This window comes from Myodes glareolus, chromosome X (genome assembly GCF_982192425.1).
Source record: "Myodes glareolus chromosome X, mMyoGla1.1, whole genome shotgun sequence".
Lineage (NCBI taxonomy): Eukaryota > Metazoa > Chordata > Mammalia > Rodentia > Cricetidae > Myodes > Myodes glareolus.
Window position 1 is genome coordinate 84,366,285 of NC_142053.1, and position 72,089 is coordinate 84,438,373.

Sequence of the window (72,089 nt, forward strand, 5' to 3'; positions counted from 1 at the left end):
CGATTAGCTTTTAGGAATTACGGGACATTACATCAAAATCTTGAGTCACAGATTCCCTTGCATTCAAAATAAGGCTTGCCACACGCCTCACATCCCCACAGTAAAGCCCTGGATTTGAACTCTGGCCTTCCCACATGCCCTGAAGTTCTTACCACTCCAGGCTGAACCTGTGCTTTTCCTCAGCTTTGCCCATGTTACAGTTACCAGCTTGACCACTGCCCGGGAGAGCTTTGTGATCTTTTTGCCTAGAATGGCACACTACAGAATCTGCCCCCAAGCCCTGAGATTTAAACCACCTAGAGTGTCGGCATCCTCCAGCCCATTGTCTGCCTCAGACTTTAGACTGCTTTCTAGGGCAGGGAGCTTGATTCCACGGTGTAAATTCATGAAGAGAGGCTTACCAAGTTTTACACCATTTATTTCTTTAAGGGGGATAAACAAGAGCAGAGAGCTCCCTGCCCCACAGTGCAACAAAACAGAAAGCAGTACACACACAGACACTCTCACCGAAACACAGAGGCAGGGAAGAGGGCAGAGACAACCGAACCATAGCCAGGGGAAGGAGGAAGGGCTAGCGGAGACTACTAGGGAAGCAGCTTGGAGACTCACTTAGAGGAACTAGTGCAAGAAGATCCTACTCATGAAGCACAGTGTAGAAAATGGCATAAGAAAAGCCGCCCAGCTCTGCTTCCTGTGACGGAGGGCAGGGGCAGCCGGGGAGGGGGAGGAGAGTCAGGGAGTGGGGGAGATGGGGACAGTCAAATGACTTTGAGGTGGAGTGTGGTGCCCCTTTCCCCTGCCACTGGGCAAGGCCTTGGGCTGGTCTGAGCCAGGGGTCTCCAGGGCACTTGGTGAGGGGGAAGAGAGGATGGGAGTCTCCAAGGGTCCATTCCCTGGGACCATGTTGTCCCCCTTTGCTGCCCAGTCCTGTCTCCCCTCCTGAGGATGCAGGAGTTAGAAGACAATCCTGGGGTCTCTCTGGAGCTCAAGCCCCTGCCTTTCTCTAATACATAAGCACATCTGGGAAGGGTCCAGCACCTCTTACCCTCCCCAGCTGAAAAGAGCACTCTAGGGATGGGGCATGTGGCCAGACCCCAAGTGCTGAGGGCCCAAAGATGGAGGACACAGGGTCCAGGCAGAGGACAGGCTGTGAGATATGAGTAAACCGGCAGAGAAGGGCTCCATAGGCTCATGAAGCTGATTTGGGATCCCACCACCGCCCTCAGATGAAGTAACCTTTTTGACTAGGGAGGCATCTGTCCATCCTAAAGCTGGCAAGGTACAGCTCCTCCTTCCCTTGCCCTCGCCCGTTTCTCTGTAATACTGCCCCATGACTGTCCTCCCTTACTCATCATTTTGATCTCTGAAAGCCCCTGGCCTGCCCCATAAAGAATCTGGATCTTGTTCTTGTCAGCTTTCATTGGCTTTTCGGTGCCCAGACAACGTGGCCTACCTTTTCCTTAGATCAGTGCAGGCCGAGGGCTTCCGAGCCTCATCTCACTCACCCCTCGAGACTGACTGAAGGTTCTCAGCCAAGGGTCAGCAGCAGCACATTAATTATATCTTCAGGCAGAGGCCTCTTGCCAGTCTCTGAACTTTGTCCAGCAAGGGCAACGGGTGACTAGAGAAAGGGACCCGCTAAAGGGTGAGGAGGAATCTAGCTGTCCCTCAGTGGGACAATAGGCCACAAGGTTAGGGATGGGAAGGGATGAATACTCTTTGGTAGGCTGGGGATGGACACGAGTTGGGTTAGGAGAGGCTCATCTCTGGAGAGCTCTGGGGCAACACCACCAGGTTCTCCTTCATGGAGGCCTGGGCTAGGACAAGATGGGGGAGTCTGGGGACCCAGGCCAGGCCTGACACACTTGGGCTCAAGTCCCTCCTCCCTGTGGAGATTGGAAATGAAAGGTCTGTGGCCACAAGGCCAAGATTTCCAGGGCAAGGGCAGCCCTAGGGAGTGTGTGCACCTTCTGTAAGATATGGCCCTCCAGACAGCGGCAGTCAACCACGTGCCCTCAGCCTTCTGGGGTTTGACTCCTGGGCTTTTTTCCCCAGGGGCCTCCTTATGCACCTCTTTCTGATTTGGGGGACCTTTCTTGAGCCTGCCTCAATGCTAATTACCCACCTCCCCAAAGACAGGTAGCAATATTCAACCATCTCCTCACGCTCTCTGTCCACCTCTCTCTCCCGTCTTCTTCCCTTCCCTATCTTCCTTCTCTTTACCACCCATTCCATATCCAGTTCCAATCCCTCATTGCCTAGGATGGTGGGGGCAGCTTAACTGGGACATCTTCCTAGCTGTGGCCCTGTGGGCCTCAGGCCCCACACTCAGGGTGCGCTGAAGTGGCAGGAGGGCGACCACACTGTCTGCCGTCACCTGTAGGGATACGGGCAGGAGGGAATTAAGGATCTTGGCAACGAAAGGAATGTGGAGGGGGGAGAGCTACTCCCCTCTGTGCCCCCAACATTCCCTGCAGAGATGAGGCTGGGGTAGGCAGCCTCCTTCCCTGGGGTCAGGGCTCTTGGCAGGAGTGGGCAATTCCAGCCCTCACTCCCCCCCCTTTTCACTAAGCCCTATGGGCGGGGCTTGGGAGGGGACACCTGCTGCTCCTACCTTTTTCTCCAGGGTGAGTTTTGCAGCTCCTTGTGGGCCCTCTGGCCATTCTGTTGGAACTGCTTTTAGGGAAGGGGTAGACTGGGGGCAATATATGGTCCCCCATTTCTCCTCCACCCCCACCTGGTCCTACGTTTCCCGTGGGAGGTGCTCCCTCCCTCCCCAACCTGGGGCAGGGCTGGAGCTGATGTCAGTATGTGGTGGAGGTTTGTCACTCTTCCTCTAGGGCAGGCAGTGTCTCCAGCCCCATTCCCCCCCCCACCCTGGCTGCTGGAGAAGGACACTACGGTATGCAGGAGCATAAGAACAAGGACACAGAGCCGGATCCTGCTGGGACTGAGGCAGGAGCCCCCAGAAACCGGCAGCAGGGAGGGTTTGTTGCTGGCACGGCTCGGGGGATCATGGCGGGGGTGGTAGTGTTGGTACTGTTGTTGGTAGTGGTGGAAATAGGAATGGTGGAATTGCTGGTGGTGGGTTTTGGGGGGCTCAGAGTCCTTGAACTTCTTCTTCTCCGACTCACAGGACACCCACTGCACGTCACAGCACTTGGTTTCCGGCCGCTTTGGTGAAGTATCCATCAACCCTGCCAAGGGAGAAGGAAGCTGTGTGTGTTGGGGGGTGCTTTGGGGGACCATGGCTCTGCCTTATCTGAAAGGGGATGTTCAAAGCTGAGGCTCAGGTAGCCCTACTCAAGAAACCCTCCCTTCCAACCCTCACATCTTCCCTTTTAAGTTCTCTTCTTCCAGGGCTGCACCAGTTTCTCCAGAGTGACTTGTGGCTCAGTATATTCTGAATAGATATGGTCACTCTGCTCTTTCTGTCCTGTTCCATTTGGCCCTATCTCAAACTGGGGACCTGATTGCCCACTCCTCTTGACACTGACCTCCATCTAGCCTGACTCCCTTTGATGCCCTTCTGTCCCCATGCCCCCAACCTCATTCACTTCCTCCTTCTTCCCCAGGGCCCTGAGTTTACCTGTACAGATAAAGCCAGGGAGGCCTCCATAAACCATTTCTTCATTGTCAGGGAGGATAAAGGGGCACCGGGTCTGCACCTCCAAGCAGTACTGCTTGCAAGGCACCCAGCTCTGGCATTCCTGCTGGGTCACACTGAAGTATTCTGAGCACAGCCAGGCCTTGTAGACAGCCTGTGGAGGAAAGAAAACAGCATCAGCCCGTGTGCCATGTTGGGGAGGGGTTCTTGGTCTCCCTATAGGGCTAAACCAACTTAATCCCAGAGTTTGGAGGAAGCCTTGTTAGAAGTGTCTACATCCCATCATAAGATGTCCCATTTCAAAGCCAGGGCTCCTGAGTTCTCTAATTCACCACCATCGAAGATTTAGAATTGTTGGCCAAAATCACACAATTAATCCTGTGTCAGAATAGAAGGAATGTTCCTAAACAATTCATCCAACTCTATCATTTTACACTTGGTTCAAAGAGGCGCTTTGACCCCTCTGAGGTTCCCTATATATAATGAAGCAAATCTCAGCTCCATTCAACTTGATAAACATTCCTTTGCTGATGGTGGTAAGCTTCTAAGTTCAAGAAAGAGATGAGAACAATTCATGCTCTACCTCATTGGACTACTTTGGACTACACAGTATGGCACATATGAAAATGTTTTATAAATGTTAAAGGGCAATACAAATGTGAGGGGTTATTTTTAATAAAAACTGGAATCTGCCTTTCCAGGCACCACATGTGTCTTTGAGCTCTACTTAATCCAGGCTCTGTCTTGTTGGCTTCAGCCCTGGTCTGGAGCAGACACCATGGCCACTGCTCCATTGCTCCTGGAATCTTTTGTTGTGGCTTCCCTCCATCTGTACTCTTTCCTTTACCTAGGCCACTGTCACCCCAAGCTGGTTCTAGTGAGAAAGCTCCCCTGCTCCATACCTTGTCTCCCCTCAAGTCTATGCTTCCTCAGAAAAACTCGAGGCACTTAGGGACAGATAATCATTTGTCTTAGGGATTGTGCTGTGCATTGGACAGTACTGAGTAGCATTCCTGGCCTCCACACATTAGATACCAGTAGCAGTGTCTCCTCTTAAAGAATGTCCCCAGCTTTAGTCCAATGTCTCCTAGAGGAAGCCAAAGCCACCTTTTTGAAGATCACCATAATCTCTCACCTGGATAACAGATGCCTCCCACCCCCACTTTTGCTTGTTCCAATCTACTGTGCGAGAATGAGAGTGGAATCAAGCTGCTATCAAATTATGTTACCCCGGTGCTTCAGGCCCTTAGATGCATTTAGACTAAAAGCCTAATATCTAAGCACAGACTTCAAAGCCCCGCACACCTCTGCCATCTCTCTCCAACCTCATTTTCTATCTCTCTTCAAGCCCATCATGCTGCACAAAGCAGGTTTTCTTTTTCTTGAATGTGCCCTACTTCTTTCTACCTCTGGGTTTGGCACACACGATCTCCTGGCTTGGACTGTTCCTCACCCGACCGTTGATATACATGAACCCTTTACATCTTTCGGGGCTCAGGTTAAATATCCCTTCTGCCGAGTGTCTCTTTCAGTACTCTCATCAAAGGACACAACCCTAATGATCTTAACTGTTTCTTCACCATAGATGTGACTCTGTCTGCATCCTTGTTTAACTTTCCGTCAGCTCCACTAAACTGTGAGCTGCATAGAAGAGCATGAGCTTCTTTATTAACCATTGTGCATTCAGTGCAATATACATTTTAAAAATCTCATGACTGAATGAACAGGATAAGTAAATGAGGACAGGTCCCTTCCCCCATGAAAATTCCAGTTTCATAAGTAGACACACCTAACAATCTGTGACATATGACTTATCCCACAACAAGGGTTGAACGATGATGGTTCCTGGTAGCTAAGATAATAGTAAACTGGGAAAATTTTCAGTGAGCAGACAGCAGTTGAGATTGGCTGCTATGAATATGGTTTAATTAGTAGAATTATACCATAATCGCACATAATGCACAAAGTTCTTGGCTCGATCCTTTAGCAAGCCATAAATAGGTGTGGTGGTACACTCTTGTAATTCCATCCTGTATTCAGTCCCTAGAACTGTATAAAGTAACTATGGTGGTGTTCTTGTAATTCCCACATTTGGGAGGTGGAGGCAAAAGGATCAAGAGTTCAAGGTCATCTCTCTCTACATAGTGAGTTTTCAGCTACTGTATCAGAAAAAAAGGGTCAAGATTGGGCTCAAAGGATTTTTATAGATAAGATGTGCCAACAAGGCGACAGTTTGAGCGAAGATATAGAGATGAATGAGTACACATGGGCCAGGAGAAGAGAATGGCTTCAGATGAACGGCATGGAAAGGGGACTAAACTCTTGTTCATGGACACCTGAGCTCCTTCTAAGTGGTGACCATGATAAACAGTGCTTCACCGGATATCTTTGCAGACATGTCTAAGTCGAATGGACACATCTTCGGTTTTATTTATACAAACTCCTAAAGGCGGAACAACTGAGATGACATATATCCAAAAGGAGGATAATGGAATCAAAAAGAGAGGGAAAACAAACAGGCAAAGGTAAGAGACAGGGAAGGAGCTGGAAGGGCAAAAGAAGGCAGTAAGGAAGGTGCTTAAGGGGTAAGAGGAAGTGGCAGTGGTACATGCAGTAAAAGAGAAGATCGTAAGGAAGAGGATAATAAAAAGTAGGGTACACAGGATGAGAGATGATAGTGATCACCCAGGTAAGATAACAGCTGTGACTAAGAAGAGAAGGAGAGACAGAGGTGGAGGGTGTATGTGGGGTACACAGAGTAAGAGTGAGGTGAGTGTGAGAAAGGGGTAAAAGAGAGCAGGAAGATAAGCCCCCGCAGGGGCAGAAGAGGGAAGATGGGGGCAAGGGGGGATGCTGAGAGAAGGGATCACTAACAAGATGGGAGCAAGAGAGCATGGGGATGGAGAAACAAGGACAGGAATAAATGAGAAAGATCCATGTTAAAAGAAGGCTCGACAGCCGAGCAGAGGTGGTGCCTGCCTTCCATCCCGGCACTCAGGAGACAGAGGCAGACGGATCTCTGTGAGTCTGAGGCCAGCCTGGTCTACAGAGTGAGTTCCAGGACAGCTAGGACTGTTACACACAGAAACCCTGTCTCGAAAATCAAAACAAAACAAAACTAAAACAAACAAACAAAAAAGAGTCGACAATTGGACAGAGGAAAGGGGAAGCAGAAGTGAGACAGAAAAGAAACTAATATCTCAAGAGCCAAGGGCCTCAGCACCCAAGAACTCCCTCCATCCCTCCATCTTCTGGGCCGCTAAGTGCCAAGGTGCATTTCTGTCCACAGCCACAATCCCACTGCAGCAGCCTAGACCAAGAGCCCACCTCACTCTCTCCCTAAACTGTGTAATCAGCCCCCTGCTCTGAGCTCATCAGTGGAGCTGGGGCTCAGAGGACCCTGGGGGAGTCTCCTTGGCTCTTCCAGTCCGGTGTTTCTGTCTCTGGCCAAGGAGTTCCCAGTGACAAGCCTGCTCTCCTCAGGGGTGACTGCAATTAGCTCAGTAACAAACTACAGAGTCTGGGCGCTCCCTTCATCTGAGAGGGTGGGGGAGGGAGAAGGGGTGGCCTGACAGTGGGAGTATGGCCTTTCTCCTTAATTAGCCGACCCCCCTTCAGTCCTCACACCCCCAGTTGGAGTCACCATGGCAACAAGTGGGTGAGCAGATTGCCTGGGGAGGACACCAGGCCTGTGGGTGGTGAGGCAGGAACAGGCAAGAAGCTAATGAGGGGAATAGAAGTAGAAGAGCCACAGTGAGCTCAGAGGTAATCGAATTCCTAAGCCCCACAGCTGGCCAACTGAGACACTGCTGGCCCGTATGCTTTAAGGTGGCCTGGGAACTGTTTCAGGTGATAAGTCTGGTTTGCAATGCTACCACCTGGCAATAAGGCCACCTTAGACCCCGAAACTCTGTTCCCAAGATCGTCTTCTATTCCTTATCCTATCTCGCCAGTGCGGATGATGCCTGTGTCAGGTGGCTGGCTGGCTGGGGCTGGGACAGAAGAGCAGTGCTGGGGAAGAATAGGAAAGGGCTATAAGGGCTTGCTGAGGTGAGCATTGTAGGAAGAGGAGGAAGTGTCTTAGAACCAGATAAAGGAAGTTGGGAGAACACTGGAGACCTTTTGCTCTCAGATTCTTAACTCTGGCTGTATACCAGGACCACTAGAGAGTTTAAAAGTATATATACCTGCCTGGTTCACATGGCATTCAGACCAACAAAATCAAAATCCCCGCAGGCAGAACCCCACACATCTGTAATTGGAAAATGACCTCAAGCAATTTTCACCATGCAGCCAGGGTTGAAAATGTCAGTTTTACCATTATATTGCTGGAGAAACTGAGGTCTAGCAAGGGGAGAAGAACTTGAGTATAATCACATAAAATAGTGGGAGAGAAAGGAACTAGAAACCCGCGTTCATAATTCCAACTCCAGGAATCTTCTTCCTACTGAAAAATTCTGTCAGTAACTGGATCCTCAACTAGGGGCCAGACACCAGGGCCTAGATAGGAGAAGACAGCTGAAAAGAACAGGCCTATTCTAGAATTTCAGAATCTTCAAACTCAACCCATCAGAATGCCTTCTCCTTTATGCCCTGTTCTCTGAGTGGAACCATCCTACATCCTTGAGAGAGCAGGGATAGGGAACAAGAGGTAGTTAGGAAACCTTGAACTACCAGTACCCTCTTTCCCCACCTCAGTAGGGCCACCACAGGTCTCAATCAAGTTCTGGCTGCTATAACCCAGTTGCTATGGGAACTGGGAGGGGAAGGAAATAGGGAATAACTAGAGGGAAGACCAATTAACCCAAAAAGGAAGCTAGGAAGTCTGTCTCACTCCTCCTCCTAGCTGGGCAACAGAACCACACCTCAAACAGGAGGGATGAGACAACGGGGATCCTCACCCCTCCTGGGCCCTGCAATTGTCAGTTTAGGGAGGAGTGGAATGACCCAGCTAGCCTTATCCTCAACTTATTGGCTTGCAGCCCTGGCCAGGGCATTTTCATTCTACATTCCTCTACAAAGAAATGTCTGACTTCACAGAGGGCTGTGTAAATGCACAGTCACACCCCAAAGTCAGGCCTCAGGGCCAGAAGGTTTAGAGAGAAGAGGCCATTGGCAGCTCTTAGATTTGGGGCTAGAATGCTCTCCAAGGGGAAAGCTTCAGTTATTTTCCAACCAGGAAGCAAGCAGTTTCCTTCCTGATTTCCAACTCACTTCTCTCCCTAGGGTCTGTTTCCCCATCCAAATCTTCCCTACAGACCCTTTCTTCATGGCTGCTTATTTTCTTAATGTACCCATGGGACCCCTGGCCAGGAGCCGCAGCTGCAGTGTTTGTAAAAGCAACTCAGCAAGGAGGGCTGAGCTTAGGACAAAATCTACCGGTCTGCAAAAAGCCACAGAATACAAGCTACCAACCTAACCTCAGTTTTTACCCCTAGGGAAACTGAGGTTCATAAAAAGGGAATGACTGGGTTGGAGATTTGAGAGACACCCTGACTCCTAACTTGATGCCTTCTTGCACAGAACCTATGAGCGAACATGGGATTATGGGAGGGGCTCTACCAGGCAGGAGAAAATGCTTTCCTACTCTCGACTCCAACAGAGTTGGACCAGAACAGAGTTAGGCCAGTGTCAGAGTATGGATGTAATTCAGCAGTAGTCCGCTGGGACTGGTAAAGTCAGAATCGGATTAGAGGCATTACAAGGCAAATCCAGGTTGTGACAGGGCTTTGCTTTAGGGTCTATACGCCACAGCTGTCCTTCTTAGTATGAGCAGTTATGAGTCACAGTGGCCTGGTCTGGCCTGCAGGAAAGGTGGGGGAAATAGCTGGAGAGGTGGGCGAAAACCTAAAGCTAGTCCGGTCTAGAGGGTTCTCATACTTCCAAGCCTCTTCGACCATCTGCTTGAAGGCCGGATGTGACCAGTCTGGCCAAGGGCGGACTAATGGAGGAGTATTATCCCTAATCTGGGGACAGTTCGGAAAGGGCCTAGATGCGTGATGGCAATTAGATGAGCGTAGGAGGCGAGTTCCTAACTATTCTGTAATGGAAAGGACTGTGAGAGTCATCACTCCACCAAATTATCCACCCCATCATCACAGTAAAGTGCCATGCAGCTTCTAACCGTAAACACTGTCACAGAGAGCGCCTGCTTTCATAGGTAGCCCTTGGCTTCAGAGAACTCTGGTGATTCACGAGGTTCTTCCTTCTTTGGAGTCAAAAGAAATGCCTTTCTGTGACTTCACTCATGTATCTTACTAGCTCTTCTGGGGCCATATATCACACTTACAGCCCTGTTCCTCGCTTGAGCCAGCTCTTAGGAATTGATAAACTCTGAATCTAGTCTTCCTCATTCATTTGTTCGTACGATAAGCACGCCCTGGATACCCGAGTGCCTGGCTCTATGCTAGGAGTTGCAGATAAAGGGGATGAATAGGACAAGATTCCTGTCTCGAGCAAGGCAAACAGCCATGTGAATTAATCAGTATAAGCTTCTGTGTGAAATCGCATGTACTTGCCACCATGGTAGGATAACGGGAAGAATGATTACCTGTGTTTTCGAGGCTGAAGGACAGAAAACACATTTCCATGTGGGGAAGGCTTGAATTAGGACTTGAAAGCGGGGGGGGGGGGGGTAGATGCTCAATAGGTGAATTAGAGAGGGAATAAAGTACTCTTCAGGCACGGGAATCAGCAGGCGTAATAACCTGCAAGTAGGAAATAATTCTGGGCTCAGACAATGCAGGTAGCTCAGTGTAATTAGAGGGTGCAGACGGGAAGTTATGAAAAAACAGGGACGGCACAGGAAGAACATCACCATACCAACATGCCTTGGATACTGGGGAGGAACTAGGATCCTTCCTATAGGCAGTGGAGAGCTTTTAATGTGCTAGAATAACTGCTTATTTAAATATGTTTACTCCTAGCCTGGTGTAATCCCTGCTGCTTAGTAGGCTGAGGCAGGACTATCACAAATTTGAGCCAATCTGGGCAAATTAGTATGACCCTGTTTCAGGGGTTAGAGGAGGTTGCCTATCACTTTTGTAACTAACTTTTCCGACTTTTGTCTGCAAATGCGGAGGGCTGAGTGTTAACATTAAGACTGGAGGCAGGGAGATGAGCTAGACTATTATGAACGTCTGAATAAAATGCTATGAGGGCCTCAATTAAGGCAGCAGCAGCACAGTTTAACATTTGAGAGTACAAAAAATGTAAGTATTAAAATAAGGTGAAGGTAATAATGGATAAATATATTTTATGAGTATAGGAACCTCTCCTAACAGTGAGGTTAGCAATAATGCACACTAAATGAATGAATGTTAAGATACAATATTAAGGTTTTTGAGAGACTTTGGTTTCACAATGGTTATGAGAACGATCCAGCAAAATTTAAAATTTTCTTGCCTGAGGGAAAAAATTGCGAGGAAGGAGTGGACGTGAGAAAAAATGTTAATGAAGTGAAACCAACAGGATTACTTATAGATGCAGAAAACAGCCAAGGTAGATGGGTCTAGGGCAACTACTAGACTTCCAGATTGTGTGGTAAGATGAATACGATTTCATTTTAGTCTTTTAAAAATTGTTGTTTTGAGACAGAGTCTCATGTAGACCAAGCTGCTCTCAAACTCACTAAGTAGCCAAGGTTAGCCTTGAAGTCTTATGATCCTCTCCCCTCTACATCCTTAGTGCTAGGATCGAAGGCATGTGCCACCACACCTACTGGTTTTGTTTATTAAGGAAAGAGATGCAGGATGGGTGTATCTGAGAATGAAGATGAAGTCAACTTGGAGACATGTGGCTTTGAGGTATATGGGGGGGGGGGGTCTACTAAACGGAAATGTTAGGGATGCAGCTGGACTAATGGCCTGAGCTCTAAAAGAAGGATCTGAAAGTGATGTGGTAGCACATGCCAATCAATAATCCTAGCATGTAGCTAGGAGTCAGAACAAGGGGGCTTGCTGCAAGTTCAAGGCTAGCCTTGTCTACATGGTAGATTCCAGGAAAATCTGAGCTACATGAGACTCTATCTCAAAAACACTTAAGTAAAAAAATAAAAGATGCGGATCTTGACAAAGATCTCCAAGTCATGGGGAGCTGAGGGGTTAGTTATTAGGAACACAGTAGGACTATGCTTTCTTTTTGAAGTTGGGCATGATCATAAGCTGTACATAGTCAATCAAACCTGCCTTGAAGTTATACAGATTACTTCTGAGGAGACAGTTTAGGTGCTGACACATGTTTGTCATATTCTTTCTTCCGCTTCTAACTGTGGAAGCAAAGTTGAGATCGATGATCCCTCTTTCCTATACAGTGATCATTATAAAAAGATGCTTCATCCCTGATGGCCTGTCTTGGGCATGAATCAGGACAAGAAATAACCATATGTTGTATTAAAGCCTCTGATATTTGGTGATTACTTTTTATGACAGTGTAACCTAGTGCACCCCAGGTGCTAAGGCAATATAGAAGTCTAGGGAGGAGACAAAGAGCTCCTTTGTAGACAGCAGCCTTGGGGAAACACTAACTTAAGTTCAGGTGGAGGAAAGAAATAAGATGAAGATGGAGGAGTGGTTTAAGAGGTTGGAGGAGAACTGGGGCTATAGCTCAGTGGTAGAATATTTGCTTAGCATGCACAAGGCTCTGCTTTGAACCTCCAAAGCAATTAGAGGAGAAAAGGAAGAGAATGGCATTTTGTAAATTAAGAGAGGAGAGAATGTCAAAGACTGGGGGGGGGCAGCCAGCAGATAAGGATTTCTGTAGGTGAGAACACATTCGTTTGGGTAATTAAGATACAGTCTCCTCACAGTGAGAACAGTTGCAGTGGAGCAGCAGGGGAAGGAACAAGACTGGAGGAATTTGAAAAGGGAATGCAAGAAAGAAAGGTAGAGGTAAGTATGTGTACACAAAGCTTCCAAGAAGCCAAACATCCCTCCAGGTTTCCCAACCATTTCAAAAGATGGAGTTTTTAGTTCCCTCTTCTGTATGGTCATTCAGCCACAAATGCCACTGTTGTTGGTTTTTTTTCTGCAACTGAACACAGTCCCCAGATATGTTTATTGACACATAGTGAAAGAACTATCAGCCTGCTTGTTCTAGAAACTGTTTCTGTTACTGTAGCTTGAGATACACTTTGCTCTCTGGGGGAATATATCTTAATCTACTGATAATTCATTGCAGAAGGAGAGGGGGGAAACTTGCCTCAAGTATAGGACCAAAGAGATGACCTAATTCAAAGTCACAGGATAGAGTCCAAGCTTTCCAATGAGACATCGCTAAGACTTTAGGCTTGTTGAGAACAGAGATCATATCTGACTTTCAGGTACATTCCTTTAAGGGTCTCACAAGGTCTCTTGATATAGACTGTAAGATGTATGCATAAGAAGCTGTTGGCCAAATACCTGGAAACCAACTTTCCAGCAGCTAGCCCAATGTGAAGAACTCCAAGAAAGGGAAAATGAAAATAATTGGTTATGAATATGTCTTCATGGATTTTTACAGTGGATGAAGAAATTGGCAATATGTTAGCAAAATGTCAAAGAAAACCAAGCAAAGGGGAAACAAGTGGCTATTGTTAACTCCAAGAAATCAAGTTGACCAAGGAATGAAATATTAATCATACAGTCTTACATTGGTAGATGTAAACAATAGTCATAAAATTAACAATGCAAATAAGTTAAACTGCTAGAATCAGAAATTTGGATGCACCAATATTAGATGTATGAAAGGAGGAAAAGTGTGTGCACACATATGGTGCTGTCCATAGTAAGAGAGATAAATCTTCCTCTAACAAGATTTTTTTTTAAAAAAGTCAATAGATAATTTAAAACAGAAAAAAGAAATAGCATATTGACGTGCCATTTAGAAATGTGAAGAAATATTAGCAAAACAACAACAAAAACAGTCAGAAGAATCAGAAGTATTTAACACTCAAGAGTGAGCTCAAGGGTGAAGCATAGACTACTGTTTCAATGACAAGCATTCACATTTACACATTATTAAAAAGACATATATACACATGTTGTGGACTTTTGTAGGCTTATATGTGTATTACACAGAAAAAAATCAAGTAGCATTGCAATATTGGCATAGCATTTAATACTGTGGTGGCAAAAACAAAGACAACCAGGAAAGTTTCAAGTCTTTAACTCTGAAGAGCAAATTCAGGAACAACTGGAGACATACACACATACACGTGCATATGTGTATCATGTGTATCGTGATGGTAACTGAAAATTATGAACATGTATTACTTCGATAAAATGAAAAAATAAATAGAAAGATACCAATCTGCAGTCAAGAGCCTCAAAAGCAACAAAGCAAAATACTGAAGACTTGATATAACCAGCGTTGCCAGACTCAGTCCACATGGCCCTTCCCCAGAGGCCCTGGGTCATCTAGCCCATCACGAGTGTCTGGGCTCTGGACTCCATCCAGGTGCACTTAACAAACTAAGGAGCAAACGAGGAGTCTTATAGACAAAGAGGGAAGCTTAGATGGGGGGAGGGAAGTTTCTGAGGCTTTTTGCACAGTGGTTATGCTGGTCACCACAGGAATGACATCAGTGTGACACAGGCAAGTACAGCATCTTTTGAGTTGTACACACTCCTCTCTCGGCAGCACACTTTTTTTTTTTTTGCTTTTGTTTTATTTATTTATTTATTTATTTATTTACAGAAAGCCATCTTTACCATCACTTAGACCACTGAAAAACCAGCTCCCTTCTCCTGCCTCCCTTCCCTCCTCCAGGTAGATGACAGGCTGGGAAGAACAGAGACCTGGTCAAAGGTAACTATAGCCATTCTTTTGCTATAATGTGAATCACGGACTTTGGGAGACCTTTTTCTCTCTCTCCACCTGCTACCTCACCCACCGAAACAGGTCTTTATGCACTTACTAAAATGTCTCCAATTGCCTTCTAGCTTCCAATTCCCACCCCCACCCCAGACACTTTACCTCTTCAAACACCACTTCTTCCTCTTCTTCAGCAGCCCACCTCAGTGTTGAGAATTTCAATTGGGTATTAAGCAATCGTTTGGACTAAGCACATCTAATTAAGATGAGAAAATAGCTACCATTTATTAAGTGCTTACTGTATGCCAAACTCTATTCTGAGCATTTACTCCTGACATTTATTAACTCATTGATTCCCCATAATCACCCACTGAGGGACAAACAAATCTTTACAGATAAGGACAGAGGACCAGAGAGTTTAAATAACTTATCCAAGGCTCATAGCCAATGATAATCACAACAGTAGTTAGCATTTCTTGAGCACCTTCTACCACAAAGACACTGTAAGAAATTAGGATGATGTCCGTCCTTCAAGCCTCACAATGACTCCATTTCTTCGTTTTGAAGGTTAAAAGTGGGGTTCCAAGTGAGAGCAAAGGCTAGCTAAGAGGGTGCCTGAGGAGAGAGTTCAAACTCCAGGATCCACTTTGTGGAAGAAGATAACTGGCTCCCAGAAGTTGCCCTTGTGTGCTGTTGGATGTGAAACCCCCATTCACGCAAATCAGTATAATTTTAAAATGTCAAAATGTAATGCAACAACTGGCACAGCAACCGCTCTACAGAGAACCCCTGCACTTGAGTGCGCCAGCTCTTCTATGCCAGCCATACTGCCCTGGGGACAATCCATTCAAATTTGCCACCATCAAACTTTGTTACTCAATTTTTTTTTGGGGTGTAATTTCAGGTCCTGTTAAGGAGTGGTTTCTAGACTTGGATAGAGAATGACTTTCCAAAATCAATCTATCCATCCCTCTTCCTGTAGAAGTAGAGTTTGATTTGTACGTGGGTGCGAGGGGAAGGACATTCGGATTCTACAATTCTTCCGCTCCCTATCAAAGCACTCCAGTCAGACTGGAGATGTAGTTCAATGGTAGAGCACTTGTCCAGCCAATGCAAGGCCAGAATTCAGGCTCCAGTGCTGCAAACCAATAAACAAGAAGCAAAATAAAGTCCCAAAGTATTCCTTTCTCCTCTTCCCCTACACACACGCACAATTAGTTCAGACCTGGAAGCTGTCTCTAGTAGAAATGTTTTGTTGCCCCGAGGGCATGAGTTCTGTCCCCATCTGAGGGCTTCTGGGAATCTGGAATAGCCTTGTCCTGGAATACTCAAATGTCAGAGACCAGAGAAAAGGTGACATCTTATGCACCCCACATAATTGCTCCTTTCCCACAAATATTCTTCATCAAGAAGCCTTGACTCTAACAGATGGGCAGTCAAAACTTGGTTCTGGTTCTGGCTCTGCCTCTGCCAATAACTAGCTGTGTCAACTTAGACATATCACTGGAAATGAGCTGTGACCATTAATTCGCTTATGACTATGAGCCAACTACATCCCCTCACCCCTGAGCTGCAGCTTGAATCTGAGAAGATGGTTGTTAAGTAAGCTGCACGGGTGGTGGGGAGTTGGAGTCAAACATCTTTATCTCCAACAGGGCTGCACTCAAAATCCCAGGTGTGCTCTTGTCAGTAATAAAAGCACCTGGCAAGGTTGTTGACCTCCCCGACCCACCCTTTCCTGAGAAACAAGCTGTGTCCCGCTAAAACAACAGCTCTGCCCTCGCCTCTCTGTAAATGATGTCTGCAAAACAAAAGTAGAAAGCTTTATCCATATGCACACTAGCACAGACTGAGTAGTAGTGCTGTCTGCCAACATGCAGTTTCCAGCGCCAACTCCATGGGCTAGATGACTCCAAGCCATTTGACTACTCTGCCACTGTAGTGTCCACTGCAAAAAGGGGACAGTATGTGCACACTTCACAAGGCCTGCGTAAGAACTAAGGAAGATGAAGGACGTGACTGACATGCCTGGGACGGCGCCCTTCCTTTTCATTCTCCCATTTCAGCTCTAAGATCCAAGCAGCAAGTTCTGCAAATCTGCCACAAATGTGATCAGAAAAAGGGTAATATCATTAATCCATATGAAGGGGAGCAAACAAATTGTTAATAAAAGCAGAAAACATGAACTAACAATTCACAAACAAGCATTACAAATGACTTATAAACAAGAGAAACAAATGTCTAACCAAAAGAACGCCAACGAGAAGCTGAGGTTAGATCATTTTTCAAGCAAATTAGCCTCACATTTTTTTGTTGAGGGTATAAACTAGAATAATCTAGTAATTTGAAAGAGATTTAGTAATGTATGCCCGTAGCATTAAAGAGGTTAATAATGTGATTCTGTAAGTCTAGTTTTAAACTTCATTCTACAAAATGGATGTTTATACTTCCATTTGTATGCAAAACAAAGACAGAGTCATTTTGTGTAGTTGTTTATGTAAGCTTACAGAGAAGGAGAGGATATACACAAAATTGTTAACATTCGCGACCTTAGGGCAATGGAACTAGGAAAGACTGAATAGGAGGATTATTAACATTCTCTTTCTAAATCTCCATATTGTTAGATTTGATAAAATAAGCATGCATCATTTGTGATTCAAAAAACTCAGCAAAGAACAGGAATAAGGAAAAAGAATTGAAATAGTCTTTATTAGCAAAAATCATAGATTGGAAACAAGTCTATGGCCAAAGATATCCATCACAGGATTATTTATAATTGTAAAAAGTAGGCAGTAATGTAAATATCTAATGGTACATGGCCTGTTAAATCAATTATGTAACTTGTGACAGAATATCATCCACTCATCAGGGATGGAGCTTATGAATATTTAAGTACATGGAAAGGTACTCAGAGTGCCGGCAAGTTAAAAAGACCTACAATAAAATATTAGGTGACCATTAGGCCACATCAATATGGATGTTATTAAAAGAGCCCAGAAAATCACAAGTGTTAACAAAGATGTAGAGATTTGGGCCCTTGCTCACTTCACTCCTGGTATGTATGTAAAATGGTGCAGACTGCAAAATGTAAGAATGGAGTGGAAAGTGACCCAGCTACTCTAGAGACCTGGGAGACCGTTACTCAAAAAGTTACCTATAAGCTGGACACAGTGGTGCATGCCCATAACATCAGCACTTGAGGCTAAGGACAGAGGATCCCGATTCAGGGATAGTGTAGACTACATAGCAAGACCCTGTCTCAAAAACAAATCAATAAAATTTCAGCATAAAATTATCGTATGTCCAAGTAATTCTTCTCCTAAATATATTCAAAAGAAATGAAAACAAGGACTCCAATATTAGTAGAACAGTGTTCTTAACATTATTCACAATAGTCAAAAAGTAGAATAGTTCAAATATCTACTAAGAAATGAATGGATAAACTAAATGTGGCATATGTACACAATGGAATATTATTCAGTCATGAGAAGAAATGAAATACTGATAGATGCTAAAACTTCGAAGACCCTTAAAAGCATCACATAATATAATAAGCCATGCACAAGGACAAATAACGTACGACTCCACTTCTGTATGTTATCCAGATTGTCAAGTTAAAAGAGATAGAAAGCATATTGTTGGTTGCCAGGGAATAGAGTGAAGGAGAAAAGGGGAATTATTGTTTAACAGGTAGAAAATTTGTGTTTGGGAGAATGAAAATGCTTTAAAAGTAGTAATGAAATGGAAATGTACTCAATGCCATTGAATTATATCCTTGAAATGCTAAGTTCTGTTACGTATACTTTATAACAATGAAAACCCCCTACATGTCTCTAGGTCCCTTTTCTCTACTATAGTTCTTATTTCTAACAGTTCTCAAAGACCGCATTTTTAATAAGCAAGGAAAAATAAAGATTTTGAGTCTATTATTTGAAGAACCAACTAATTTTGAAGAATTAACTTGAGTTGAAAACTGAACAGACATACTTCACCTTTTACAAGTTAGCTGGGTAGATGTGCTAACTGCTTCAAACCAAGTAAGATGGAGACACTGGAAACACTCACACTAACATATGCCCTTGTCTCACGCAGAATGTTATGGGCCCCCCTTCCTTTCTTTTTCCAAGGCAAAGACGAGGCATCTCAGACTAGGGACTCAACAGAATCCTGACATGGGAACTGGACATCCAGAGTCCAGGCAAGACATCATCTGGTTTTTAGGTGACAAGATCTCACTGTATTTGTTTTCCCTTTCGGTTCTACCAGCTACCAGTGTGTGCTGGGGATGGGGTGGGGCTCCAGCGGGCAGTAGGCCTGTGTAGGGCACCTTCTCCTTTTCTGCTCTCTGGCTGATACTTGCAGTAGACTGAGACTAAGAAACTAACAGATATACCTTTTTTTTAAGATACGTGGAGCCATGCTCTTCCCTTCTTCTTTGCTAAGCCTGCAGACGAGGAAGGCACAAACCTCCCCTCATCTGATCTTCCTGTTACTATCCTAAGAGGACACCTCAGTGATTGCCACTGGGTCTTCTTTTGAAATCAAATTTTTAATGGATTTTTTTTGAGAACTTCCTACACGTGTACTGCATTCACATCACTTCTACCCCTCCTTTATCCCATAATGCCTCCCATGCTATCCCTACTCCCCAATTTATGACCTCTTTAATTATTATTGGCACATACATACAATTGCACATATAGAAATCTGCTAAGTCCATTTAATGTTGTTCCTATGTTTATGTGTTTAAGGCTGACCACTTGGGATTGGATAGCCTATCATGAGGTAAAATACGGCTGCCAAGAGAGGGAGAAATCTGTTGCTGGATCTTAAGGACAAGAAGCAGGTTCCTTGAACAAAGAGGTTGCTGGTGAATCTGAGCTACTCCAGAGGGTTCCCTAAATTTCCAATAGGTTCTGCTAAGCCTCCCATATAGCCAGCCTAACTTCTCACCACAGTCTATTCATAGCTAGCAGGGCATTGCCTCCAACAGCTGACAGAGAATATTAACGTCTTCTTTATACATTTGTGCACTGGGGAAAGAACGAGGTTTTTAAACCCAGCTCCCTGTCCTATGTAACTTAAGGAGGTCATTTCTTCTTGCTGAATCTCAACTATTACATTTGTAAAATGGGGATAATAATGGTGCTTTCCTGCTAGGAACATTGTCAAGATTGAGTTCACACACACACACACACACACACACACACACACACACACACACACACACACACACATCGTCTAGGTTTTCAAAAACTTGGGTTTTTTTGGTTTTGTTTTTAACTTCCTTTTCTTATCCCTTTCTTCTTTGGAGCCAGCTGGACTCATCTTTTGGCCCAAAAACTTGTGGCTCAGATTCCAGATCCCATTTCCAGAATCCATTTGAACAAGAACGTTGGCTGTGGCAACCCTTCTCCTTTTGTAGTAGCTCCTTCTCGCCACAAGCCTAGCCCACTGAATGCCCTCGCTCTTCCCCCTAAACCCTACCTGACTCAAAGTCTCATAAATTCAGGCTTCTCTGAACTCTCTCTTCTGAGCATGAACAGAACACTGATATGTCAGTCCTTGAATAGCCCCTGGTCTGTACCCTGTAACCACAGGGATGCAGACGTAACCATTTTCCAGGGTTCTACCTGACCATTGTTGGAGAAATGTGTTTGTGGGCCCCCAGATTGTGCAGAGTCCCCAGAAGGAGGGGTGTCTCCTAGCATTCAGCACACACTTGCAGCTGGCATGCCATGTGACTGAGAGGAGCTGACAGTCAGGTTAGTTGGCCACTCTACAGAAGCCGCAGGTAATTAGCCTTGGTACATGGGGCTCACAGAAGACCTGCCCCAACAGTAAAGTTTTTCTAAGACAACCCCAAACCCCTGAGTTTCAGGTGTTGGCCTACATCCCCAACCACATACAGTGGAGTGGGTGTACTTTATCTCTGAGATACTAATGTCTACAGAAGGCACCAGCACACATTCACATAGTTTGGGAGCACCCTTCCAGCCTTCTTGATGTAGTCAAAGATCCTTGACTCTCTTTTGATCTTGGTCCCATCCGCTTCTTATCTTTCCTCATCCCCGCCCCATGTTCAGCGAACACTTCCAGCCAGAACAATATTGGGTGGCGGGTTGCTGGGCACCTTTCCTCCCTCCTTACTTCCCACAACCCCATCTTCAGGAGATACCAGTACATCCTTCCTGAAGGTTCCCGTTGCTATGGTGACTATAGTAGTCAGGCCACCAGTTTGTAGGAAAGATGGGACGTAGCCACGAAGACTAGGATGTACCTGTGTGTCTATGTATATGAGTGTGCGTGCATGCCCTGCATATGTATATGTCTGCCTTGGGTAGGCTGGAGAAAGGGAAGAAAAAAGATAAGAAAGATCAGAGGAGAGGATGGAGGGGGAAAGGGGCAAAAGAAGAGAAGATTGGAAGATGAAAGAAAATCAGGACAGGAAGAGAAATGGAGTGAGGGAGATTAAGTGTGAGTAGAGTGTGAGGGTTGTAAGGGGCAAGGGGACATGGAGGTGCCAAGGGCAAGAAGTATGGTGCCAAGGAGGGGAGGCAGAGAAGGGTGTGAAACCCACAGTAAAAGGTGGCAGGGTTGGGAAGCTGGAGGTAGACGGAGAGTGGATGTGGCATTCAGCTGTTGGAGTGGGACAGGAGGCAGTCGGGCCAGGAAGACAAGGGGTAAGTTCTGGGATAAAGCAGAGGTGTGTAGATACATGGATGAGTGTTAGTGTGGTGTGGGATGTGGTTTGGGGAGGGTCGAGGGTCATAAAACACTGTCCGGCTAGTGCTCACTGAAATCTGGATAGGAATGTCGAGCCTGGCCTACAGTGTAGGCAGAACATGAGGGTTGGAGTGGAGGGCATGGGTCAGGATGTAGGTCAAGGATCTAGAGGTGTATTTCAACAAGTGACTACTTTGTCACTCCCAGCTGTAATTTACTAGCCCGTGTCCCAGCTGTAAGCATTGCCTCTTCTCTGTGCCTGCTCTTAGATGCTGTGCCCATGACCTCTCCTAGATCACCATGTGTGCAGTCCTTAGTGATGATGAGACGAACTGCTCTGGACCTGGAGGCCCCGCCCCTAGGGCCAGCTTTGCTGTGAATCCCAGGAGGCTGCTTATTAATGGCTTCCGTTTCCCTCTGCCTCCAAACAGGGGCCGGGGACCCCTTTCTGGCTTTAAGAGTTCTGGGCCAGAGAGAATGCCTGGGCAGTAACAAGAACCACCACTCGACTTAAGACTCCTGCCCTTCGCCCAGTACTTCAGTCCCCTTGCTTTTAGTTCTCATGATCTCCAGTGTTAGCCGACAGTCCTGCTTGGCAGGAACGCTGTGCAGGTGGGAGGAGAGAAGGCAGTGAGGCAGAAACAGCTGCCAGGCTGGACTGGAGGAAGAGCAGGGCCCCAGAGGGTATGGGCAGAAGGCAAGGTACTGGCTTTGGCAGTACCCGCCCTCTCCCTCTGTTGGGGTGTTGAGGCCAAGTCTCTTTCCCTAGCCTCTCCCATCCAACACTGTTGATCAGGGTGCAGGCTCTACTTTAAGGTCTAACCTCTGTTCTGAAGCAGACCTCTGAGGTCACCTGATCCAATTCCTTCCTCCATGTAAATAGAGTCCTCGAGTCATCTCCACAGCATTTCACCCAGCAGGCCACTTGTATTGGGCCAGATACTTCCTAGGGACAGGAGCTCTAAGGCGGTCTGTTCCTTCTCACAACGGAAAACAGAAGGGAGAGTGTCTGACGTGCTAAGCCTAGATGCTGTACAGACTTCTCATTAATACTGAACTTACAGAGCTTTCCTGATGAATAAGCCCCATTGGACAGATGAAAAAGTGAGGCACAGAGACTTGAGGTTCATAGGTTCAAGGTTACACTGGTAAGAAGGGAAATCTAGGTTGGAATGCAGGACTTTCTGTGAAGTCCCTCAGGGCCAATCAAGACGTCCTCCCTTTTGAGGTGTAAAATCTGAGACCATACCTTCCTGAGCCTCCTCTTTCCCAAGTCAAAGTCCTTTAACTCTCTCCGGGGAATTCAGGTTCTAGCCTCCTTCTCAACCCCATCACTTGATCCGTCCCAGTATCAAACATGCAGGCTGCCAGGTGGGTGTCAAACAGTCTGGAGTAGATCGGCACTAGCCCATCCTTCCGCAACTAGCTGATTAGTGCAGCTAATGGCTGCCAAAAGAACTGATGATGTCCCTCCTTTTGGGCCTCTCGGCCTTCTTGGAGGACGAGCTCTGAGAAAAGAAGCCAGAGTTTGCTCCCATGCCCTCACTCTCCTCACCCTGAGTGTTGTGAACAGAGAGGAGGAAAGAGACAGAAGTGGGAGAGGCAATCAGCAGCAGGCAGGGCATGGCAAGATTAGGAGGATGGAGATGTGGGAGGGATTTGTATGGTAACCCTGGGCAAGGCCCGAGGGAGTGAGTGAGTGAGTGAGTGTGTGTGTGTGTGTGTGTGTGTGTGTGTGTGTGTGTGTGAAGGAGGAGGGGATTCACCGGGAAATAAGGAAGTATCACATCATCCTCAGACCTAGGAGAGGCCAGTATGGGGATGGGCATTGACTCGGGTTAGCCTCATCTCTGTTATGCGAGAGGAAGTCAGTCGCACATTAAGGAAATGTTGCAGCTGGTACTAAATTGGGAGGTGTCATAGGCAGCAGCGAGGACAGGTATGATTCTTGGGGCCTTGTGAGGCCCAAAACAGGGGCAGACATCTCAGAGGCAGAGAACGGGGTTTCTAGGGTCACATAGGAAGGATCTGGCCAAGGCACTTAGAACAAGGGCCCTGGGAATAGGGGGTCACCTGGCTCAAGAGCCAGTCTCCAGACTTGGTTTACAGATGTAGAAGAAACCTTATCCTCCTAGGATTTCAGATTGTCACTTAAGAGGATTGTGGGTGTGGGGCATTATCCCCATGGGATCCCACTTGGGGTGTGGGCTGGAAAGGAGGGCTCTGAGCTCAGGGGAAGGCTAAGTATGGGTGAAGAAGGCCTGTGAGAAAGTGGGGTGAGTGGCTGAGGAAATGGGGACCAGAACTGTCTTTCCCTTTCATGCCATCAGAAAACGGGACTAAAGACTACAGGTTTGGCATGAAAAAAAAAAACTCAGGACCGTGAGGGGTGCGATCACCCACTGATACAAGGGGACTGATCTAATGAGAGTTCACCAAGGCCAGTTGGACTGGGACTGAACGAGCATGTGATCCAACCAGATTTTCTGAATGTGGCCGGATTCTCTGAATGTGGCTGGCCCGGAGCCTTTCTGAAAAGCCATTGACAGTGACACTGGGACTTGTTTCCTCTGCATATACTGGATTTTTGGGATCCAGTCTGTTTGGATACTCACATTCCTGGACCTGGAGGGAGGGGGGAGGAACTTGAACTTCCCACAGGGCTGGAAGCCCTGACTCCTCTTAGGGATGGAGAGGGAGGAGGAGGGGGAGGGGGGAGTGGGAGGGTGTTGGGAGGAGGGGCGGAAATGGAAACTTTCATAATTTAATAAACTTTGAAAAAAAAAGACTACAGGTTTGGGCCTCAGCTGGAGGAGAAAGCTTTGGAAGAGGTGGAAAACACAGAGGAATTGAGGAGTTGCCACAGCCTTGTGCGAGCATAAGACAGGAAGAGCCGGGAGAACTCTCACTCGGCTGGAGAGGAATGAGCCAGGAGAGAGGGCCTGGGGAACTTGATAGGAAGCCACTGCAAAAACAAGGGATTAGCATGAGGACAGGGAGCTGGAGTGCTGGAATGCCTGCTCCTTGCTGTGGGGCAAGCTGTATGACCCATATGTGCCTCGGTTTCCTCATCTGTAAATGGAGGTAACCTGGGCAGTTGCACTCTCATAACATACGTGAATGACTGAAACATTAAATCTATGCCAGGTGTTAAATTCTTAGTACAAAATGCTACTAGCCATGCGTTCCCATGTAAATATCACAAAACACTCAGGACTTTGGCAGGGCAAGGATATTTTTCCTGCATTACAAATGTGGAAACAAAAGATTAGAGGAAGTGAAGTAATGCGCCCCAAAGCAAACTGCTAACTAGCCCTCGACAGCGGTGATAAGACCTCCAGAATCAGAGAGAACCACCGCCTCCTCGGACACCAAGCTGCTTTGCATCAGCAACCAATGCGAGGGATTTTAATTCAGTGTGAGGTCAGATGGAGCTTGGAGCCAACTCTAACAGGGAGAAACCCCCATAGAAAAGTTGTGCCATGGTTTTCATTCATTTTGGAGATTGAAAAAGAACGATTGTGGCTATAGGCTTGGAAAGAGGACTGCAAGATATGGATATCATTTATTCTGTCTGCTAGGGGACAATATCTCTCTGCTCTCACCGAGGGTATGTCAGTGGCAGGCAATTAGAGTTCGTGTCTCTAGCCCTGTATGACAAAATGTGTCTTTCCTCATGTGATTGTATGCATGTCTCTGACACCATAGGGAGAGGTATGTGGCATGCTGCCTGCTTCAACAGCTCTGTTTATGGAAGTGGCAACCTCACTGTTTCTCTGGATGACTTAGTCTGGAGTATTGCTGGTGGTGCATGGCTGTGTATGTTTGTCTCTCTGTCTGTACACCTTTAAGAAGTGGAATATCTCATTTGGTAGTGTGAGTGAGGCAGTGAGTCAGCTGAGGCTGAGCGAGGCGGGAGGAGACTGCTAGGTTACGAGAATAGGAAAAGGGAGAAGGAGAAAGTGAAGTCGGGCTCTAGGAGCTACTCCTTCCCTCCCCAGTCCTCCACCCCAAATCCCTAGGGGGCCCACAGAGAACAGCAGAACCTTGCAGAAGTCCACAGGAGCAATGCTTGCTACCCCTTCTCAAAGCCTGGGGAGGAGACATCTAGACCAGGGGGCAACTGCCTTTCTCTCCAGCTGGTGGCCCCCAGTTCCAGAATGTGTGAGACCCACCTGGTCTCATTGTCACTTGACCTTTTTGACCTTGCTGTGCTCTTTCTTCCCAAAGCAGGCCACCTGGCCAGGCAGGAAAAAAAAAACAGGGAAGCAGCTTCAGGCCCCAAATGTGCACAGCCCCACCTACCTACTATACAGAAAAACCCAACTGAGGGTCAAGAAATTTCTAAATACCCAGTTCTTCCGGAGGAAAGTCCCTTCTACAGTTATCTGTCCCCTGGTTTCCTCTAGATGCCCATCCCTAACAGACAGAAATCCAGCTTTTCCTGTCGCCAGCCAGGAGCCCTGGGAGTTTTGTTTTGTGTTGCACCAACCTTCCACGGCCCCTCCACAAGCTGAAAAGCCATGTTCCCCGTGCGTTCTCTCATCAGAATTCAGAAGCCTACAGGTTCCCTCCTTAAGAGAAGACAGGCATCCATGGGCTCCCCTGCCTAGGATCTGGCCAGATATCTCAGGTCGTATAAGGTCAACAGTGTGGTGTACCCTGTCACCAGGCGTGGCCTGGCCTCTCATCCATTGGCAGGAACCAAAGGGTGAGGATTAGGTAGTCAAATATTCTTCCTCTTGCTGTACACCCCCCTCCTTTACGGCCAGTCCCAGAATTAATTCTAGTCGAGGAATGGGGTTCAGGGCCAACTAGGATGCTGGAGACTGGGGAGTACAGTCTCCCACTCTCCCCTGCAACCACTTTGCCAGTCCAGGGCCCTACTCCCCCCCTCATGCGGGAAGGGAAGCAGTGTGCCAGAAGCTCTCCAGCCTTAAAAGGTTCAAACCTTAAACCCGAAGGAGTTGACCCGAATCCCTACAGGTCCCTCTCTAGGGAGGGGTTCTGAGTGACACAGTGCTACACTGGGAACGGTGGGAGTGGTGCGATGGATAGAGAGGGGAACCTCCCCCCCACCGCTAGTCCCACTGCCACAGAAACTGCCTCTAGCCAGGTAGCTGTCGTGGCGTGGGTCGCTAATCCCTACCTTGCAGCCTTTCGTGCAGGACCGGATAGAGTACTCTTCTGCCTGCAAGTATTTATGCAGCACGAGGTCGAACTCGTCATATTTTTCCTGAGCATGTCGGTCCAGTCGCTGGTACGCCTCGATGCAGCTGCTACATACCTCCCAGGTCCCAGAGCCCGGGCTGGCCACTACGGCTAGCAGGTCCCCCAGCAGGGTGTCCAGACTGCAGTCCAGTCTTTCTGGGCGGTCCATGCCAAGCAGCAAGTCCCAGACCGTGTAGGTGTCGCAAAAGGAGAGAGTGAAGTTCCGAAAGTGGCCTTTGAGCAAGTTCTTTTTGGCGGAGGGGAACTCAGCCGGGGTACGGGAAGGGGCGTCAGGGGGCCGCAAAGGGGGAGCCGGGGTGGTGGGTTCAAAAAGTCTCTGCAAAGATTCCAATTTGGTGCAAACTGCGTCCAGCCCCGTGGGCTCTGGGACGCCGCCGCAGACCCGCCCGGGGCCAACGGCGGGGGCGGCTTTGGTCAGGTTGCTGTATCGCGGGCCGCAGGTGCCCGAGGACGCTCTGGGCTCGCCCGGCGACGGCGGTGACAGCGGCTGCACCGCGCGAGGAGGCACCGGCTGCCGCTCCCGGCCGGCCCCCCAGGGCGGCCGCACGGCGCTGCTCAGCTCCCTGGCCCGGGGCCGGGCCCCCGCGCACAGCCACAGATGGTCAGCGAGCAGCACGGTGAAGAAGAGCAGGGACGCCAGGGACAGTCGCCATCGCTGCGCCCGCTCAGAATCGGCGCAAGGTTTGTCGCTCGGCCTGGGAGCCCAGCAGCAGCAGCAGCAGCAGATACTCAGCGCGGCGGCGTCTTTCCCGGGCCACATCCAAGCGCCCCTGAACATATTTCAGGGGGGTCCGGGCTGGAGGGAGTAGGCAGGCGCGAGGCCGGACGGCCGTCTCGGGAGGGCGGGCTGCGCACCGCTCCGCGCTCCTCAGCGCCGTCCAGGCTCTACCTCGGGGGCTGCATGGCGAGGCAGGCCAGCCGGCCCGGGGGACCCCGCTTAGACCGGAGTCGCGGGGCGCTCTCGGGTCGTCCCCGCGCCCCTCCCGCGCTCCCTCGCTGGCAGCCGGGGCGCCGCCGCCCGACCCGCTAGGCGCAGCCAGCCGTCCCGGCGGGGGGCGGTGCGGGGCACTGGGGCGGTGGCGGCTGCGGCGGTGGCGCCGCACTCCTCATAGTGTCGGGCCCCTCGGCTGCCCCGGGCTCCGCGCCACTTCACTCCGTGCCACCGGTGCCCTCCCCGACTCGCACTCCGTCCCGGCCGTCTCGGCTCAGCAGCGCGGCTCTGCGCCCCTGAGCGCCGCCGTGCGGGCCCCGCCGCGCTCCGCTCCGCTCCACTCCGCTCCCGTCGCCCGCGCCGCTCCACTCCCGCCCGTCTGCCCGCTGCCCGCTGCCCGCTCCGTGCAGCTCCCTGCCTTGCTCGCTCGCTCGCGCTTCTCCTAGGCCGGTCCTTCGGGTTTCGCTCGCGCTCCGGCCGTCCGCTGGGGCCGGTCCCGGGTCGCCCCTGCTCCTGCCTCGGCACCCGCGGCTCCCGGAGTTCCGGCTCGGGCGGGCCACCTGGCTCCCCGCAGCGCCCCAGACGCCCGGACGCGGACGCCCCGGCTTTACTTAGTGCGCCTCTCGCTTCCGCCTCTGCTTCGCACCGCTGTGGCGGCCGCCCAAAGGCATGGCCCCGTGGCTCCCGTTGGCCATGCCCCCTCAGTCTGTCGCCATCTTCCGCTGTGCGGAGAACACCTTGAGAGCCCGTGTGCGAGTGTGTTTGGGGGGGAGCAGGGCGGAGAAAGAGGCACCGGGAGGAGGAGGGAACGGGACTGGGGCCCCGACTGCGCCTGCGCCTCAGGACTCCCCCCTCCCCAACCCCAGCCCCCGCCGGCCGCAGCCTGTGCTGTTTGGGGATGTTTCCAGTCCACCCCCAACTCCATTCACTTCAGCGCCTCCGTTCATCCGACCGCTCCCCGCGTGCACACGCCACACGCTGAGTCCCAGGCCTGGCACTCCCCTTCCCCCCACCAAGCCGGGCGCCAGCCTCCCTCCCCAGGACCGCCCCTCGCTCCCCGCGAGGGCTAGGGGACTTCTGAGGGTGATTTTAAGAAGCAGGAGGTATCTCCTTAGGTTATTGCTACCTCTCTGGATAGCTTTGCCCTCGTCCTCTTGACTAGGGGACACTGGAGCCGGTTGCTGACCGGACCGGTCCGGACTCCCTAACTCTGCTGACGCCCTCACTGTCCTGCCTGAGGCCACGGCTGCCCTGGTGCTGAAGGACAGCTCCCAGTTTAGCTGCAGAACAGTACTGAGCTAAGAGTGCGTCCTGCAGGAGGCAAGGCAGTGCACTAAGACCGGTAGTAGTGGTGGGGTGTCGGTTTTTTTTTTTTTCTTTCTTTCTTTCTTTTTTTTTTTTTTTTTGCCCTTAGGAAGATTTCCAGCAGCCTCCCCCAAAACCCCGTCCTAGCTTCCTGGCTCCCCCTACAGGCTGCTGAGAATAGCTGAGCGCCAGAGTTAGAGAAACTGCGCCGGGTGGAACCATGTGCTCGGGGCTCACAGAGTCACATGGCTCTAGGAACTCGGACATACAAATGTCCTGCCGCGCTACTAACCTTGTTTGGACTTCACAGAAATCTCAGATCTCCAGTGGTCTACATCCTTTCTTCATTCCCTTTCCTCTGTAACTCTCTCTTTGTAGTTTTTAAGGGATCACTGCAGCAGAGATTCGTCACTAATCATAACAATGGAGAAAAGAGTCTTTATTGAGCAGCGTTCAACTTGCTAGATACTGCACTTGGCACTTTAACTTGCTTTATTCTTCTAACCTATTTATGAGATGGATGTTAGCGTTCCTTCATTTGCATACGAGGACGCTGAAGGTTAGTGTCCTTAAACCGCCCAAGTCAACCAGTGCATCACAGACCGAAATCCAGGGAGTCTGGCCCTAGAACGTTCTACAGTTCCAGGAAGGCTATAGAAAGATGAAGGAATAGAAGACACAGACCAGCCCTAAAGGAAATGACAATCTTCGAAATAAGGAAATGAGACATATTGGCTAGTAGAATTCATGGATAGAGTTGGGTTCAAGTACTACTTCTAAAACTGGCCATGCTTTGTCCCCATTTTAGCAACGCGATGGGATGCTAAGGGCTAAATGAGATGGGTGGGAACTGTTGGCACTACTCAGAGGAAAACTGCAAAGCATGCATGGAAATTTTCTGAGTGGGGGTTGGGAATGGAGCTGGTCCCTAAAGAAGTGGCGAAGTTGGGCAGATGAGTGAGAAGGACATTCCAGATGAGAGAAATGAGAAGGAAAAATTTTCCAGCGACAGAAAGCAGTCATGTATGTGTGTGAATGTGGTAGTCTAGACTTTAGAGGCAAAGTAAAGCAAGATACGGCAAAAGGAAAAAAAAACTGTTGGACATTCACAAGACCTATTCATTCATTATATTTGAGCACTTCCTGGACCTACATAGGATACTGTAATTGTTCAGACATAGCCTTGCTATGGGAGTACTTGCAGTTGAATTGGGGAGGTAGACATTAAAGAAGGGATTATAGCCAAATACGAAAGAATGGTATCAATGAGAGGTCTCCTTCCCATAGAGAGACAAACTTGTCAGCCCTGAAAGCTTTCCTCAGAAGTGGTTTTGCCATAGCCAGGTGAGTTGGAAAACATCTACAGAGAATGTATTAAATTCCATGTGCCATACTGCATGACAGTGATATAGATATGAGTACAATGTGTGTCTTAGGATGGAAAGGTTAGTTGAAGTGCTAAGGAATAAATGGGTTTAGACTAAAGAGAGAGTAGAGAAAGTGGTTATGAAGGATATGGCAGGAGAAGGGAAGTCATGCATCAGGGTGAAGAAGCAAAGACAGGAAAAGCGTGTTAGAAACCTGCAAAGTAACTTGCTGTGACCATATATAAAGTGGCAACACAACAAAAATGGAGACTGAGCATTTTGTGGGAACCTAATCATGAGGTTCCTGGACTTTATCCTAACCAAGGGTACCTGAGGCCACAGAAAAGGCTGGAAGATTTTTGCGAGGAGATAGCGTGACCAGATTTGTACTTTCAAAGGATTGAGTTGGTTGAGGCACGGAGACTGCATTGGAGGGGGAAAGACTGGCCGCAAGGAGACAAGTTAGAGGACTGTCTAGGAGTCCAAGTGAGAGGTATTGAGGACTGGATAAAGACGGCATCAGCCGGAGTGGGAGACAAAATGAGCTTGGGAGGAGAATGAAAGGTATAATTAATTGAAAGAGCCTGGAACTGGCCTAGATGTGAGGAATGGAGACAAAATGTGTGGAGGAGGAGGGTGAAACTAAAGAGCTCCATTAGTGACACCAGCAGACCTGCTCCTTCCCACCTAGGAACTGCCTTTGTGAGCTCTTCTCTGTGCAGTCTCTGAAAGATTCAATGTTGTGATTCATAAAAAAGGCTAATGGTCACAGATGCCTAGTTTAGAGCTGATTGGCAGGCCGGTGGTGATTGACACCCTCTCTTGCCAATTGAAAGAGCAACCTGCCTGGCCCAGGCTACTAGCTCTGAGCACCTCTGGAGCTTTCTGTGAGAAGTCACTCAGGCAAGACTCCCTTTACCCTGTATACACAAGAAGAAAAGTGTCTCACAGAGGTCCATTTATCATACGCGCACAATATCACAATGGCTTCCGCACACAGCACCTGGCACACACAAAGAGAAGTGGTAGCACACTAGCAGCCAGAGGACGATCTCATTCTCTCTCTTTAGATTACTTTGGAAGGTGGAATGGGGGTGGGGAAACATTGGCCTCTGCTGAAGCACTCTGATCCCTGCAACCGGTAGGCTCCAGTCAGCCTTCTTTTCTGGCTCTTGCTGGCTAGATGCACTCCAAGCAGAGGCCAGAGGCTGAAAGATGGCCATGCCTGAGGGGAAACACACTATTCAGGAAGCGCATCCTTAAACTAGACAACTTGCAATAGAGGGAGGAGGGAAAGGTTTCCATGGTGAAATACTTGCAATAGGAAGAAGACAAAGTGGAAACTGTTTAAAGACCTCAGGTCTTTTAAAAGTCATGGGCACAAGCAGGAAAGACGAGCATGCAACAGAGGGTGAATTCAAAAGGAGTGGCAGGTTGGCTAAAGCACGGCGTGGGTTAAAGTTTGTCACACTCTGTATCACATTGCGGGACACCTTCTTCGACGATCTGAGGAATTTTTTTTCTGTCTACACCCCACACCTATACAAAGATGAGAAAGCTTAAAGTAAACACAGTGTGCCTCAGCTCCCAACCTGGAATACAGCATCAGTTTGTCTTTTTATTGCTCTTCCGAGTTTGGTCCCAATGTTCCCAATTCTCTGCCTTATTCTCCCCCATTTCTTCTGACTTCAGCCTTGAGTGTCACATCCTATACCCAAGCTCCAGCTTCATACTTATCACCTAGCAAGTCTCAGTCCTGGTCATGCTCTTCTACCCCGCCATCTAGGGAGGAAGTACTGACCCTGAACCTGAAGCTTAACTCCATTGCAGATGCCTCCTGGCAGGACCGGTTGCCTATGTATTGCCTAAGTAGCCCCCTTTTTGATTTCTAGAGCCCTGTTTACTTTCATTTAGATCCTTAGTTTGTTATTACTTTGTTCCAGTTAGGAATGCCTGTGGCCACAAATAATGAACAAGTCTACAGTTGTAGCTTAAACAGATAAATATTTATTTGTTTCATTTAACAAAGTTTCCTTGGTCCAGGGCTACTGGGGCAGTTCAATAGCATTCTTGGCACCAGGGCTTTTGTCAGGTGTGGTGGTGTATTCCTACCGTCCCATTACCTAAGAGGATGAGCCCGGAGGATAATGCAGTTGTTGCTAACCTAAACAGTATAGTGTATTATCAACACCCAACAGAAAGATCCCTGCTCTTCATTTCTACTATTCTTAATGCAGGCTTCCATTCATTTGCATTGTGCTTTAGGGTTGCAAGATAGCTGCTTCAGCACTGGGTTTCTTGCCTGTATTTTAGACAGGAGAAAAGGAGCACACTGGATGGGAAGAAGACTAAAGGCAGAGGTCAGTTGACAGAGCCTTTGCTTTTTAATTCACAATGATGTCCTGCATCCAGTGACATCCACCCCACCTCTTCGACTGCAACCAGATTATACAGACATTCTGAACCACAAAGGAAGCTCAGAAATACAGTATTTTTTTAAAAAAATATTTTTTGCTTAGCACATTGCTGCTCTGAACAATTGTGGTATTCTGTAACTAAGGAAGATGAGGAGACTCATTAATGGACAGGAAACTGGTAGCATCTTCCATGACCTCCAGCCATCAACAGCTTGCCTGTACCATCTTTTCTCTGTAACTAAACTCTGCCGTTACTTGGCTATGATTGCTGCACTGGACTTTCTCCTAGCAATTACAGCTGGTTTGTTCCTCTAGCATAGGATAGAAGCGACCTGCCTGGTTTAACAACAGCATATGTGAAAAAGACCTTGATTTGATTGTAAAGTCAATATGAGCCAACAGAGTGATGATGCTGCCAAAAAAGCTAATTAGATTTTTAGGCTGCACTAATAGAGGTATAGAACCAGAACAAGAGAAGTGAAGCTTCTGCCCTCTCTACACTTGTCACATCCTACCTGGAGCACTGTGAACCATTCTAGACAGCCCATTTCAGCTGGGGTACAATGACAAAGTGCAAGATGTCCAAAAGTGAGTTACTAGGCTGGTGTAACAGCAGCAACACCATATGGAAAACTGTTGAAAGCTCTGGGCACGTTCAGTCTAGAGGTAAACAGACTCAAAGAAGAACACAGCCTAACAGAAGGTTGAGAAGTGCTTACTTCGGTTAGGCTCCAAAGCCTTGGACATGCTAGCAATCAGAATGGTCTAAAGTGATTAAACGGGAAGTCAGGAGAGAGGATAAACATTAAAACAAACATTTCCATAGAACATAGCACACACCCAATAACCCTGTACTGTTTTATGTATTTGCATATATTCTCACTTAACTTTCCTTTTCTTTCCAAATGAAATGGTTTGCTAGTATATAATAATTATATAAAATAACAGATTTCATTATCATATTTTCATAAATATAAGACATACTTTTATCATGTTTGCCCCTCTTTGTCCTCTTATATTCCCCTCTACCCCATCCTCTTAGTTTCCCCCAAATAATCCACCTTTTCTTTCACATCTTCCTAAAATATAGATTCTGTATAAGATAAAATATATTATTTTTCTGAATTCTGACTTTTTTGCTTACCATGGTTATCTCCAGCTCCATCCATTTTTTTGAAAATGACATAATTCTATCCTTTTACCAAATAAAAACTCCAGTGGATGTGGTGTGTGTGTGTGTGTGTGTGTGTGTTTGTGTGTGTGTTGTATTTTTTTCTACTGATAATTATTCATTGATGGGTACCTAAACAGATTCCATAAGTTGTCTATTGTGAATAGTGCAAAATGTGGGTGATGCCCCTTAATTTTCTATGACAATAATTCTGCAAAGTTGGAATTATTATTGTTTCCATTTTTCCAGATGAATAAATTGAGGTACAGATAGATTATTTGTCAGAGGTCACACAACCAACAAGCGCCTGAAGTAGAATTTAAACACATGTAGTCCCACTCCAAAGTCCATGTTTACCCTAGCTCCATTCACAAGAGGTGGGTTGTGGCTAGTCTGACATCTCAGTTAACATTTTCCACTTCTTGATTATTTAGTATTAGTCTGACATATGCAGGGCTTAGGGGTATAGAGTGCTACTTTAAGGTCTACAGCCTAGATTCCAAGTAAGGATCTTGATATCTTCATAGTCAAAAGCCACAGAAGTAAATGTCTATGCTTTAACTCCCAGGGCGCTCTTCCTCCCAGTGTGCTCTTCTGTTTTTAATATGAGGAAGGTAGCAGATCCTTAGATAACTGACAGAGTGGCCTCATCCCCAAGGAGCACAAAGGAGCAGAGGCGCCTGTCCCTAAGATTGCTAGTACTCCACAGCCTACAGGGTCCACAGCCTACAGGGTACACCGTCTGAAGGTACCGCACTTCCGTCAACTCTGACAGACCGCAACACAGATACATTTCTAGCCACTAGGCTCAGGCCCAGAGCTGCCATCTTCAAAGCTCCTGTGAATAACTTCATTCTGCCCTACATGTCAGCTCCCAAAATGTAAGCCCTATATCTCCCCTCACACGTATTCACAAACTGGTCTGCTTTTATCTTCAGTTAATCTAGGCTCATTTTTTCCCTCTACCTTCTCAAGCTGCCACTGTCAGCTCTTCCCAACTGGTATTCTCAAGCCTAACTGAGACCTAGCTCTAGCTGGAGGACTCTTCTTCCCCCACAGCCTTTCTCTAGGAGACATACTAGTTGTCTTTCCCAGCTCTGTGTGGTCTTTCTAGAGAGATGTATTGAGATCCTAACCCTAAAGTACCTTATGAAATACCCAAGACCTTATTTAAACATACGGTCTTTGCAGGTGAGACCAAAGTAAGATGAGGTCATACAATAGTAGTCCCATGTCCCAGTCCCATGATTAACATTCTTAAAGAATGGAGAATTTTGAACACAAGTGTGCACAGAGACAACACAGTTATGTGATAACAGAGACAGAGATTAGAGAAATGCTGTTGTGCACATCAGTGATTACTGGTGGCCACCAGAAGCTAGAAGAAAGTCATGGGCATATTTTCCCCTTGAGACCTCTAGAAACAGGCAAGCATTCAAACAACCAAACTCAGAATTTATGGCCTCTCAAATGACAAAGGAATAAACTGTTGTCTTAAGGCATCCAGTTTGTGACAATTTGTTAGGTCAGCTATAAAAAACAACCAATACACATACTCTCTCAGTGAAGACTCTGATTTCTGTCTTCCTTCATTCCCCATCTACAGCCACAAGGACTGCCATCATTTGAGGTGATATCAAGGTGTAAGTTGATTTTCCAACCATCACCTGAATCTCCTGGTTCTTAAGTTTCATCATGTATTCCTCTGCAGCTCAGTTACCTCCCCTGACTGTCACCAGCTGTACCCCCAATAAAGTCCTCGTCACTGCTTTGCAGTCCTACTAAGAATTTTAAGTGCCTCTCATTCTCCAAGCTAACTTTTTAAAGGCTTCTTCACTGTTTTCTCAAACCTTCAGTCCCCCGGTCCACCTTCTTACTCTTAGCAGATAACTTTATCATCCATTTCATTCAAAAAATGCAAGTATCATGCAGCGCCTCCTTTCCTTGCCACCTTATTTACACATCACCCCATCTCTCTCCTCTGTAAGTCCTCTTGTCTGAATTGGTGGAGGATATCCTTCATTTTCAGGGACCATGCTTTCTATGTGTTTTCATATGTCTCTCTCGCATCGCCTCTTCTCTCCAATATGGTAAACCTCTTTCTTTCAAATAGGTGTTCTTTAGGGTGAAATAGCCCCTCCTATCTTATCCTATCTTAAAGTAATGCCACCCCAAGTCTGCATTCCTTGAGTTATCAGTCTTTGCTTTTAAGAAATTTCTCAGAAGAGTTATCTCAGCCTACTTCAACCTCCCATAAACAGCTAGAATCTTCTTTCTCCAAAGTCACTAGTGACCTTCAGGTTAGTAAACCCAAAGGATGGTTTTGTAGTGATATTTCATTTATATTTTAATAAATAAATCTTGCCTGAAGATCAGAGAGTAAAACAGCCACACCGGTCAGCCATACAGATCAGGCACTGGTGGCTCACACCCTCAATCCCAGTAGCCACACTAGTTAGCCAGAGAGGCAGAGCGGTGGCGGTGCACATCTTTAATCCCAACATTAGAAAGGAATATAAAACAAGAGGAGATAGATATCAGTTCAGTCTCACTCTGAGATTCCTGGAGGCAGGATCGCCTTTTTGGTCTGAGGTAGAGGTAAGAGCCAGTGGCTGGCTGCTTTGCTTTTCTGATCTTCAGGTTGAACCCCAATATCTGGCTCTGGAATTTTATTATTTGTGCTCCATGTTTTCAGTTCTTAGTTTATCTCTATCTTCAGTCCGTTTTTCCCGTGTTGAGCTTTCTTCCATTAATTTCATTTCTTTGTTTTCTACTATTTCTTTGAGAAGGTCTTAAGGTGTCCTTTAGGACCTGGTTCTCTCTCCCACTGATCTGTATCCCAGGACCCTTTTCTACTTTTTATGATGAGATAGGGGTCTCACTAAGTTGTCCAAGGTAGCCTTGAACTCAGTCTGTAGCCCAAGCTGACCTTGAACTTCAGTCTTTCTGCCTCTGCCTCCCGAGTCACTGGGTCTAAATGTTAGGGTTCTCAGAATCTGTCTTTCTTATCCTCTACTATTTCCTTGGGAATCTCATGCATCCATGGTTTGCATCCCACATCTTTGTGTTTACTGAGATGATTGAGGTACGGCTCAAATAAGACTGCAAGGCTAAGCCATAATCTCCCTTAGAATTGGGTTCTCTGCCATTTCCCTCTCTTTTAGCCAATGGCTCTCTCAAATATCCAGTTGTGAAATTCAGAAAAATAACAATCCTCTGAGTCCCCTATTCCGCATATCCAGTCTGTCTGTAAGTTTTCTGTATTTGGAAGTCTTTAGTCCAGCCATGCATATGTAGTTGCACTTCTAGACACCAAGTTTAGCATGATCTTCCCACCTCCCTACTCATCCATCTTCACGCTCTCTCATATTCTCTCTGTGTTTCTATTTCTCAAAAATAAGAAAAACAACACAACACAGAACAATGACAATCAAAACTGAAGAAGATCAATGATAAAATATACCCAAAGAAAGCAAAAATGTGCACAAGAAAAAAACATGGAGTTTGTTTTGTGTTTGCCTGCTCCTGCTGGGCCTGGGCCTGCCCTGAAGTGTGGTTGATATATTTGGTGACACTTCAAGAGCAAATCAATTTCCCTTTTCCAGCAGCTATCAATTGCAAATAGCTTCTTTGTTAGGGGTGAATGTCCGTGTGTCCATGTGTCCTCATGTCCATGTCCCCCTCTTAGTACTGGGGTACAGTCTGTGGCTTAAACCTGTACAGGCCTGTGTGTGCTGTCACAGTCTCCATGAGTGACTGTACATCAGTACTGTTGTATCTGTAAGGTGTTGTCTCCTTGGAGTCACCCGCCACTGCTGGCTCTTATAGTCTTTCTGCCTCCTCTTCCACATAAAGCTCTGAGTTTTAAGGGGAGGGGTTTGATGAAGACAGACCAGTCACGACTGAGGGCACTGAAGTCTCTTACCTCCCACCATTTTTTAAAAACATAACTTCCAGAGCAATGTTTTTAAAAGTTAAACCTCATAATATTATCGTGTTGTACCAAAAATCTCCAATAATATGCATTACTCTCAAAAGGAGGAATCATTAATGTGGTCTACAAAGTCATGTACAGTCTCAACCAAACACCTCTCCACATACTACACTACTTTCCCTCATGGTAAATGCTCTTCCTTTCTACTTTGAAAAGTAGTTACTTATATTTTCACCCATATTTGTATAATTCCTTGGATAAGTACCATCTCTCCCACTGTATTCCATACTCCATAAGAGTAAGAATCATGTCTTGTTTTGCTTCTCCTCATTTCTCTATTGCAAAGACCAGTGCCTAGCCCATATTGCTCCATGTTTATTGAAAGAATGAATGAGTTAGTGAAGAGATGCATCAAGTTAAATGATCCATCATGTGGTAGGGCTTCTCCCTAATGCACCTGCTAACGTGACTGTTGTAATAATAACCATGAGCTGCAACGTGTAGGAATACAATCATTTCCTCTGGCTGCCTCCAGAGTTACCGAGCACATGGAGACAGTAGCTCCTGCAAAGAGGATTCATACCCTCTTGCACATAGCTGGACATAGGTGTACCTCTAAACTAAATCCCCAGCCTTTAGTTAGGGCTGAGTGCAAGTTCCCACAATGCACAGCAGAGAGAAATGCGGTGTTATCTGTGGAAGAATCAGTTCCTTGTTGTACTATTGTGGTGGTTTGAATAAGAATGGCCCCCACAGACTCATAGATTTTAGGGCTTGGTCACCATGGAGTGGCACTACTAAGAAGTGTGGTCTTGCTGGAGCAGGTGTGGCTTTGTTGGAGGAAGTGTGTCACTAGGGGTGAGCTTTGAGATTTCAAAAGCCTAAGCCAGGCGCAGTGTTTCTATTTTCCTGCTGCCTGCTGATCCCGGTGTAGACCTCTCAGCTCCTTTTCCAGTACCGTGTCTGCCTGCGTGCTGCTTATCATGAAAATCATGGACTAAACCTCTGAACTGTAAGCCAGCCATCCCAATTAAATGTTTTCCTTTATAAGAAGCCATTGACAATGGCACTGGGTCTTGTTTCGTCTGCATGTACTGGCTGTTTGGGATCCTAATCTGTTTGGATGCTCACCTTCCTAGGCCTGGAGGGAGGGGGGAGGAACTTGGACTTCCCACAGGGCAGGAAACCCTGACTGCTCTTTGGACTGAAGAGGGAGGAGGAGAGGGAGTGGGGGGGGAGAGGGAGTGGGGGGAATGGGAGGGTATGGGGAGGAGGGGAGGAAGTGGAAATTTTTATAAACAAACAAATAAAAAAAAGTTCAAAAAAAGAGAAAAGAATTGTTGTGGCAGGCAGACCTGGGTTAACACCCCAGGCTAATACTTGGGTGTCTCTTCCCAACAATAGAAACCCTAACTAAGACAACTGTGTATAGGTAATTCTTGGCATTTGGATGTTAAGGAATTGTAAAGCTGAAGTGTTGTCAAACTAAATAGTACAATGTGGGGGTTAGCTCTCACATGGGTGTGGACTAATGAATTGTATCAGTTGTAACTGAGTTCTGAGGATGATCTCCAGAAGAGATGTATTCCTTATTGAGGAAATCCAGGCTTGAGTGGAGGTGAGGAGGAGACTACGAGTCTGTGGAAGCTGGGCTGCTTTTGGCTCTGCTGTGGTCCTTTCTTCTCAGAGTGCTTCAGGTAGTTCTTTGTGCTGATGCTTCCTGCTGCCCACACTGTGCCAGGAAAAGTCAGGGTTGGGCTCTGTGGCCCTCTCAGGCCAGAGTGTTAGAAAATAGTGACACACACCTGAAGCTCTGCAGGGGGGCAGCAGGGGCCATGAGACAAAGACAGAATCAGTTCTCTCTACTATGACTTCCTCCCAAAGATCTTTTTCATTCTGACCTGGAGGTCCTCGTGTCCCAGTTACCAAGGGAGTGAAAGTGTTAAGGTCATAAATAGATCCAGAACCCTATAGGGAGACTAGAGATTCAAAGGGTCCAAGCTGAAAGAGTGTCTATGGCCTCTTTCCCCGTGGAGCTTCTCTCTTCAGTCTCTCGTCTTACATAGTACTTTGTCATAGGTCAACAAGAGAACTACCCATGTAGACAGAGGTGGACCTCCTCACCAGCAGCAGGTGGATGGGGCCCCACCAGCACCACTGTGCAGAGCTTCTTCAGAGCCAGTCTCTAGGCAATGAAAGGCCCCATGACTCTGTCCAGGCCAGAAAACTCCCTAGGCATCCCATTTCATTGTAACCGAGGATGCGAACTCATGGAGGTGATGATAGGTGGGCCCAGGGAAACAGAAAAGAAATCCTATCTTCCATAAGCCAATACAATATCACTGTTTCCCCCACCTCCTGCCACTAGAAAAACTGTCTGTAAGTCTTCAGACAGCAGACATGGGTGTATGCACTAGAGTCCATGGACGTTGACCCATTTGTGAACTGGGAATTTGTTCCCAATGATGGTTAGTTTGGTTGAAGTGAACTCAGAGTGTCAACTCAGAACACCTCCAAGAACCTGCTTTTCCATTGTCCCTGGGTGGGTAGGAAGCGCAACCTGACACATGCTGCACTTTGGCCCTATGGCTTTCTTGTGCCCCCTCGGATCTGTGGTCTTTCTCCTGTGATTTGGGCCATTATCTGTTTTCTAAAGCTTGCCTTTTTAATCTAGCCTGGTAGGCTTTAGTTTATGATTCTGAGAGTTCCTGACCTCCCACCCTTTTCAGGAAGCAACCAATTATGGGTAGTGGATACAACATTCACTCTGGAGTCAGGCAGACCTGGGTTAACACCCCAGCCTATTACTTCTGTGCACCAATGATCACAGCCATTTTCCCCTTCAATAAAACGAGGAAATATCTGCTTTATAAGGTTGGCATGCACCTTAAACATTATGATAGCTCTATAGTATGTTATACAGAGCCCTTGGTACATATTAGGCCACCTAAAACTATTCTTTGTAGGACAGAATAAACACTCCATTTTCCTCCCCTCCCGGTGTCTTTCTGTGCTGTTCTGTTGCTTGAGACACATTCACAGGCAGGTTATTAAGTCTGAGTCTCTGCTGGGAGGAAACTCCCTAGAGGGGACGATTTCTATGTATAGCTTGTGGGTTGAGTGCTTCTTTTCAGCACCCAGTGCAAATAGCCTCAGAGATCTAGATTCCTTATGCAAAGAAGGGAGGCCAGCACAGCTTTGCTTTGGGTGTGTATTAGGAGGATTGTATCTGTGTAACTGGGTAAGGGGAGTGTGTTGTATATTAGGGAAGAAGTGACTTCCATCTTCAGGATAAGGAAAGTGCAGAAAATAAGTCATTTTGAGCTCCCAGTGGCCATCTAGGAGATAGATTCCGAATGCCAGCTCTCCTGTCCCTAGAAGATGGAGCCTTTTGTCATTTTATATTTATTCCAGTGTAGCAATTTACCCAACCCAGCAAATGCATTTTTTTTTAATTTTACAACCTCTGCTCTTCTTTGCTTTCATGGTGGCTAGTAGATTCCTTTACCTGAAGATTTTCTTTCGAGTTCGCTGTGGGGAGTATGTTAAAATGGTTTTATCTCACTCTAACCCGAAGGAGAAGTGTATTTCACACAAAAAGATGGGCTGTTACCAGCAACTTTAAGGAGAAAAGGAAGGGACTGGGTACTTGGGCCTGTTGTAAGGAATTGGCTTGAACCTGGCACATGGTCAGGAAATTTGAGAGAAAACACATATGAAAAACCATAGGACCTTTCCCTGAGAATCTCAGAGCCCTCCTTTGTTGATCTGATCGAAGCTCCTATCTGGATTAGTTTGTTGCATTGTCTACGTGACCTCCAGAGCAGATGATGTCTGGAGCTTGGGTATATCAGTTAGCAGCCTTTTCCTTCCTATTCTGAAATCTTAGCTTTCCTTTTGACTTTCCTAGTTCAGAAGTGGTTTTGGCTTTTAACTCATTCGTAGGGTTTAAAGAGTCAAGTCTTTTGAATTTATAAACAAGCTATCACACGTAACTACCCTCATCTCCCAGACATTGCTTATGACTTGCCACTCTGGTGTATCGGAACAGGATGAGATGCTTCCTAATAGCAGCAAATTACATCCCCACAATACCTGAATACCCTAAATTCATGAGCTGTAAAATTAAGAAGGTAGATCTTCCATGCCAGAAAGGCCCAGCATGGTGAACATGGAAAAAAGTTGTTGCCAATGTGATCTGGGGCTGAAGCTGAGGCAATTCTTCGGAGCAGTTTTAGGCTAGGAGAGTTTAGCTTAGAATATTAAAAGGAGGGAACTAAAATATGGAACCGAGTCAGTTGGGAAAGAATTCCTATGCACAGATCCAGTGAGGGTGGAGCTGAATTGTATGCAAATAACGGTTTTCTTTCTTACCAGACTTTTCTCTATTGCAACATTTTGAGTCCCAAAGACTGTCCTACTGTCCTGGAACCTTCCTATTCTTGGGCTTCTCTGACTGCTCTTTGGATCAGTCTTCTGCCTGCCGGGTCAGGTCTGTGTTAGCCAGCTGAAATGTGTGGAATGGGGCTGATCCCAGACATGAGTTGAAGCACCCAAACAGCATAACCCAGGAGCTCTTAGTCTAGGTTTAAGGTTCTGTAAATTGGCCTCTGCTGCCCCCCCATGGTAACCGAGGTTACTTTTTCTCATGTGGGGTGACTTCTGAGGAAAGGCCATCAGACTCCCACATGTCTACGTCTACTCACTTCACCAGCGTCTTTATTCTGCACAGTACCTTCAGGAACATGACTTCTTCCTGGGAGAAGGGCAGGACAAAACTCAGGAAAGGGCTGAAAGTGTTGAGATTTTGGTTGTAGCAGAGGTGCTGATGTCCGCTCTGGTCTGCACCCAGACTCGCCATCTCTACGCTGTTCTGGGGATGGGGAAAATGTGCAGAGAAAGGGGAAGTTTCTAAGCACTAAAAATGGAACCACTCCTCTTAGATTCTTCTTATGTTCCAAATCTGCAAACTGAAGTTCCCGAGGATCCCAAGCACTCAGCACAAAGGGACAGTAAGTTTCCAAATTTATCTTAGGAACCATTATTTGGATTCTACATCTCTTTGCCTGGTAGCTCCGAAAGATCAGAGGTAGTCCAGAATTCAAGTTGTCCCACTTTCTACCTTCTGGTCTTCGTATACCTTTGGGCATTGTGGTGGTTTAAATGAGAATGGCCTCTATAGGCTCATATATTTGAATACTTGGTCCCCAGTTGTTGAAACTATTCGGTAAGGATTAGAAGGTATGGCCTTGCTAGAGGAGGTGTGCCACTGTGGGTAGACATCAAGGTTTCAAAAAAGCCCACACCAGCTGGGTGGTGATGGCACACTCTTTTAAGCCCAGCATTCACTCGGGAGGCAGAGGCAGGCAGATCTCTTTGAATTTGAAGTGAGCCTAGTGTACAGAGCTAGTTCCAGGACAGCCAGAGCCACACAGAGAAACTCTATTTCAAAGAACCAAAAAACAAAACAAAAACAAAAGCAAAAACAAAAACAAAAACAAAAAGTCCCACACCATTACTAGTTAGCTTGTCCTGCTTCCTGCTTGTGGATAAGATGTAAGCTCTCAGCTACCCACAAGGCTAAACAGAGACAAGACTTATGGGTAATTTAAGTTGTAAGAGCTAGCTAATAATAAGCCTGAGCAAATAGGACAACCAGTTTATAATTAACATAAATCTCTGTGTTTCTTTGGGAGTGAGTGGCTGCGAGACCAGACAAGACAGAATTTTTTTGTCTACAAGCTACTGCTCCAGCATGATGTCTGTCTACCTGATGCCAGGCTCCCCACTATAATGGTCATGAACTCACTTTATGAAACTGTAGGCCCCCAACAATCTCTTTTTTCTCTGTTACTTTTATCATAGAGTTTTCTTGTCTCTATAAAAGTAAGACATGGTTTCAAAGGGTTTTCTGTCCATGGAGGGGATGCATGGTGGAAGAGTTCACAGTGTCAGGAGTGGATGGGAAAAGTTGTTCATATCATCATAGACCAAGAAGCAAAGAGCAAGGCTGGAACCATGTGGCCATATCTGTATGGGATTATCTGATTGTTAATTGCTGTAGGAGGGCCAAGCCAATATGAGCGATACAATTCCCTGAACCGGTGATCTTGGATTGTGTAGGGAAGCTGTCTCAGTTAGGGGTTCTATTTCTGTGAAGACACTGTGACCACTACAACTCATTTAAAGGAAAACATTTTATTGGGACTGGCTTACAGTTTCAGAGGTTTAGTCCACTATCATCATGGTAAGAAACATGATGGCATGCAGACAGACATGGTGATGGAGAAGAAGCTGAGAGCTCTACATTTTAATCCACAGGCAACAGGAAGTGAAATGCCACACTGGCCAGATTTGAGCTTATAAGAGCTCAAAGCCTGCCTCCACAATGAGGCTACACCCACTCCAACAAGGGCACACCTCTTAATAATGTCACTCCCTATGGACAACCATTCACCCACATGAGTCTATGGGGACCATTCTTTTCTTTTCTTTATTTATCTATTTATTTATTTTATGTACCAATTCCAGTTTCCACTTTCCTCCTACTTTCCCCTTTTCCCCACCCCACCATCATCTGCTCCTCAGAGAGGTAGGTCCTCCCCTGGGAAGTCAACTAAGTCTGTCCCATTACCTTGTTTGAGGCAAGACCAAGCCCCTCCTCTCTGTGCCTACCCTGAGCAAGGTATCTCTTCATAGAGAATAGGCTCCGCAAAGTCAGTTCATGCATCAGAGCTAGATCCTGGTCTGGGGGCCACTCTTATTCAAACCACCACAGAAGCTATCTGAATGTGAGCCTGAGAAACCAACAAGCAGTTGATGGTTTCCGCCTTCAGACTTCTGATTTGATTTCCTGTCCTGACTTCCTTCGTGATGGACTGTGACTTGGAAGTATAAGGTGAAATTAAATACTTTCCTTCTCTATGTTGCTTTTGATCAGAACGTTTGATTACACCAACAGAAAATTTTCTACGTATGTGTGTATCAGATACTTCATTCTATTTTTTGTAGTAGTTTCATTGATATACAATCCATATGCTATATGACTTACCCACATAAACGTATAATTGAGTAGTTTTCAGTATGTCTAAAATACCATTTGGGTGTTGGAAACTGAACCAAAGTCTTCTATAAGAGTAGTAATTCTCTTAATAGCTGAGCCAATTCTTCATCCCATGGAGGGTATTTTCTTGAATAACAATATATATTAGAGAGCCCAGACCAATGAAAATGGTGCCACCCTTTGGCATATGGTCCTAGGTGGTATAAGAAAGAGGTCTGAGCAATCATGAGGAACGAGCCAGTGAACACTTCTCTACCATGGTCTCTGCTTCACTTCTTGCCTCTAGGTTCCTGCATTTAGTTCCTGTCCTGGCTTCTCATGAAGATCTGTAAGCTGTAGGATAAAATTAACTCTTTCCTTTCCAAATTGATTTTGATCATGGTGTTTATCACAGGATAAACAAACTAAGACAGAAATTGATACCCAGATCTGAGGGATTTCTGTGACTGACCTGAACATGTCGTCTTGGGGAAAATTGTGGAAAGATATTGTAACTTTGGACTGGAAAAGCCATTGAGTGTTCAGGACTTAATGGGTTGTTGTGGGAGCTTGGGAGATGGGAATTCTGAGAGTGTTGCCAATGATAGAGTCCTGACTTGTGAAGTTTCAGAGGGAAGAGGCCATTTGTGTGGTATTTTGAGGATAAATATGTGACTTTTGGCCAGCTGCAGAAAGGAATCAGCTGTGACGAACGAGTGACCAGAATCACTAAAACGAAACTTTTGCTTTCCTGGGACAGAGATTAGCTGAGGCTGAGACACGAACTGTGATTCAGAGGCCGGCATCGCTGAATATGTCCTCTGGGTCTGCACACAGAAGCTGTGGTTCTGGGGTGGATGGGGGTGGGTTGGGGGGTGGAGAGAGCAGGAAGAGGGAAGGGGGGACTGTGGTTGGTATGTAAAATGAAAAAAAACTTAAATGCATTTGGCATCAAAACCCTTTTGATTGAAATATTGTCAGTATTTCTAAGATGGAAATATTTATGTTAACAAAACCAGTTTTTGCTCTAAGGTTATTCTTTAAACAAATTGTGGAAAATGGTGTAGTGGCATTTCAATTGTATTTTAATAAAGCCTGCCTGAAGATCTGAGAGTAAAACAGTCCCACTGGTCAGCCTTACAGACCAGGTTATAGTAACACACACCTTTAATCCCAGTAGCTACAATGACATGCACCTTTAATCCAAGTAGCCACACTAGTTGTCATAGAAATCAGGTGGTACATGCCTTTAATTCCAGCCCTAGAGAGGAATACAAGTCAGAGGGGTGGAGGGAGCCTGCTCTCAGACAGTCTCATTATGAGATTCCGGGAGGCAGGATCACCATTTCAGACTGAGGTAAGAGCCAGTGGTTGGCTGTTTTGCTTTTCCGATCTTCAGGTTGAACCTCAATTTCTGACCCTGAGGTTTTATTAATCGTGCTTCAGAATGGAGAGAAAAAATACGTTATTTACAGAAGATATCTTTATATGTACTCAGGAGCAGACTTGGAGATAGAAAAGACTTCAGCACATACTGGCATCTCAGAAGCAGTTCTCAAAGGTTCAGTTTTCTCAGATTCTAGCAATGCCTAAGATCCTTTTTCATCTTCTATCTTGAAAGCCAAATAATTATAAGTGCCCCACATCAGCAATTTCATACCCTACAACAAGGGGTCCCTCTGCAGACACACTGAATGTTAATATAGGAGACAGAGGAGTGGTTTTTGTAAAACGGTTCAGGTACCTCAGTGAAAAGTTAGCTGAACTGGCTCATTTATCGCCATGGTTACAGTATCCTCCTCTTTATCAGCATTACTTGTTTGTGACAACTTAATGTTTCCATTTCCAAGCGCTCCACTTGCAGAAACTTCACCCTGCCCTTTGCAGAGGATACAACAACAAAATCTCCAGTATGGCTAAGGGCTAGGCATCTAATTGCAAATTCACCAGAAGACATCTTAATTGCACAGCTGTATTCCTGTTCTGGGATACCAAGTTGCTTAACATCTAAGTCCATTAACTTCATGTCATAAGCTGAAACTTTCTCTTGATTTGCTGCTTCAAATACTAGCCCTAAGGCGTCAGCATTATCCTCAGTCCTTAATATAATGATGTCTTTTTCGCCAGCACATTTTAATATTTCGGACATACTAGTGAGGTTCACACCCACAGCCAGGTTGTTTGAAGCAGCCTTTGTGGGAGCCTTCAGAGTGCAGCTTGAGAGATATGCAAGGAGATATACAGAGCATCTCTTCTCAGCAGGCTCATACCATCCAAGCTGATGGCCCAGCAGGTGCCATTGATGAGGGGTTTGAGTAAACAGCACCTTCTTCAGCATGGAGCCCTGGACCAGATGTGCCTCAGAACATGGAGGTGGAGTTGCAAGGACTGGAAACTGGAGACTGTGAGAGGAACAAGGTCTGGCTGCTAAGGTCTCCCGGGTCATAGTGGAGACCCAGAGTGGATGGCTAACTTGAATTTTAAAATGCTGAAATTTTAAAAGACTATGGGACTTTTAGGGACCAAAAAGATAGTGGTTTAGTGGTTAAAAGCATGCATTGTTCTTACAGAAGACGTGAGTCTGATTTCCAGTACCCATGTCTGATGCCTTGAGCACCTGAATACATGTGCACATATCCTGGCACAGACATACCCATAATTAAAAGTAAAAAAAAAATCTTAAAAGAGATCGTAGGACAAAAAGACCAGATAGGCTGCCCATAAACATTCTCCATTCTCTCTGTTCCACCAGACCCAATTCTCAGGGTTACCCCTAGCAGTGCAACAGAGCACCAGCATCAGGCTCCCCTCCCCTCTCCACACCTCCTGTGGATCCCACGGACCACCCCCTTGACCTTATCTCCCCCACCTTGTCGCTGTGTCCCAGTCCGTAACTCAACCACACCACCTGCTCAAACACAAGCCACACCTGCCAGACTACCAGGTTGGCTGCCAGTGGACCTTCTCCACTCACTCTTTTACTCAAGAGTCAATTGTCAGGGTTGCCCCAGCACTGCAACAAACCATCTCTCCCTGACCTCCCCTTCCCCCACCTTCCAACACCAGCAAGCATTCCCCTTGAACACACCAGCCAAGCAGGTCAGTAAAACACATAGTCAATCCACTCTGAATTGCCAGAAAAGAAACAGAAACTAAGGAATAAAACACCCACGCAATAAAGACCATTCTAGATATCAGCAGCTAGATCTATACTCATCTCAAACCCAGATACCTAGATGCCAGTATAAGAACACAATCAGTAATGCTCAGGGCAATATGTTACCACGAGAGTTTAGCTATCCTACCACAGCAGGCCTTGGATATTCCAACACAGCTGAAGCATAGAAAAAGACATTAAACCCAACTTTGTGAAGATGATAGAGATCCTTAAAGAGGAAACTAATAAACCCCTTAAAGTAATCCAAGAAAACATAAACAAACAACTGGAGGGAATGAATAAATCATTTAAAGAAAGCCAAGAGAAAACAAACAGTTAAAAGAAATGAATAAAACTGTTAAAGTCCTGAAAATGAAAATAGAAACAATAAAGAAATCACAAACCAAGGGAATTCTGGAAATGAAAAATTTAGGAACTCGAATAGAAACGAAAAAGGCAAGCCAACAGAATACAAGAGATGGAACAGAGAATCTCAGGCATTGAAAATACAGTAGAAGAAATGGATACATTGGTCAAAGAAAATGTTAAATCTAAAAAATTCCTGACACAAAACATCAGGAAATCTGGGACACAATGAAAAGACCAAACTTAAGAAGAATAGGAATAGAGGAAGAAGAATCCCATCTCAAAGAGCCAGAAAATATTTTCAATTATTCATAGAGAAATTTTTTCCTAACCTGTTAAAACAACAACTTTATGAAATTCGCTAGAAAAAAATCATCCTAAGTGAGGTAACCCAGACCCAGAAAGACAAACATGGCATATATTCACTCATAAGTGGATATTATGAGTTCAAGGCCAGCCTGGTCTACAGAGCAAATGCCAGGATAGGCTCCAAGGTTACACAGAGAAACCCCCTGTCAAAAAACTAAAAAAAGTGGTTATTAGCTGTAACTAAAAAGTAACCATGCTATAATCCACAGACCCAGAGAGGTTAGGTAATAAGGAGGCCTCAAGGGAGGAAACATGGATCTCCCTGGGAAGGGGAAATAGACGAGATTTCACTAGTGGACTGGGGTTAGGTGGGAGATCAGATGGGGTGCGGGGAGACTGAAAAAAGCTGACTGAAAAAGGGGGCATGTGGGGGTCAGATACCAGCAAGGGAAATTTCAAGGATTCTACAAGGATGACCTCAGCTAAGACTCCTAGCAATAGCAGATACACAGCCTGAACTGATCATCTCCTGTGACGAGGCAAGACTTCCAGTGGAGAGATTGGGACACCAACCAGCACATAACCTTTGACCTACAGTCTGTCCTGCCTGTGAGATATGCTGGGGTAAAGGTGGCACAGAGATTGTGGGAGTGGCCAACCAATGACTGGTCCAGCCTGAGACACATGTCACAAGAGTGAGCTTACCCCTGTCACTGCCTGGAACACCGGGATTCAGAGGCTGAATGAATGGTCCAGAGACCTAGCCTAGAACCAGCACAACCGGAGAAAAAAAAGTCAATGTCATGATGCCTAATGATATTCTGCTATCCTCCTAGATTGGTGCCTAATCCAACAGCCATCAGAGAGGCTTCATCCAGCACCTGGTGGAAACAGATGCAGAGACCCACAGTCAAACATTAGGCTGAGCTCAGGGAATCCTGTTGAAGAGAGGAAAGAAGGACTGTAGGAGTCAAAGGGCCAAGGACATCACAAGAAAACCCACAGAATCAACTAACCTGGGCTCATAGGAGCTTGCAGAGACTGAACCAACAACCAGGGAGTCTGCATGGGACTGACTTAGGCCCTCTGAATGTATGTGATGGTTTTGTGGCTTGGTCTTCTTGTGGAACTCCTAAAAGACGTAACAGGGCTGCTTCTGACATTTTTTTCGTGTCTTTTGGGATCCTTCTTCTCATACTGTATTGCCTGTCCAGTCTTAATATGAAGGCAGGTACCTAGTCTTCGAACTGTATATGCCATGTTTTGACAATATTCATGAATCCTTTTCTGAATAGAAGCAGAAGAGTAGATGGAGGGAAACAGAAGGGATGTTGAGGGAGGTGAGGGACTGGGGGAGAGGAGGAGGGAGGGGAAACTTCGGTCTTCATGCAAAAGAAAAGAGACTAACAGAAAGGATTTGAAAACAGGATTCATCTTTCGGTTGTATACAAAAAAACACAACCCAACATCTAGAATAGATATTTCTTTTTCAAATTTATTCATTTATTAAAAATTTCCACCTCCTCCCTACCTCCCATTTCCCTCCCCCTCCCCCTCCCTCTCCAGTCCTAAGAGCAGTCATAGTTCTCTGCCCCATGGGAAGTCCAAGGTCCTCCCCCTCCATCCAGGTCTAGGAAGGTGAGCTCCACTCCTTTCTAGGCTCCCACAAAGCCAGTCCATGCAGTAGAATCAAAACCCAGTGCCATTGTCCTTGGCTTCTCAGTCAGTCCTCATTGACAGTCACATTCAGAGAGTCTGGTTTGATCACATGCTTCATCAGTCCCAGTCCAACTGGAAGGGTTGGATTTTTCCAAATAAATTCCAAATAAATAGACCTAAGAACCAAGCGGGTGTAGCCATTTTATCTAACAAAATAGAATAGACTTCAAAACAAAATTAATCAAGAGATAAGGAAGGACATTTCATATAATCAAAGGAAAAATCCACCAAGATGACATTTCAATTCTTAATATCTATGTCCCAAACATGAGGGTACCCACTTTTGTCAAAGAAACACTACTACACATTACTACAGCTTAAATCATATTTGACTCTTACACACTGATAGTGGGAGACATCAATAACCCATTTGCACGACTAGACAAGTCACTCAGACAAAAACTACACAGACAGATGTTGGAGTTAACTGACATTATAAACCAAATGAACCTAACAGATATTTACAGAACGTTCTACTCAAACATGAAAGAATACTTTCTTTTCAGAATCTCATGGAACTGTCTCCAAAACTGACACCATACTTGAACACAAAGCAAGTTTCAATAGATGTAAGAAAATTGGAACAAATTCCTGTGTTGTGCAATATTAGTTTAAGATGTGCTACATTCATTTATGATGTTGAATATTTGCTTAATGGTGCAAAGATGTGTTGCACTCTCTTATGTCCCATTTGTTTAACTCTGTAAAGCTGTGTTAACTTTACCTATCCTAGAAACCCAATTGGTCTAATAAAGATCTGAGGAGCCAATAGCTGGGCAGAGGAGAGGGATAGGTAGAATTGCTAGGCAGAGAGAATAAATAGGAGAACTCTAGGCTTGAGAGAAGAACAGGAAGGGTGAGGAACAAGAAAGGGAGGAGAGGAGGACACCAGAATCCAACCACAGAGCCACACAGCCAGCCTCAGAGTAAGAAGGAATATATATATATATATATATATATATATATATATATATATATATATATATATATATATATAACAAAAGTAAAAAGCCCAGAGGCAAAAAATAGTTAAAGAAAAATGGGATAATTTAAGTTAGAAAAGCTGGCTAGAAATAAGCCAAGCTAAGGCTGGGCATTCATAAGTAAGAATAAGCCTCTATTATTTATTTGTCAGCTGAATGGTGGGCCCCCAAAGAGTAAAACAGAAAAAAAATCCAGCTACATCCCTGCATAATTTCAGACCACCACGGATTAAAGCTGGATATCAACACCAATAGAAAGAACAGAAAACTTAAAACTCATGGAAACTGATCAATTCTTTACTGAATGAAAAAATGGGTCAACACAGAAATAAAGAAAGAAGTTAAAGCCTTTCTATAACTGAGTGAAAATGAATACACAACATACCTAAACTTATGGGACACAAAGAAAGCAGTGAGATCTCATAGTAGCAACTTAACGGCACATCTGAAAGTTCTAGAATATAAATACGCATACACAAGAGGAGTAGAAGGCAGGAGATAATCAAACTGAAGGCTGAAATCAATAAAATAGAAACAAAGAGAACAATACAAAGAATCAATGAAACAAAGAGCTGGTTCTTTGAGAAAATCAGTAAGATAAACCCTTATCCATACTAACTAAAAGACAGAGAGAGAGGCAGTTGGGGAATTGGCATAGACCCTCTGAATGCGGGTGACAGATGAGAGGCTTGGGTAGATTGTAGGACCACTGACAGTGTGATCAAGATTTATCCCATGTGCATGAACTGGCTTTTTGGAGTCCATTCCCTGTGGAGGGATACCTTGCTCAGCCTAGATACGGCGGGGGATGGGATGGGGGAGGCCTTGGTTCTGTCTCAAGTGATGTGAGAGACTTTGTTGACTCCCCATGTGAGGCTTCACCCTCTCTGAGGAGTGGATGGGGATGGGGTGAGGGGAGAAGGTGGGGGGGAGTGAAAGGAGGGAAAGGAGAGGGAGCTGAAATTGGTATGCAAGAATAAAAAGGATTGTTTTTTTTAAAAAAATAAGACAGAGAGAATAAACAAATTAAAAGCAGAAAGGAAAAGGGTGGCAGAAGAATAGACAGCGAGGAAATCCAAAGAAACATAGGGATATGCTTTAAAAAGTGTACTCTCCAAAGCTGGAAAATCTTGAAGAAATGGATACTTTTCCTTATAGGGACCACTTACCAAAATTAAAACAAGATCAGATAAACAATTTAAACAGACTTATAACCCCTAGTGAAATAGAAGCAGTCGTTAAAAGGTTCCCAACCAAAAATGCCGAGGACCAGATTTAGTGCAGAATTCAACCACACTTTCAAAGAAGAGCTAATCCCAATACTCCTCAAATTATTCCACAAAGTAGAAACAGGAGGGACATTGTCAAATTCATTTTTGAGGCTACAGTTACCCTTATACCCAAGCCATTATAAAGACAAAACAAAAAAGAAAATTACATACTAATTTCCCTTACGGACACAGAAGCAAACATGCTCAATAAAATACTCACAAATTGAATCCAAGAACACAGGAAAAAGGTCATTCACTATGTTCAAATAAGATTTATCCTAGAGATTCAGGGATGGTTCAACATATGAAAATCTATCAATGTAATCCACCATATAAATAAACTAAAAGAAAAAACACATGACCATCTCATTAGATGCTGAGAACACCTTTGACAAAACCCAACACACTTTCATGATTAAAAAAAAAGTCTTGGACAGATTAGGGATACAAAAGACATACATAAACATAATAAAAAGCAATATGCAGCAAGTCAATTGACAACATTAAATTAAATGGAGAGAAATTCAAAGCAGTTCCACTAAAATCAGGAACAAGACAAGGCTGTCCACTCTGTCCATATTTATTCAATATAGTAGTTGAAACACTAGCTAGACACTACTCCGGAGACCTGAGCAACGCGGTGGCGGCGGGAGTAATCTGCTAGCCAAACTTCCACCATGAGTCTCCTCAATAAACCCAAAAGTGAGATGACCCCAGAGGAGCTGCAGAAGCGGGAGGAGGAGGAATTCAACACAGGCCCCCTCTCGGTGCTCACACAGTCAGTCAAGAACAACACACAAGTGCTCATTAACTGTCGCAACAACAAGAAGCTCCTGGGGCGGGTAAAGGCCTTTGACAGGCACTGCAACATGGTGCTGGAGAATGTGAAGGAGATGTGGACTGAGGTCCCCAAGAGCGGCAAGGGCAAGAAGAAGTCCAAACCTGTCAACAAGGACCGCTACATCTCCAAGATGTTCCTGAGCGAGGACTCAGTCATCATGGTGCTATGGAACCCTCTCATCGCCGGCAAGTAGAGTAGAGGCCTCTTCCTTCCATGAGAGCCTGCTCCCTGCCCTGTCGAGCCCTACCCAATGGGATGGAAATAAAACCCTGTGTTTTTTGTTGTTTTGTTTTCAAAAAAAAAAAAAGAAATACTAGCTAGAACAATAAGGCAACTAAAGGAAATCAAGGGAATACAAATTGGAAAGGAGGAAGTCATTATTAGCAGAGGATATGATTATATACATAAGTGATTCCAAAAGTTCTACCAAAGAACTCTTATAGCTGATAAACACCTTTAGTCAATTGACTGGATACAAGATTAACTTTAAAAAAAATCAGTAGCCCTCCTATGTATAAATGACAAACAGAATGAGAAAGAAATCAGGGATACATGATTCGGTCCCACACAACACCCATCACAATAGCCTCAAATAATATAAAACATCTTGGTGTAACTCTAACCAAGGAAGTGAAAGACCTGCACGACAAGAGCTTCAAAACTTTGAAGAAAGAAATTGGAGAAGACATCAGAAGATGGGAAGATTTCCCATACTCATGCTCAGTAGATTTGCATAGTGAAAATGGCCATCCTACCAAAAGCATTCTACAGATTCAGTACAATCCCTATTAAAATTCCAACACAAGTCTTTACATATTTTTTAGGTACAATACTAAATTTCATATTAGAAACACACACACACACACAAACAGGATAACTAAAACATCCAGAACAACAAAAGAATTGCTGAAATATCACCATCCCTGATTTCAAACTATAATACAGAGCTATAGTAATAAGAACAGCATGGTACTGGCACAACAACAGAAACATTGATCAATGGAATCTAACTGAGGGCCAGACATAAATCCATACACAAATGGAAACATGATTTTTGATAAAGTAGCTAAAAATACACCTGGGAAAAAATAAGGCATTTTCAACAAATGGTATTGGTCAAACTGGATTTCGACATGTAGAAGAATGCAAATAGAACCATATTTATCACCCTGCACAAAACTCAAGTTTAAGTTGATCAAAGACCTTATAACCACACACACTGAACCTGTTACAAGAGAGAGTAGGAGATAGCCTTCAATGCTCTGGCACAGTAGACAATTTTCTGAACAGAACACTGATAGCACAGGCACTAAGAATGTCAATTAATAAATGGTACCTCAGGAAACTGAAAAGTTTCTGTAAGGCAAAGGACAATGTCAATTGGACAAATCTGCAACCTAGAGAACGGGAAAAGATTTTTACCAACTCTACACCTGATAGAGGGCTAATATGCAAAATATATAAAGAACTCAAGAAACTACACATCAACAAACCACATAATCCAATTAAAAATGGGGCACATATCTAAACAGAGAATTCTCAATAGAGGAATCTCAAAAGGCTGAGAAACACTAAAGATGTTCAGCGTGCTTAGCAATCAGGGAAACACAAATCAAAGCTACTTTGAGATTCCATCTTACATCCTATGTGTCAGAATGGCTAAGATCAATAATGCAAGTGACAGCTCATGCTTATGAGGATGCAGAGCAAGGGGAGCACACCTCTGTATTGCTGGTGGGTATGGGTACTTGTATGGCCATTATGAAAATTAATATAGATGTTCTTCAGAAAATTGGGAATTGGTCTACCTCAAAACTAAGCTATACCACTCTTGGGCATATACCTAAAGGATTTTCCATCTTACTACAGGGACACTTGCTCAAATATGTTCATTGTGATATATTCATAATAGCCAGTAACTGGAAACAACTTTGATGTCCCTCAATAGGAGACCAGATAAAGAAAATGTGTTACATTTACACAATGAAGTATGACTCAGCTCTTAATAACAATGACATCATGAAATATGCTGGCAAATGGATGGAACTAGAAAAAATCATTTTGAATGAGGTAATCCAGACTGAGAAAGACAAACATGGTATGTATTCACTCTAAGTGGACATTAGCTGTAAAGGATAATCATGCTATAATCCACAGACCCAGAGTGTCTAGTAACAAGACTCAAGAGGGGACACATGGATTTCCCTGTGAAAAGAAAATAGAATAGATTTTGGTTTTTCTAAAGTTTTTTTTTAAATTTATTTATTATGTATATAGTGTTCTGGGCACCAGATCTCATTATAGATGGGTGTGAGCCATCATGTGGTTACTGGGAATTGGACTCAGGACCTCTGGAACAGCGGTCAGCTCTCTTAACCTCTGAGTCGTCTCTCCAGCCCCTAGACTAGATTTTGTAGGTGATTTGGGGGCACATGGGGATGAAATGGAAGAGATCAAGTGGAGAAAGAGAGAGAGAGAGAGAGAGAGAGAGAGAGAGAGAGAGAGAGAGAGAGAGAGAGAGCAGAGAGACAATTGGAATTGGGGAACATTTCAGTGTTGATGTAGACCTAGTGCAATAGAAACTCCCACAAGTCTATGAGAGGAGAGTGACCCTAGCAAAGACTCCTAATATTGGGGGGATACAGAGCCTGAATTGGCAATCTTTTGTACCAGACAAGGCCTCCAGTGGAGAGACTGGAACACCAACCCAGCCACAAAACCTTCAACCTACAATTTGTCCTACCTACAAGATGTACAGGATAACAGGGGCATAGAAACTGTGGGAGCGACCAACCAATGACTGGTGCCTTAAGACCAATGCCATGAGATGAAATTCATGTCTGACACTGCCTGAATGGCCAGGAACCAGAGGCTAGATAGCCCAGAGACCTAGCACAAAATCAAACACCTCTGGCAAAAAGTCAAAGAAATGATTTCTACTGACCAGAGCCTAGCATAATCGTCATCAGATAAGATTTCTCCAGCAACTGATAGGAGCAGATGCAGCCAAATTAAGCAGTACTGTAAGAGCCAGAGGGGTCAAGGACACCATAAGAACATGGCCCACAGAATCACCTAACCTGGACTCATAGAGGCTCACAGAGACTGAACTGACAATCAGGAAGCCTGTGTATGTCTGAACTAGGTTCTCTGTACATATGCTATGGTTGTGTAGCTTGTTGTTCTTGTGGGACTCCTAAAAGAGGAAGTGGGTGCTGTCGTGTGGAGTATTATTTTAACTACCTAAAGACGTGTTATGCTTATTTATGCTGCCGAATATTACTTTAACTATGTAAAGGTGTGTTACTTTTGTTTATGCTGCATTTGTTTAACTATGTAAAGCTTGCTGCATTTGTTTCACCTTGCCTGCCTAAGGCACGGGTTTGATGTAATAACAAGCTGAATGGCCAATAGCTACACAGGAGAGGGATAGGTGAAGCTGCTAGGAAGAGATAATAAATAGGAAAAGTCCAGGCTTCCGAGAAGGAAGAACAAGAGGAAGAAGGAGGCCAGGCAGTGGTAGCACACGCCTTTAATCCCAGCACCTACAGAGGTAGGTGTTTCTCAGAGAGATCAAGGCCAGCCTAGTCTACAAAATGAGTTCCAGGACAGCCAGAGCTGATATACCGAAAAACCCTGTCTCGAAAAACAAAACAAAAATACCAAAACAAAACAAAAAAGATGAAGGAGGAGAGAATGAGGAAGAAAGAGAGGGACATGCCTGGGCAAGAAGCCAGGCAGCTGCCAGACAGACAGACACAAGAAGCAGTGAAAGTTAGTTACACAAAAAGAAAAATAAAAAAAAACCCTGAGGCTAAAGGTAGGTAAAGAGAAACAGGTTAATTCAAGGTAAAAGAGTGAGCCAGAAAAGAACTAAGGTAAGGTCGAGCATTTATAACTAATAAGAAGTCTCTATGTCATTATATGGGAGCTGGTTGGTGGCTCAAAAGAAAAAACCTGGTGGTACACAGTCTCTGACTCTTCTGCCTGTTTTGGGGACCCTTTCCTTCTGCAGGGTTACCTTGTGTAGCCCTAGGGTTTGTGCCTAACCTTATTGTAACTTGTTATGTGTGGTAGGTTGATGTCCCTAGGAGGCCTGTTCTTTTCTAAAGGGAAGAGAGGAAGAATGGATCTGGGGGAAAGGAGAGGTGTGGACAGGGCTGGGAGGAGAGGAGGAAGGGAAAACTGCAGTTGGGATGTAATCGATAAGAGGAGAATAAATGAATAAATAAAATTTTAAAAAGTCTTAATTTCTTTCTGTGTACAATCTTCATTTGCTGCACTTGACACAGTTTGATGTAAGGCATTTTCGTTAGCATTGATTATAAGTATTTCTCATTTACATGCGGTTCCTTCTTTGATACAAGAGTTAACTAAATATGCATGCTTTTACATTAATATGTCTGTCTCTCTCTTTTAAAAACAAAGCAAAATTCAAAACACACACACAAAAACAAAAAGGATAAAGGATTCCCAAACAAAAAAGTGAAACAGAAGGCCCACAAAAACCACATGGTGTCTGTTTCGTGTTGGCTAACTGCTCCTGGATGTGGGGTATACCCTGGAGTGCAGTAGATATGTCCAGTGACATTCCACTGGAGAAACCTGATTTCCCTTTCCCAGCAGGTATCAGCTGACAAGAGCTTCTCGGTTAAGGGTGGGACTTTGTGTCCACTTCCCCTTCCCAATGCTGAGATTTCTGGCTGGTTTGGACCAGTGCAGCTCCTGTGTGCTCTGTCTCAACCTCTGGGAGTTCATGTGTATCAGTCCTGTTGTGTCTGAAAGATGCCGTTTCCTTGGTGTCATCCACAGGCCCTTACATGCTTTCTGTCTCCTCTTCCTCATAGATCCATGAGCCAGGCCTGAAGGGAGAACTTTGATGAAGACATCCAATTTAGGGCTGAGTGCTCTGAAGTCTCTCACAATCTGCACATTGTACAGAGATTGTACAGATGATAATCTCTGCTGAATATCATCCACGGAAAGAAGCTTCTCTGCTGAGGGTTAAGTGCAGCAGTACACTATAAGAAGTTATTTTATTGTTATGTTCTTTTAGCAGAATAACAGAAGTAGTTTTCTCCCGAGGGCCCATAACTTATCTAGCATCAATTTCTCAATTTAGCAGTCTCTGGTTTGGATTCCATTTCACAGTGTGGACCTTAAGTCCAATCAAAACGAGGTTGCTTACTCCCATAATATTTGTGCCACTATTGCACCAGGACATCTTGCAGGCAGGTTGCATTTATAGGTCACAGGGTTTATAGCTAGGTGATCTTGATAGTTGTTTTTTTCCCTCTAGGAGGGTAGAGAATACTTTCCAGAATATGGACACTTGTCAGTAGGAATGAAGCATCCAGTTGGGTACCAGCTCCACTCCTCCATATTTGATGACTTAAGTAAGTCGTGTCTTCAGCAATAGGGCCTTACCATCAGGTTATGAAGAATAACCAACAGGCTTGTCAATGGCCTGTAATGTTTGGGAAGTATATAGGACCCTTTGGGCCAATGACCCAATGATTTTACATGTCGTAACCCATTTCTGGTACTAGAGGTTGTATTTGGAGGTATAAGATGTCTAGTTGGGGACATTGTCTCCTCCATTATATGGTGATTCCATTTAAATTCCTTTAATATATGTATATAATTTAGGAAATATCTACAGTTGCAGGTTTCCATATGCCTTTTCAAAAGGCCTTTAGTATTAGTTATCCCTCCCCAAAGCCCCTCCTTAGCCCTGCCCTCCCATACTCTCCTCCTTTAATCCTCCTAAATTAGTATCACTTCTATCTCTTTATAACACTATATTCTATTTCTCATTCCGTAGAAGATTTCCTCCTCCCTCCTGGTCCCTCACTAGGGACCTAATATCTGTGGTTATTCAGACTGAACATGTTATATTCATATGTTTTCATATGAACATACATATGGAAAATTTAAAAGCTAACATTAACATACAAGAAAAAACATGCAATATCTTACTTTTGGAGTCTGGGTTACCTCAGTCATGATAATTGTCTAGATCCATTAACTTATACAAATTTATAATTTTATTTGTCTTAGTAGCTGAATAATATTCCTTGGTGCAATGTACCACATTTTCATTATCGCATTCATCAGTTGTTGGACATCTAGGCTCTTTCCAGATTCTGGCTATTATGAATAGAGCAGCAGTGAACAAGAATGAGCAAGTATTTATGTAGTAAGATGTAGACTCCTCTGGGTATATGCCCAAGAATGGTAGATCTAGACCTTGAGGAAGATCAATTTTTAACTTTCTGAGAAACCATCATACTGGTTTCCATAGTTGATTTAATAGTTTGTACTTCCACCAGAAATGAATGAGTATTCCCCTTTCCCTACATCCTCACTAGCAAATGCTATGATTGATTGTATTGGTCTTGGCCATTCTTACTGGCATGAGTCGAAATCGCAAAGTACTTTTAATTTGCATTTTCATGACCGTGAAGGATATTGAACTTTTTAAAAAGTGAGTGGATCTGGGGGAGGGGCAGGAGGTATCTGGGAGGTGTGGAGGGAGGAGAAATTGGGGTCAGGATGTAATGTATGAGAGAAGAATAGAAAAAGTGTTTCTCAGCCATTGTGTTTCATCTTTTGAGAACTCTGTTTAGTTCCAAGCCCCAATATTTATTTGAGTTGTTTTATTGAGAATATTTTTTAAATAAAATGTTCTTTATATATTCTAAGATGTATAAATGTATTTTGCTTTTCTGGATGCTGCCACTTTGCTCAAATGATGATATCCTTTTCTGTGAGAAGCTATTTAGCTTCAAGGAGTTCTACTTATTAATTGTTGCTATTAAGGCCTGTGATATTGGCATCCGAAAGTTCTTTCCTATGCCATTGACTTCAGGCCTATTACTTACTTTCTCTTCTGTTCCTCAGAAGATATTACTGACAAAACTTAAAAGTATGCCACAGACTGGAACAAAATTTTGTAAGAAATATGCATGATAAAAGATTTTTCATGAATATATAAAGGATCTCTATAAATCATTGGTTCTCAACTTGGTGTGATTTTTTTTTTATCTTGGGGATAGTCGACCATGTCTAGAGATATTTTTGGTTTTCAAAATTGGTGTGGGGAGGTTTGTTTCTAGTGTTTCATAGGAGATAGAGGCAGGGATGCTGGTAAACACTGTACATTGTACAGGGCAGCTACAAACAAGAAAGATTATCTGGCCCCAATAGCAACAATACTACCACTCAGAAACCCTATTATATAAATCAATAGCAAAAGGACAAACAGTCTATTTACCTTTTATTGAAAATAGATTCTTTTCTCACATAATATATCCTGATTATGGCTTCACCTCCTTCTACTCCTCCTAGTTCCTCCCCACCTGCCCTACTGACCAGATCAACCCCCTTTCTGTCTTTCATTAGAAAAGTGCAGGCTCTAAAGAGATAATAGAATACAGCAAAATAAAATATAAAAAGATAAAACAAAAGTGATCACATCTGAGCTGGACAAGACAAATTAAGAGAAGAAAAGAACTCCAAGAAAAGGCACAAGAATAGGAGACTAATTTGCACACTCAGATCAAGCGGGGCGAGGCTCTAAACATTTAGAGACCCCCGCTCCAGATAGACTTCCTGCAGCAAATCTGTACCACTTACTGTTTCCACAATCTTCCTCCAGCTGGGCCACCAACTGGGGACCAGGTATTCAAATATATGGGTCTTTGGGGGATTTTCTTTTTTCATTTAGACCACCACAGGTAGATAAAATAAAATTCTTTCTTTCTGGTGCTGGAAATCAAATCCTGGACTTTGTACATATTAGATAAATGTTCTACTGCTACCACAGTGCCGAGTGTAAAACAAGATTTTGAAGATATACTTTTCTCTTAAATCAAAAGACTTAATACTGTAAATACTGTCCAATTTCTCATAATTAGCCTAAAATTAGAAACAGTCTCAAAAATTCTAAGCATTTTGAGGAAACTTGTTTGAAGAAAAAAATATTAAAGAACAAAGGATATTTTGAAACGTATGAAAGGATTTACCCAATTGTACACTGAAATTCATTATGGACATACAAATAGGCCGGAGAGACTGTTTGCTCATTACAAGCAAATACTACCCTTGCAGAGGACCTAAATTTGATTTCCAGCATCCATGTTAGGCAGTTTGCAACTGCCTGTAACTACAGCCCCAGGAGACCAGACACCTTTTTCTGGCCTCCAAGGTACATGACTCACTTACACTTACATAAATATATACACACTTAAAAGTAAAATCTTTTAAAGCTACATTTATTTTTTAATTTCTTTTTATTTTTTTCAAAAACTATCTTTTTAAATTTTACATACCCACCCCAATTCCCACTCCTCCCCCCTCCCGCTTCTTCCACATTTCCTGATACTCCACCCCCGATTCACTCCTCAGAGAGGGTAAGACACATTACTTTGAAGAAGAACCAAGGCCCTCCCTACTATATCTAGGCTGAGCACGGTATCCTTCCAAAGAGAATGGTTTCCAAAAAGCCAGTACAAGCAGTAGGGATAAATTCTGGTGCCACTGCCAGTGGTCCTGCAGTCTGCCCTAGTCATGCAACTGTCACCAACGTTCAGAGGGACTAGTTTCATCCTATGCTGGTTCCTTCCTGTCTGGCCAGAGTTGGTGAGCTCCCATTAGCTCAGGTAAACTGTTTCAGTGGGTGAATCCATCATGGTCTTGACCTCTTTGCTCATATTCTCACTTTTTCTGCTCTTCAACTGGACTTAGAGAGTTCAGCCCAGTGCTCCGATGCAGGTCTCTGTCTTTGCTTCCATCAGTTGCTGGATGAAGGTTCTATGGTGGTGACATTTAAGATCAACGTTACTACAGTTTGGGCCCCCTCTCCATTATTGCGTAGGATCTTAGCTTGGATCATTCTCGTAGATTCCTGGGAATTTCTCTAGTGCCAGGTTTCTTGCTAGCCCCATAATGACTCCCTCAATCAAGATATCTCTTTCCTTGCTCTCGGTCTCTGCCCTTCCCCCATCTTGACTATCCTGTTCCCTCAAATTCTTCTCCCTCCTTCCCTTCTGCCCCCTTTTCTCCTCACCCCCATACTCCCGATTTTCTCAGAAGATCTTGTCTATTTCTCCTTCTTAGGGGGATCTATATGTGTTTCTAACTGAATGTCAACATGTAGAAAAATGAAAATGAATAGATCCTTTTCTATTCCCATGCACAAAACTCAAGTCCATATCAATTAAAGACCTCAATATAAATCCGACCACATTGAAACTGATAGATGAGAAAGTGGGAGGTAGCCTTCAATGCATGAGCACAGCAGACTCCTTCCTAAATATAACAACAGTAACACAGACACTGAGAGCAGCAATAAATAAATGGGACCTCCTGAAACTGAGAAGTTTCTGTACAGTAAAAGACACAGTCAATAAGACAAAAGGGCAGCCTACTGAATGGGAAAAGATCTTCACCAACCCCCATCAGACAAAGGACTGATCTCCAAAATATATAAATAACTCAAAAAATAGACATTAAAGTATCAAATAATCCAATAAATAAGTGGGTAGAGATCTAAATAGAGAATTCTCAACAGAAGAATCTCAAATGACTGAAAGACACTTAAGGAAATGTCTAACATCCTTAACCATCAGGAAATGCAAATCAAAACGACTCAGAGATAGCATATTACTCCTGTCAGAATGACTAAGATCAAAAACACCAATGATAGCTTATGCTGGAGAGGATGCTGAGTAAGGGGAACACTCCTTCATTGCTGGTGGGGATGCAAACTTGTACAACCACTCTGGAAATCAGTATGTCAGTTTCTCAGAAAATTGGGAATCAACCTACCTCAGGACCCAGCAATATTGCTCTTGGGCATGTACCCAAAGGATTCTCAATCATACTACAAGGACATTTGTTCAACTATGTTCATAGCAGCATTATTTGTAATAGCCAGAACCTGGAAACAACCTAGATGTTTCTCAACTGAAAAATGGCTAAGGAAAATGTGGTACATTTACACAATGAGTACTACTCAGTGGTTAAAAAAAATGACATCTTGAAAATTGCGTGCAAATGAATGGAACTAGTAAAAAACATCCTGAGTGAGTTAACTCCGACCCAGAAAGATGAGCATAGTGTATACTCACTTATAAGTGGATACTAGCTATAAAGCAAAGAATAATGTCAGGGTTTCTGTCCCTCCCAGTTCCCACAGTCATTAAGTCCCAAAGAAATCACACAGAGGTCTACATTAACTGTAAACTGATTGGTCCATTAACTCAGGCTTCTTACTAACTTTTACAACTTACATGCTTCTTATTAACTCTTACAACTTATATTAGCCCATTATTCTTGTCTATGTTAGCCACATGGCTTGGTATCTTTTTCAGCAAGGCAGTCACATCTTGCTTCTTCTGTGGATGGATCAGGACTGCAGAGGAATGGGCTTCCTCCTTCCCAGAATTCTCCTGTTCTCATTGGCCCACCTCTACTTCCTTTCTGGTTGTCCTGCCTATACTTCCTGCCTGGCTACTTGCCAATCAGCATTTATTTAAAATATAATTGACAAAATACAAACCATTCTCCCACACCAATAATGAGCCTATATTCCACAATTCCAGAGAAGCTAAGTAAACAAAGAGAACCTTAAGCTAAATTTATTAAATATTGTAATATTATCCCAATAATAGAGAGACAGTTCCTTAGAATCAGAGTTTAACAATCCAAAAGTCAGCTCCAAATGATAAATTTATGTTGTTAAAGGACTCAATTGCAAGTTACTAGGCAAAGCAAATGTTGATATATCTAGTTAGTTATTTAGAAATTAAACTTATAATAATGTCTCCCTCCTATGGCACATAAAACTTTGGTATAACAATGGAAGACATAAAAAAATGAATCAGTAAAAGCAGCAGAAGGAAATATAAGTGAGCATTTTTATAATCTCATAGTACCAGAGGCCTTTTGGGGCATAATATGAAATGCATAAACCATAATGAAAAGATTGACAGATTTGACTACATAAAAATAGAAATTTTCCATATAGCAGAACATGTCATAAACAAGATTGAAAGAAAAACAAAATGTTTGGAAAGAGTCATATAAAGGATAAGGTTTCTTTTTTATCTCACAAGCTATTAGCAGAATTATAAATACTCCAATGGAAAAGTGGACAAAGGACACAAATAGAAAGATCACTAGAGAAAAATAAGCACAATTGGTAAAGCATTGAAATGCTGTTCGACATCACATTTAAGAAAATTGAGAATAACACAGTGATAAGGACTTTATCATTTTTGGGTTATGAAATATTTTAAGGTAGTCTTTGTTTTCTGAAACAGCTTTATATTTCTAGAAAAAAATGATATTTCTGAGTCCCCCTAGACCCCAAAACCAATTTACCCTATTATTAATGCTTTACATAAGTATGATATTACTCACCGAAATAATGAGCTAGTAAAAACATTATTATTGCTAATGTTCATACTTGAATGAAAACAAAGAAGTAAAAAGGAAGGACATGACTGTTCCTAAGTATGGTGGAAGTGAAGGTTTATTGTAGATATTAGAGAGCATAGCCAGAGGCATAAACATCTGGGAGAGTTTAGAATGAACATGCCCTGAGCTGGGCCATGTAAGGAGAGTGGGGGAAGCAAGGAGACCAGGAGACCAAGAAGCCAGGAGCGTAAAGTGTAAAAAGAAAAACAGGGCTAGCATAGCCAAAATGTCTGGATTGTATAGGAAAGAGTTGATGAGGCAAGGTGGGAGGAGGAAGAAAGGAACCTCTTGGCTGGAGAGTTCAGGATAGGGGCAAGGTATGTCAGCAACACTCTTTAACACTAGGGACTTGGGGATGCTGGGATAATCTGACACCCAGGTCCACTTTGATATGATAAATAGGCACCACAGTTAGCCTGTTTCCCTGGGTTTAAGACCTAACAATACTTTCTTTAGATTTCCCTAGTTTTAAACCTAATATCCATCACTCTCACCTTTCAGGATCTCACTAAGAATAGATGATATGCTGACAGCATCTTTCTTAAGTTTCTTTCGACTACAGCAATCTCTCAGATTTCTTTGAAATTGTTTTAGCATCCGTTAGGTATTTTCTAGGACCTACACTATGGAATTTGTCAAATATCCTTCTCAGACAAGCTATAGGACTGGATCATGGATTACCAGAAGGAAGAGTACAAAATTACAGTACCATTTTATAACATAGTATAAGGATACATATGATAATGATATCTGTCTGTTGCTGTTGATCTTGTTAGGGTAGTATTGTTAGAATTTGCTATTTCTTCCCCCACCCCATGCCATTCCACTTGGAAGGAAATCACAATGCCCTACCCACACCTAGAGAGTTGGTCATTGTGTTCTCCTTTCTTAAGGGTATAGTACCTACATAAATGTTAATAATTATTCTGCAAAGAGTACTTGTTACCTCCCTATTTATTGCCTTATTCTGATATTTATGTCAGCATAGATTTCCAGATATCTATTTTGTGGTTTAGGTTATGATTTGGTACTATTTTATTTCTTTTCTTGCCAGCTTGATTCTAATTTTAGCCATTGGGAATTCTTTAAGCTGGCTCCTGGGTTCCTTTTGAGGCCTTGTGCCCCAGGAAAGGGGAAAAGGGGATGAAAGATAAGTTTTCAGATCCCCTTCTCTGCCCTGTTAAGTTTCTTCTTCCTGGCTATTACAACAGGGTCCTCCCAGGTTAGACCCCAAAATAAGCAACCAGCAGTCACTTCAGTACAGTGGTATCCACTTGGAAAGAAATGGGCAACCCAATCCCTGTGCGAGGGGGACACATTGATACCTTGGACCAATAGAGGAGATAAGAGGATTACCAGCAAGAGGGTGCTTAGACCCCCAAAAAAGCCTAGCCCCCTCAGAATCAGTGGGACCCAGCTCTGGAACCCCTTCTCTACTCCAGAAGTCTGTACCACTTGCCAAAACACTTCACTCTCACTTTGCTCTCTTAAAGATTTTATTTCTTTTAAATTATGTATATGCATGCATATCTCTGTGTTGTTATGTACACATGCCAGAGGCGAGAGGCATTAGACCCCGGGTCCTACAGCTGCAGATAGTTATGAGTCATTCAACATGGGTTCTACAAAGTAGCAAGAGTTATCGGATATAGTGTCTTAATTTTTTAACTCAAGGAGAAAAAGAACAACTTTAGCCGGTACCACTTTGCCATAACCTCAGTGTATGCGTGCATTTAGCACTTCCTCAATTTGTGACATTATAAAATGCTAGGCTTTCATTTTATGTCTTTCCCACTCCAATCCTAAAATCGCCCATTTCTCCAAAAAGCTTTCTTGCATTGTTTTTTTCTTTTTTTTAAAAAAAGAATGGTATTGGAAACCAAGATCTGTATGCCTGGTTCATTGCTTTCAGACAGTCTCAGCTGACAGAACAAAGAAATACATTCATGAATATTAATGTGTTTATATAGATATTTCTATAACCAGTTCTATACTTAACTATCTGTATCTACATTGAATTAAATCTGAGCTCATACTGATGTCTCCAGCTTTAACTTACCACATGGATCATTTTAACCTTCTCCTCTTGCTTATCTATGTGTTTCTACACCAGCAGTTAAAAATCTGGTTCCCACCATAGGCTATCTATATAATTAATTGTTCACTTCAGTATGTATGCATAGCACTATCATAATTGATAATACATAGTCCTATGGGAAACTGGTTTTATCTGCTTTATCACAGTACTTATGAATAGATCTTTGTGGTACTCCTACAGTTTTCACGGTTCCAAGACTGTAAGGGTCAGGACCCGTTCCTCCTCACTTCTTTCGCTGAAGTTGTTTCACATACTTGTGGTGCACTGAGAGTCTCCTGTCACAGTCTGCATTCCTTGCCAGAATCCCTGGCCACCCAGCTGACATCTGAGAACTTCATGTTCTACCCTGAGATCTATTCCTTGTCCCATGGGTTTGGGGAAAAAATGTATTACCTAACATTACATTATTATGAAGTTATTTTAGTGTCCTAAAACATCCCTTCTGCATTATCTTTCATCTTCCCACCATCTGAAGCACTAGTAATGATTAATTGTTGTGTCTAAATCTGCCTCTTCTCTAAAATGTAATATTCTCTAAATGGTGTGTTACATAGTTTCTTTTGGCTGACTTATTTTACTACGTTTACATTTTCTTTCATGTGTTTTCATGAATTAATATTTATTTCTGCTTTAACATTGAATATATGGGTATACCAAGATTATGTATTTACCCATTAAGAAACATTTTGTTTGCTTCCTGGTTTGGGTAGTTATGTACAATACTGTTGTAAGGAGGCTGCTTGTTGGTTCCCAGCTGCTCAGCCCTGAAATAATCACACAGAAACTATATTGTTTAATTTACTGCTTGACTCGTTAGCTCTAACTTCTTATCAGCTAAATCTTACATCTTCATTTAACCCAATTTTATTAATCTGTATATCGCCACGTGGCAGTGGCTTACCGGGAAAAATTCTAGCATCTGTCTCTGGCGGGGCTAAATGTCTTCTCCTTGACTCTGTCTCCTTTCTCCCAGCATTCAGTTTTGTTTTCTCCACCTAGCTCTCCTCTGCTCTATCAGGCCAAGCCATTTTCTTTATTCATTAACCAATAAAATCAACATATAAACAGAAGGACCTCCCACACCACAATACTGTTATAAACATATGCAGACAGACACCACAGTGCGCTCAAGAGGTTCACACAGAAAGATCACCAGTCTGAAGTCAGATTAGGTTACCTTTCAAGACCCTGTCTTCTAAGAAGTATGCAGGAGTTTGTAAGGACATGGCTTTTTCAATCAGCTGTGTAAAAATCTAAAAGAACAATTGATGCATCATTCAAGATTATGTTTAGCTTTGTAAAAAAAATGCCAATCTGTTTTCTTTTTTCTTTCTTAAATTCTATGCAATATACAATGTATTGTGATTACATTCATTCTCCCATATTACTCTCTCTTATCCTCAGCTCCCTCCCTCTGAATGCTTTTTCTTCACAAGGTCCTCTTGCTTTGTATCTACCGAGTTTAGTTAGAACTGGTTGCATAAGCATGGATAGGGGAATATTTGCTGGAGCATAGGCAAGTCATGTTGCCCCTTCCCTGGAACCATTAACCACCAAAAGTTCTTTAGGAAAGGGCAGGAGCTGCAAGGGCAACTTCTTCACTGCTTATGAAACGTTGTTGAGCCCAATCCTGTTCAGTCCTTGTATAGATATGGACAGATACTATATATTTATGATTGTAACATTTTCTATCTGAATATCAGGTTCCTAGCACCTCTCTATCCTCCAGATCTTACATTCTTTCAACCCCTTCTTCTACAGTGTTCCCTGGGTGTTGACAGATATAATGCAAGTGGACTGTTTATGGCTGACCTTCAACAGTCATTTTTTCTCAGCACACTGACTAGATATAAGTCTTTTCACTAATCTTCACCCACTGCAACAAAAGCATCTTCGTGCAAGGTTGAGAGCAACACTAGTTTATGGGCATGAACAGAATTATTTAAAAGATATTTGAGTACCTGTCCATCAACAAAACCACAGTGGTAGGCTCCCCACTAGGGCCTATGAACCCTCCTCCCAGCCATAGGTTTTGATTTAGCTTACAGTACCAAGAGTGTATTTCTTCCCATGGTGTGGGCCTCAAATCCTATCACAAGCTTGTTGGCTACACCCCCAGGCATTGTACCAGTGGGCATATCTTGCCTGGCAAGTCAGTATTGTATCATACAGGTTCCACAGTTGAGTAAGACCACCAACACCTTTTCTCTTCACGCAGTCTGTACAGCAGTTTCTGGCACTATGAGCACTAACCAGCAGAAATCTCCAAACTCAGTTCCAGCTTGGATTCTCTGTGTTCAGTGGACAAAGTGTTATGTTTTGACAATAGGGTCTCACCATCTAACCTTGGTGGGCAATCAAGAGCAATGGCAATAAAAGTATTACTATTTTGGAGACCAATAACATATGAATATGTCCTGCACCTGGCCCTGGAATTTGCACACTAACATGCATGCAGAATCAATTATTAAAGAAAATATTATACACACACACACACACACACACACATATATATATATATAATGAATTTGAAGGAGAGTAGGAAGTGGTATATGAGAGAGTTCAGAGGGAGGAATGGGACGGGAGGAATGTTGCAATCAAATTATAATCTCAAAAATAAAATAAACTAATACAAAAACAAATAACAACAAAACCACCATGACTTCAGGGAGCAGCATTATCCACCTATATAAACTCTTTTTCCAGTTATATTTTTGGTTGGATTATAAAGTAATATGCTTCTGTATAACCTCTTCATATCTCCTTTGTTTTTCTTAGCGCTTGATGGAGGAGGGTTAACTGTCTATGTGTTACTTTCATTGGTTAATAAAGAAACTGCCTTGGCTTTTGATAGGACAGCAGCTTAGATAGGTGTAGTAGACAGAACAGAATGCTGTGAAGAAGACAATGAGGTAGTCGCCATGACTCTCCTCTCGGAGACAGCTACAGGTTAGAATCCTCCTGGTAAGCCACCACCTCGTGGTGCTACACAGATTATTAGAAATGGGTTAGATCAGTATGTAAGAGTTAGCTAATAAGAGGCTACAGATAATGGGCCAAGCAGTGTTTAAAAGAATACAGTTTCTGTGTAATTATTTCAGGTAAAGCTAGCTGGGAGGCGAGCGGCGGGAAGTAGCCCACCACTCCTTCTACAAGCACTCTCTCTTATCTCCCCTTTCTCTATCCTCATCCTATTTAAACCTTTTCACTCCTAATAGTCTGTTGTGTGGTATTTTGTTTTTGTTCCTACAAATAAAGCTTGCCTGGTGATCAGAGGGTGGAGCTAGCCTCTGGTTAACCACAAAAGCTAGGCATTGATGGCACATACCTTTAATCCCAGCTCTCGGGAGGTGGAGACAAGAAGTGATAAGGTAGGGTGTAGACGGGATCTCAGTACTTTCGGCCTGAGGAATGAGAGAGCAAGGAAGCAACTGTTGGCTGCTCCCGGTTCTTTGATCTTCCAGGTTTTTACCCCGATCTGACTGACTCCTGGTTTTTATTGGTAAGACTAATTAGGATCACACTTGAGTAGTTGTTGGGTTTAACCCAATGGGTTCGTACATTCCAGAGGAGGAGAGTGTGGACTGAAGAAAGAAATAGATAAGAGACAATAGACAGAATTGGGGTGGCATCCAGTGAATACTGTGACCTGCCTCAAGTTTATTACTCGAAGTTCTAAAATATCCCAATCCAAAAAGCAGGGTGGGGAAGGCAAAAGACTTCTTTGCCATGATACAAAAAACAAACAAAGTGATTTCCTCCATACATTTCCAAGCATCAAGTAACCACGCTGTAGGTCAAAATATCCTTTTGTCTAGGCTAAACACCCTGGAAGCACAGCTTAGGTCAAAACATCCTGTTATAAAACCTTGAAGGAAAAAGAATAGGTCTGAACTCTCTGACCTTTAGTTAAGGTGGAATGGACTCATTACTGTCCATACTCCTACAAGTAGTCCCCTCTTCTACTTTCATATACTATGCATTCTACCGTACATCTTAATGCCCTCTGGCTCCTTCCTTGATTCCTGGCCTCTGTAGACACTCTAAGTTAAACACAGAAATCTAAAAATTTGAAGTCAAGATCTATACACGAGAAAGAACCTGTAGTATTTATCTATTGGATCTGGGTTATTTCATTTGGTATAGCTATTTCCAACTTCATTTCTAATTTCATTTTTCTACACATCTTGATAAAATCTCATTGTGTTTATATACCGTACTTTCATTACCTGTTCATCAATTGATGAATATATAAACTAATTTCATTTCCTACTGATTTTAAAGGAAGTACCCATGAAGCATCTACTCTTTCCTGAAGAACTATGGACAGTTAATGGTTTCATCCTGTATATTTTTTAAAGAGGGGGTCCCCGAATATAGTCACATTGAACACTGATAAACAAACATCTCTTTTGCAATAAACAGAGTCCTTTGGCTAGATGTCCAGAAATTATGATATGGTCAAGTTGTGTGGAAACTCAAGTTTCAGCTTTGTGAGAGATGCCACATCAACTTCCATAGTAACCATATCAGTCGACACTCCCATCAACAGTGAATAGGGTCTCCATTTCCCCACAACCTCAACAGCGTTTGTTATCCTTTGATCCTTTGGTGACAATCATTGTGATTGGGTGAGAAGAAATATCAAAGTAGTTTTAATTTGCATTTTCCAAAAACCAATGGTGTGTTTAAATACTTTAATTTGTTTAGATTCACTATTCTATGTGTATGAGCGTTAGCATGAATATATGTATACATGCTACCCCAGGCTTTGTGCCAGAGGAGTTCATAAATGGGTGGTGAATACCCCGGAACTGGAGTTACAAATGGTTGTGAGTCACTTGTAGATGCCCAGAGCAAAATCGCAGTCCTGTGCAAGAACAACAAATTCTCTTAACCACTGAGCCATCTCTCCAGAACAATGTTGAACACTTTTTAAAATATTTAATAGCCATTTATATTTCTTCCTTTGAGACTTCTCTGCTTGTTGTTTTTGAGTTATTTGTATATTTTGAAAGTTAATTGCTGTCAAATGTATAGCTGGAAAGATTGTCTTCTGTTTTTGAGGCTGCCTCTTCACTTAATTGACAGAAAAACTAGCAATCTGTTTTATAAAGTCATTGTACCATTTCAGTAACACAGCTAGCAGTGACTGAGAGTCCCCATATCTCTATGTTATTCTGAGCCTTGAATGTTGTCATATTTTATATTTTAACAGTTCTAATAGGTGCAAAATCATAAGTCATTTTCATTTGAATTTGTAATTACTAAAGGATAGATGATGTTCATATGCTTATTTGTTATCTGTTTTTCTTGATAGTGGAGATATCACTTCAGG

The 72,089-nt window shown here is 44.1% G+C and overlaps 1 protein-coding gene and 2 pseudogenes across 1 annotated transcript; 1 reads left to right on the plus strand and 2 right to left on the minus strand.

The window, feature by feature from the left end:
• Positions 1 to 2,690: 2,690 nt before the first annotated feature.
• On the minus strand, positions 2,691 to 27,134 carry Nalf2 (NALCN channel auxiliary factor 2). Its single transcript, XM_048417682.3, is given in 4 exon segments — positions 2,691 to 2,873; positions 2,875 to 3,197; positions 3,590 to 3,761; positions 26,274 to 27,134. Coding segments are annotated over 4 exon segments (1,404 nt in total). The 3' UTR covers positions 2,691 to 2,825.
• Positions 27,135 to 46,112: 18,978 nt separating this feature from the next.
• LOC125389219 (DNA sliding clamp PCNA pseudogene) lies at positions 46,113 to 46,969 on the minus strand (annotated as a pseudogene).
• Positions 46,970 to 52,949: 5,980 nt separating this feature from the next.
• LOC148117396 (small nuclear ribonucleoprotein Sm D2 pseudogene) lies at positions 52,950 to 53,480 on the plus strand (annotated as a pseudogene).
• Positions 53,481 to 72,089: the final 18,609 nt, after the last annotated feature.